Source organism: Amphiprion ocellaris, chromosome 6, assembly GCF_022539595.1.
Source record: "Amphiprion ocellaris isolate individual 3 ecotype Okinawa chromosome 6, ASM2253959v1, whole genome shotgun sequence".
Classification (NCBI taxonomy): Eukaryota; Metazoa; Chordata; class Actinopteri; family Pomacentridae; genus Amphiprion; species Amphiprion ocellaris.
The window spans coordinates 24,872,678-24,944,766 of NC_072771.1; the positions used below are offsets into that span (position 1 = coordinate 24,872,678).

At 40.0% G+C, this 72,089-nt stretch overlaps 3 protein-coding genes across 4 annotated transcripts in view; 1 reads left to right on the plus strand and 2 right to left on the minus strand.

The window, feature by feature from the left end:
- Positions 1-6,336: 6,336 nt before the first annotated feature.
- On the plus strand, positions 6,337-8,748 carry cmklr1 (chemokine-like receptor 1). The gene is made up of 2 exons (XM_023282365.3): positions 6,337-6,490; positions 6,636-8,748. The coding sequence occupies exon 2, from the start codon at positions 6,663-6,665 to the stop codon at positions 7,713-7,715; it is 1,053 nt and encodes a 350-aa protein (XP_023138133.1). The 5' UTR covers positions 6,337-6,490; positions 6,636-6,662; the 3' UTR covers positions 7,716-8,748.
- A 4,135-nt stretch (positions 8,749-12,883) lies between these two features.
- wscd2 (WSC domain containing 2) lies at positions 12,884-50,245 on the minus strand. The gene is made up of 9 exons (XM_023282366.3): positions 49,501-50,245; positions 29,906-30,765; positions 25,662-25,776; positions 23,522-23,706; positions 21,188-21,309; positions 20,928-21,102; positions 18,405-18,569; positions 18,118-18,318; positions 12,884-14,805 (listed from the first exon to the last, which is right to left on the minus strand). The coding sequence occupies exons 2-9, from the start codon at positions 30,294-30,296 to the stop codon at positions 14,453-14,455; spliced, it is 1,707 nt and encodes a 568-aa protein (XP_023138134.2). The 5' UTR covers positions 30,297-30,765; positions 49,501-50,245; the 3' UTR covers positions 12,884-14,452.
- A 21,231-nt stretch (positions 50,246-71,476) lies between these two features.
- The window catches only part of si:ch211-225b11.1 (uncharacterized protein LOC561694 homolog), a 22,183-nt gene continuing 21,570 nt past the window's right edge, over positions 71,477-72,089 (minus strand). For both annotated transcript variants that reach the window (XM_023281193.3, XM_023281191.3), the window contains one exon: positions 71,477-72,089. This exon is cut by the window's right edge and continues 2,802 nt beyond it. The gene's annotated coding sequence lies outside the window, so the exon portion shown is untranslated.

Sequence of the window (72,089 nt, forward strand, 5' to 3'; positions counted from 1 at the left end):
TTATCTGTGATTCATTTAGCAGCGATAAGAAATCTAAATCACCCAAAATATTTTAAAAAAAATCTTTTTCTTCCACACTTACGGACAATGTACATACTTGTGAGGACATCAAGATATAAGCTTTTTATTGTAAGAGGAAGTTTCAGCAAAGTGTAGAGATGACTAACATGTTTAACATGCAATATTTTACTGAGAATTGAAGCTCTAGTGTGACTAATATCTATTTTTGCACATGAGCTGCTGTGTGTGATCAGTTTGAATTGTTTTAGCAGAAAACACAAATCATGTACTTGCGGACACTAAGTATGCACAGTATACAGTACAAGTCAGAGCCAAGGGAAAAGCACAAATATGTATCATACAAAATCAAAATCAAAACCACAAAGCAGACTTTAAATAAGAATTTGCTTTATATTGTACCTTTTTTCATGCCATTTTATTCATCACCATGGCAGCATGACAGTATCCACACTGATGTCGCTACAAACATCACAGATGCTGCTAAATCACTGTGGTTCTAATAATAACTGTCAGAACTGAGACATGCTGTATGACGTTACAACATCCCTTCCTGAGGTTAATGCCATGCTTTGTTCCACAGATCATTACCATCTATTTCTGATACTGTGATTGAAAAACTTGTTCCACTCCAGTCTGCATTGTGGCAGTGCATCTTGGGTAAGCAGATTTATGTGGACTGATACACTGTAATCTATATAATGGGCTTCAAGCAGAAGACTCTAATGTAGCAATAATGCTCAAGTTACTGCAAAATACAATTCAAAAGGCACAACGGCAGACATGAGAGGAGCCTGACAGCTCTGCAGTCGATCCTCCGACAAACTGCAGGAAAAGATGCAGAAAGTGGTCTTGATTGCAGGAATAAATATAAGGGTTCAGGAACTTGGTGCCGCGTTTGAAAGCTTGAAAGTGGCTGATTGGTAAGAAATGTACAAGTGGAGAGTTTCATAAATGACGCTCTACGCTGCTCTTCCTCTAGATGCTGTCACGGCAAAGCTTGAGGGCAAGTAATTTAAAGCATAAAATCAGCCCATAGATGAGAAATGCAGTCTGTGCAGTGTATACAGTTTACTTTGTCCACTGGTGGAGCACAGTAACTGGATTAGTATAAGTATTATTTAAAACCATGACGACTGAGACACCATGGAAACAGCTATGATGTCAAAGGTTGAAATACTTTCTTTCATTTCCTCAAAATGTTTCAAGGCAAAGTTCATTAGTTGGCTCTTGAATCAGTAGGAGAGATATTCTGTCAGAGGAATATACAGCAGCAGGCAGAGTCACATAAAACCAGATTATTATTGTATAAACTATTCAGCAACCTTTTAGAGAAAGCTCGAAGTGAATTACATGGTTCTATAATAAAATATATCACAGTTATAAGTCTAGAGAGAAGAGCTGTTGCTTTTTCAAATTGGTCGTTACATTTTGTGCAAGAAGTTTCCAGTTGTGGCCTACAGCTGGAAATACACATTACCAGTTTGTAGCCATGTTGTCCATGAATGGATTTTCTGTCAAAATATCAGCGAGTTCGGCAGTGATTGCTCAGTGAAAGCTTCTCTTTAAAACATCAGCTGAGAGCCTGAAAGCCTCCACTCAACATGTGCAAACTACAGTTTGGAGAAAATCTATTTTTGAAACATGAAGCATGTATTTCACATTATAAATGTGTATTTTAACTGTTTTATTTTAATGTGACTCAATAAATTCCTACACTGCAAGAACTGCAAAGAAGAACAAAATAGAAAATGTAAAATCCTGTAATCTTTATGAAAAGACAGGAAAGTCTTGAAATGCTTTAAAAGATAGAAACATGGGGTGAAGGAGAGAAACTGAAGAGTGTTTTGTTTTATTTGGGATTTAAAACCAGTTGATTTTGCACAAAAAGTGACATGACAAGCGCAGGTCAAAACATTGCACATAATTAAAACTGTTCTGATAATTTTTTACTGCAAATGCGCTGAAATCAATGCAAATGCACTAAAGAGTTCTTCTTTTTAAAAGATATTTTCTTTGTTCTTGTTTGGCTGTATTGATCGGACAGCAGTGAGAGAGAGACAGGAAAGTGGGAAGAAGAATGAGGGAAGAATAGCCTGCAAATAAGCGACGGTGATGATAGTAAGTTTGTATTTCCTCAAGATACATACTGGTAAGCACATTCACAGACGCTATGAAAACACTTAAGGTGGAATTAATTTAAAAAATCATATAGATTTGTATTCTGCATCCTAATGTTTGCGTGTAGGTTATTTAAAATCAGAAAAATGATCCAGTATGTCGTAACCCAGCAACACTGAACATTAGCAACACTGTACATATTGCAGTAAGTGCCCTGCTTTTACCCACTTTATGCTGAAACTGCAGGAATACTGCAAAAAATAAAAAAATAATATAATAAAGCACAAGTTTACTTTCTCAAGGATGCTCCATCAGGATAATGAAGGTTCTCGCTGTGAAATCATCATCAAGGACAGACTCTTTATTTGTACTGCGTCACCTTTTGAACCTGTTATGCGCTCAGATTAGATGCCAGGGACAAAACGCTCCCTCTCTATGTATGTTGTAATGCAGAATGGATCGAGGATAAATGTGAATTTAATGCCTGTATGGATCGATCTGAACTCTACTCAACCTTTACAATTACATTTATTAAAGCAACAACACATGTACGGCTAAATTCAGATATTTTCTACAAAACTCCTTAAATCACTTAAATGCTTAAAACCACCTGGATCTAAATTACCTCTTTACTGCTTAAATGTTTTTTTCCTGCCTTCTGAGATGAACCTTGAAGTATCTTCATTTCTTCAAAAGGCTTGCAGTGCATTTCCTAGCGAAAGACTACACCTGATCATTGTGTGTGTGTGTGTGTGTGTTTGATTATTTATAACCTCTGCCTTCATTAGGAAATCTAATCTGCAGGGCACCAGCAGGTCTGTGAAAGTGATTTTGCTGAAAAGCATCTAAGTAGGTCAAGTAAGCATGCCGTACGCAATTTAATATTTCCTAATTTACCAAAGAGCTGCAGTATGAGGCTCAGGATTTACATGCATAAGTTAGTTTCTCAAACATGCTGTGAAATTGCTTGTTCATGATAATAATCAAGAGAAAATTAAGAAACTTAAAAGACAGATAATCATGTTTTATTTGTCCACGTTTGCGAGTTTTGAAACCAAAGGTGCTTCATTAGCTTCTCGGAGAGTCACTTTCTGAGTTAATGTGTGTCGCTTCAATTCAATTACTGTGAATCTAATTGGAGTCAGTTATATTCATTTTTACAACAGGTTGACACACCTCATAGTAGGGTGAAACTGCAATTACCCTGTGGTAGTGGAAAATTACAGAACCACAATTGGAGAACTAATAAATTATGACAAATCCAAAGACTTGTGTTGTCCCATAGTTCTGCTATGTCTGTCAATGTGATGCTGACAGCAAAAGGAGAACTCTCAATCAGTTTAGTTTTGTAGCTCCCACACATGTTTTTGATTTTTTTTGGACAAACAGAAAACTGTCTGCAGAAAACACAAAAGGCAAACAGTAAGTATGAGATGGTATAAAAATGCACATACAGTTTTCTCTTTTTTTATAGCTACAATGTTCAGGAGAATGGGGGATGTTGGCTGTAAACACTGTGAACAAATTGCATTTCAAATTGATTCACTCTCGCCATAAAGGCCCTGCACACCCACACAGGAGTTTTCAATGATTGCGGCTGATTGGACCTCTGCTCGGGTTAAGCGTAGGCGGCAGTATGCTGAGAATTATGTGAGGTCACCTGACTCCAGCCGCTAATAAGAATAATCAAGTTGTCCCCATCTGTGGCGCAGTAAAGCTCATACGGGAGTCCATTAGAATCAATCAAGCAGACTGCACAGGCCGACACAAGACATGTAATCTAAAGCTAAATTAAATAAAATCATGTGTAGGGGCCAACATGGGCGTGCAGGGCCTTTACATTGTTATGCAATAGCAGCATAAGAGTAGGAGTCTGGGTAGTGAATAACACTGATGGTCTTGTCAAGAGATGATGCATGTTAGGCAGCAAGTGGACAGTCAGATGTTGAAGCTGATGGGTTGAAAGCCACAAAATGGGAAGTGTAGGAACCAGAGCCAGAACAGCAGGGCTTGTTGGTGTTCCCAGTATGCAGTAGTTAGTATTTACCGAAACTGGTTTAAGGAAGCTCAACCAGCGACAGGGTCATGGGTGCCCAAGGCTCATTGATGTACTTGGGGAGCGAAGGTTGGCCCTTGTGTTTACAGACTGGTGAAACCCTTAATGCTGCCTGTGACAGGAAGGTGTCAAAACACTCAGTGCAGTGCAACTTGGTGTGTATGCGGCAGCCAGGTAAATTGTAGTGTCTATCAAGAAGAAAATGTTCAGCAAGTGATGTGTTTTGCCTGTGACGAGGTGACACCAGTGAAAACATTCACGACCTCAACTGCCTAGACCTACAACCAGAGTCTACAAAACAGCTTGAGCAAAAGGCTATGACTGATCTTTAGTGATTCTCTAAGCTTCTCTATGTTGTTTCACCGTAAATAGTACATCTGAGGAGCCACTTGTGAGCCGAAAGGGCCAGCTCTTTTTAGTGGCCGAGTCATAAGGACTGGCTCCCTTAAAAGAGCCGGAATTCCCATGAACTGGGGACGGTTACTGTGACAGCGCAGTTTGAGTATTGTTGTGCGCCATGAAAAGACGGACCTTTCCTCCCCTAACGTCACGTCCCCCCTATCATGCCTATGCACCCTCTCAGGGGTCGCGCCCTACACTTTGAGAAACACTGCTCTAAACTGTGTAACTTCAGCCATCTGTGACTCTTCTTACTGCAGCTGTTACTTGCTGCTGCTTCCTGATATTCAGTAGAAATACAGAATATTGCATCTGCCTCCATTATTATGATTCCATGAAGCAGGACGACCGTAGAGAGCTGATTCAGGCAGTAACGAAAGCAGGCCGATGTTTGTAACAGCTGTTGCATTTTGTGTGTATTATGAGAATCATCTTTATCAAAAGCTGGGATTGTAATATTTAATTAAAATCAATTTGACCAATGCTCTGCGGTTATATGAACTCTTGCTTTTTTTCCTACATCTGGCCAATAAAATACATGTTACGGGATGGGGTGGGGTGGGGTGTGTGTGTGTGTGTGTGTGTGTGGGGGGGGGGGGGGTAGAAAACCTAAGCACAGACATAGAAACTGGCAGACAAGTAAATAAAGGAAAGAGTTTTATTAAACCATATAACTAAACCAATACATAAAATGGAGAACCAAACTGGGGGGACAGAACTAAAACAAACTACTCAAAACCAACACTAAGAACGCAAAAATGGATGTCTACAAAACTAAAATGAATAAACAATACTAAGCTAAAGAGGGGTACTCACAAGATGGGGGAACTGACAACAGAGGGGGAAGACAGGCTGAGGGAATCCAGGGGCAGATGGAGGCGAGGCAGGAAAAACAGGCTGGAGACTGAAGCAGGGCTGGTGAGAATCTGGTTGGAGAACTGAGTCCATGTGGGGAAAATCCAGGAGGTGGTAAAACGGAGTCCAAAGGTGGGGAAGCAAAGTCCATGTGGAAACTGAATCTCAGAGGGCAACACAATCTAAGAAGGGAATGTGAATCTATGATCCAGCGGGGAGTGAATGAATGCACAGGCCTTAAATAGCAGGAGGTGAAGTAGAGAACAGGTGAAATGAGTGAAGTAATTGCTGCAGCTGATGTGCATTACTGCAATCAGCCAGGTGCAGGCAGGTGAGTGAAACAATGGTGACAGACAGATAGAGGGAGCTAAAGAGACAGGTCAAAGCAGCAACAAATCAGGACTCAAGGGAGAAAGGCGGGAAAAAAAAGGAAGAAGGGGAAGAAAGGCAGGGGCTGGAGCAGGATCATAACAATACAGTTGCCAGAGAGAAGGAAAACTTTGGATGTAACATCGAAGCCAGTTCACAAATCTCACACAGAGTGATGTGTAATGTTTCTAGTACTTCTCTTTTTCACAGGCCAGAGATGCAACATAATGCTGCAGTACTAATATTTAAATCCTTTACTTGGAAGCAAAAACAACTCGACAAATGACTGAAAGCTAATATCATAATCATTTCTTGGTTGCTGGGATTATAGTCAGATAGGGATTTTAGTAATGATTTTCAGGAGCATGAGTTGTAACAGAAATCATTAGTCTACTATAAAATATAAAAACAAAATTAGCTAAAAATGTTCTAAAAATCATCCAGAAATACAAAATGACATTTTTACTTTTGTCAATTCCAAAAAAAGAAGTCTGGGAGGTCTTTAAAGTGCAAGACGTCAAAATGCAGTACTGAAACATTTAGGGGGTGGAAGTGTTGCAAAACCACCGTCAGCTGATTTTGTGTCTAAGACTTCTTTGAATTCATTGACTCTGACATTCAGAATGCTTTGGACACGATCAAGTCAACAACAGCAGACAGTCTGTGCTGCAGGTATGGTATTACTTAATGTCATTTAATTCAACATTTCTTCATTTATAGATTTAAATACAATTTGATTTATTTTAATTTGAAAATTATATTAAGTTTAATAAAATTCTGTCCATTTTTCAAAGTTTTCCTCTTTTTTTTACACAAGGTTTCACAGGTCACTCCTGAAAGCAAGATGGACATGGCAGATGATTACTATGATACCTTTGTGGACTACAACTACAGCTATAACTCTGATGGCAATTTCACTCCAGTAGAGGAAGCAGTTTTTCAGCACAAATCAACGTGTTTAAAGGAAACCTTGTGTGTGCTGTTGCTTGTAATCAGCGTGGTCATTTTTCTGCTGGGCTTCTTTGGGAATGCTTTGGTCATCTGGATCTCTGGCTTCAAAATGAAGAAGACGGTCAACACCACCTGGTACCTGAGCCTGGCGATCTCTGACTTTGTCTTCTGCACTTTCCTCCCAATAAGCATCACCAACACGGTGATGGAGGAGTGGATCTTCGGCAGCTTCATGTGCAAGTTCGCCCCCTCGGTTATGTTCCTCAACATGTTCAGCAGCATCTACCTCCTTGTCATCATCAGCGTGGACCGCTGTGTTTCCGTCGTGTTTCCTGTTTGGGCCCAGAACCAGCGCACGGTTCAAAAGGCCTCAGCTGTAGTTGTCCTGGCCTGGCTTCTTGCCATTGGACTGAGCATTCCCTCTGCGATCTTTCGGGATGTTGGCAGCCACCTGGGTAGGACCATTTGCTTCAACAACTACACATTAAACCAACACAGTCACAAGATAGTTGCAATCAGCCGCTTCCTCGCAGGTTTTGTGGTCCCCTTCGTCATCATTCTAATCTGCTACTCCATCATCTTCCTCAAACTTCGAACCAACAGGATGACAAAATCCTCCAAACCCTTCAAAGTGATGAGTGCCCTCATTGCTGCTTTCTTCATCTGCTGGCTGCCCTACCACGTCTTCGTCCTCCTCGAGCTGAACCATCAGAACTACGACCACAGCATTTTAACCACGGGACTCAAAGTAGGCACTTCTATGGCAGCAGCAAATAGTTTCCTCAATCCTGTGCTGTATGTCTTCATGGGCAACGACTTCAAGCAGAAGTTCAAGAGCTCAGTGCTCTCAAAGATGGAGAATGCGATGGCGGACGAAGGCCGCACCACCAGCCGATACCTGTCCAGGTCCAGCTCCATGGACGGCAGAGCTTCTACACACATCTAGAGGTGCAGACATCACTCTAAGACTGTTTCACCAAGTGTGCTTATGGGCAAAACAAAACTATAAATACACAATAAATAATACAGGACATGTAATATGTATTTACTTGTAAAAACACATTCCTTAGTGAAACTTGTATAGATTTGCTGTAAAAATTATCCCCTTTTCTTCTGATGGCAAAGAAAGCTGAAAAAGTTTCAGGCTCACAAACATAATGTAGCTGAAAAAACCTGGAGGGTGGGTGACTTCAGTCTGAGATGTAAAATAAAAGGTTTGTAAAATATGAAGTGTGTTTTCTAATAATAGATGTATAAAATGTATTGTTGTTATATCAAGTGTTGCAAAAAAAATACATTCGTCAGACACCTTCACAAATCAATTTGTATGTATTTGTGATCACAGGACAGTTTGCAGCTTGCTTTAGGAAAAATGAGAGAGTCTTTCAAGGGTCAAGCATAGGTTGCAAATTTGGTGCTTGCTTTCATTTGTGAAAGACATGAAAGAAGGGAGGAAATTATCTAATGTAGAAATTTAGTAGAGAAAGCTTCAGGTCTTTCGCAAGGAGATTATAAATGTGAATATTTCCTAATCTGGGTAGAAGTGATTGTTGTAAAATTTTAATTTGCTTCCTTGACTTTTTAAGTAAACTGATAAGCACAAGACCTCACAAATGGAAATAAACCAAAGAACACTCAGTGAAGAAACAAAGCCTTACTATTTCTTTTAAATGGACATAAAACCCAAAGCAGGATGTTCTGTGGTTTTGTTTGTGTTGCAACTTCTATGTAAATCTCAATTTCCAAAACACAGCATGCGACTCAGTAGAAGCTTCCTGTTGGTTACAGAGTAGTTATAGCTCCTTCACTCCTCTGTATTCTCCGGTCTGTTTAGGACTGTTGTTTATTGAGCCAGGAAAATGAATCCCACAACTACATAAGTCACTGCTATTAACACACTGTTGATAAATAGAAATGTCATTTTGTAATTTCATGTATGAAGGTTGTAAATGTGATTTACAATAAAGGTTTGAATGGTGTTTGCACTTTTGTTGTTTTTTCAAATTGGAGTGATCACAATTAGCTCTTTGGTGTGTTAATCTCTCAATACTGAGACATTATTTGCATTTTGCAGTTAGTTTTTTATATGAATTAGGTCATTACACATTTATCTTTAATTTATCCACAATCAGTATTTAGGAAAATAGTCATTTAACTTTAAGTTAACTTCAAGCTGCAAGACTGATTGTAACAATTAAAATATTTAATCTGTGGTTATTTGTTGTCAAAAAGGGTCACCATAACATCATGGACAGCTTTAATAATTTTATTAATATTTTATTTTTGCATATTATATGTGGAATGATTTCAACCCAATCACTGCACCCACATTTTTATTATTTTATTTAGTTGTTTAGCCCAGTTGGTATGAAGAAATTCTTTACAATGACAAAAAGGAAAGTCTTCTGAGGGTTACAAAAAATATGTATCAACAGTTGAAGAACAGCAACATGCATCAAAATACATTTCAACACACCCACTACTTACATACAATCACAACAGGCATAAGCCTTGACCAGGTTTCCGACGGTTACTTTAAAAGCGTATTCTGACACCATTATCTGTTGAAAATGTAGTCAGTAGCTGAATTCAAGTATTACAATAACAAAATAACTTGTAACTCGACTATTTTCCATTCCTTGTGGATTTTCACAGCAGCAAATATTCAACCAGCAACAAGAGAAAATAAGTATTGTTTGTTTGTGCTCATATGTGTGTGGTAGTATATCATTCTTTAGCCTGTTAAAAAGTGCATTTTAAAACGGTAAATCTCCCCATTTTCAATACTTTTTTCTGTTCCATGCACTCAAATGTGCCTGCATGTGACAAACAAGCAGTTCATGACTGACGTGCAGTCTGACATACAGATATCGGACAGGTAGAGAACAGCCAACAGCATCAAGCAATGCAACAGCAAAAACAAGAGTAGCATGCATAAGCAGTGAAACAAACAGACAAAGCAAAAAAGCAGCCACAAAACAGGAATATGTTTGGACAACAGCTGCGTGTACCAGAGAGAATGTCCATAACAGAGTCTGCTTTTATCCAGCTGACTTGGGGATAAATTTGTATAGTTGTAGCTGCTTTTTTTTTGCAACGTTCGGCTGCAGCAGCTTAGAATGACGACAAACCAAATACAGTATTTGTGCCTGGAACTTTCAGCAAAATAAGATGAGCAGTTTGCAACACATGACTTAGCTGAGAGATGCACCGCTCAGGAGGATTTAGTAAATGAGCTGAGTGACCTCTTCGCTCAACATATTTTCAGGCTTGTCTTTGCAGACACTCCTGAAACAGGAAAGACTGAAGCAGATACATGAGCTCCAAAAAGTGAAACTGTGCAACATCTCCAAGGTCAAAACTGTTCTTCCTCTGAGGGTGTAAACTGCTCATACATATATAATGAACATTGATCTGCTGTGAAGAGTTAACCTTGCAACAGAATCTGTGTAAAGTAACTTACTTCTTGCTCAGCATCAACATAAGAGGCATCACAATGAGCAGGAGGATGACCTGTGGTTTTTTTGATGTTGAAACTGCAGGCTGGAGGGAAATTTGGGACTGCAGAAGTTATGTAAAATATTGGCAATGAGTCATAATGAAACTTTGGACAGTTTACCTAGAGATCTCCATTAATCTGTGTTTTTGTAGTGGGAAAGAGCTCACTCAACAGGCAGGAATTACAGTAAGTGTAAAAAGTTTGCACCAGCTTGCAAGTTTTTCCCCCTCTCTTTTATTGCTGTTCAACATGAAATCATACCAGTTTAATTTAGCTTTTTTTTTTTTTTTTTTACAAGAATTTATACCAAAAAAAGACCCCAATTTCTACCAAATGATGTCAGTTCATTAAAAATACTAAATATAAAATTAGTGATTGCATAAGTATTTACCGCCTTTAAAGTGACTCACCTAATTCAGCACAGGTGCAGTAAAGTGTAATGAAATGGAAATCATCTAAGTGCAGTGAATGTGTCTTAAGTGACTGTAGTATAAAGACACCTGAATCTAAAAGGTCCAATCAGTGGTCACAGATAAATCCATCATTAAGAAATGGAAGGAATATAGCACATCTGTAGATATGCATAGAGTAGGCCATCCTATAAAACAGACTGTGCAGGAAAAAGACTAGTGAACGAGGCCACCAAGACACCTATGACTCCTCTAAAGGAGTTACAAGCTTCAGCTGCTGAGATGGAAGAGACTGTACACACAACAACTGTTATGTGTTCTTTACCAATCTAAGCTTTATGGGAGAGTGGCAAAGAGAAAGCCGCAGTTGGAAACAAAAACTCATAATATTAAATCTCAACCAGAGTCCTTCAAAGAGTGTGTTGGAGACTCTGAGATCTACTCTAAGAAGATTCTGTGGTCTGATGAGCCCAGATTGAGCCTTTTGGCCATCAGACTAGACGCTGTGTTTGGCTGACATCAAATACTGAACATCATCCCAAACACACCATCCCCATCATGATGTGGGGATGCTGAGCACTTAGAGGGTATAATGAATACAGCAAAGTACAAGGGAATCCTGGAGGATAACCTAATGTAGTCTGCAAGAGAAGTGTGACTTGGGAGAAGACTTGTTTTCCAGCAAGACAATGAACTGATGCATAAAACCAAAGCCATACAGAAATGGTTTAAAGACAATAAGGTCAGTGTTCTGGACTGTCCGAGTCAGAGCCCAGGCCTCAATCTACTTCTGAATTTGTCACTTGACTTGAAAAGGGCTGTTGTGAATACTAATACAGGGTGAATACTAAAACAATCACTTATTTTATATGTTATATTTTTAATTAATTGGCATTACTTTGTACGTATCTGTTTTCACTTTGACATGATAGTCTTTTTCTCGACGTTGAGACGCAGAAAAAGGGGAAAACTTTCAAGAATGGTGACAACTTTTCTAAGCAATGTATTACCCAATGCTGCAGTTCCCCTCATTTCTATGAAGTGTTTTCTGTTTTGTTTCAGACTCACCACCTAGAACCTTGTTTGGAGCCAACAGAGACACAAAGTTACTTCAGCAGCTAAACACAGAGGAGCATTTAGTGAGTGGTGGTAGACACTAAATGTAAGCTAAAAGAAGAGAGACTGGTGCATTCATCAGGAGGTCAGAAACTGAATGAAGGACAATCTATGTCTGCTGGAAGTTTAACCAGGCAACTGTGTGCTAACCATATTATTCTTTCAGTTGGTGATGTTAATATGAAATTAAGATAACTTACTTTGTGTCTTGTTAGACAGAAGGTCAGCCACAAATCCTGCTGAGTGTCTTTCATTTCTGTTCTTTGTGTGGGATTATATATCATATAATCACCAGCAACAGCTTCATACAGTTTGTTTTTTATAACTGACCTTTGCCTGGTTATCATGTTCGCAAATGATCTGCAAAAGATTTAAAATTGTTAGTTTTGTATGTTGGATAATATTTTTTGCACTGTTTTGAGGTAATCTTTCATGCATTACATTCACTTTCTGTATCTATAAATATATTAAATATAGTACAAGTAGTGTGGTGTGTGGAATCAATAAATTTAAATTTCAAATCAAACAAACCCAACTTTGCCCTTGTATTGTATGTCTGCTAACCAGTTGCCAGTTCCAGCTGGTTATCTCCAGGTGACCCAGGTGCAGTCACAGGTAGAGTCTCAGCAGTCCCTGTTGTTCCTCATGTCCGTCCAGCTGGGTGAGTTTATGCATCATTTCACACATGGAGGCCTGAACAAACATGAGCAGAACAACAATGCAAAGAACACAACCTCAGCCTAACAACTATAATATTATTTTGTGGTAATTTAACAGACGCAGACAGCAGAACATGTAAAAGTAATCTGTAAGTGTAAACTACAGTACTGAGTAAAGATACAGTACGTAAGAGGAGCAGAATTACGGCTGAAATATGCTTTTTCTAATCATTTTTAAACTTTCTCGACCTGTTCTGGGACCCAAAATCATTTCAAGGTTTTATAATATGAATTACAGATCTAAATGATAGCAATTACCTTCATTTGATCCACAGCTTAGTTCATTTAATGATGTATGTAATTTATATTTTCAGTATTGCTGCTGGAAGCCTTTGTTAAAAAAACAAAAAAACAAAAAACAGTACACCACTTTATTTAATTCACTCATTTATTGGGCCTTATTACTTTACATTCATTCCATAGAAAATACATTCAGATGTGACACTTGTTCAGTAGGTGCCAGCTGGTCAATGAAAGCAGGAGCCAATAAAGCATGTGTTAAAAATAGAAACAACTTCTCCCGTCTGCTTGTTGCAATACAAATATTTCTGATGTGTCAGCACACACTATAAAAATATATTTATATTATACTGAAAATGGAAGTCAGTTAATGTTTTCTGGCTCTCGATCACCAGTGCTTTTTTTTTTTAGATTTCATATTCCTGTATGTATGTATTTATATATTTGTGTATTTTGAAGCATATGGCAGAGCACACTGAGTACCGTTATAAGACGTGCTGATTTTCTGAAAATCTGAGCAGAATTTTTCCTGGAGATTGCTTTTTCTTTTTTCTTTTTTTTTTTTTTAATAAGGAAGAGTAAAATTATCACAGGCTTCAACAATTTCAAAGCTTTTCTTACAACAAAGCAATAAAAAAAAAAGAAGACAGTTTTCACATTCAGTATGATTAGCTGTCATAAATAAATCTACAACAATCACTACTACTAAAAGTAACCTCCAGTCTAATACATGAGTGTAATTCCTAATTCTTCAGTGGTCTTTGGGGAAGATGCTGCACAGTGAAGTGCTTTTTGGATTTTTGCATTGAGTCCAGCGTTAAGAAAACATATTCACAACCAAATTAGTCAGCATGTGCACTGGACGCCAGAGATAAATAAAAGCCGAAGACATTAATCCTCTTCTCTCCTTGAGTCAGTGCCTTCAAGAGGGATTATTCATCTTCTTCAATACGAGGAGCCAAGAATGAACTTCCTTACCTCTTGATCATCAAAAACATGACTTCTCCTACAAACAGTAAGTTGAATAACTTACAAAAACTTGGAAACACACAGTATCTTGATCAGGTAGTTATACCCTTCATATTGCATTTTTCCCTCTAACAAAGTTTTAAAGTTTCAGTGAGCTTCATATACAAAATAGTTCTGTAACTGTGATAGCAGCAGAAAATGTACTGTTTTAATTTCTCCTAAGAGTTATTTAGCTTTTGCACAAAATAAGCGTATACAACACGTTTTATAGTATTGTATCATATCTTTTGGGATAAATGTTTTTCCACTGGCATCAAATCACACAGCGCAGTCATGTGAGCCTCTGTGTAGCCAGACAGCTACTGTACCTTTTTTGTGTTAAGGCATGTGCACATGCCGACACAGCACATGTGCATAGAGTAGGATAAGAAATGCTTTTCATTCAGCAAAAGACGAAAACAAACCTCCCCAGTTAAAACTGCCTGTCTACGAATGCACAAAGCTGCTGAGGTTCAACAGAAAATTAAAAAAGATGAATAAAAAATAAAAATAGGCGACTAAAGAGACCAATGTCCTCTCACTACAGTTTCAACTCATGTGATTCACTGAAAAATAATTGAAAAAAAAACTACGGAAGTCATATAATCCTACAAAATATGTAGAGTCTGTTGACACAACAGTCAAATTAAAGGAGAAAAAAATAAAAAGGATAACAAATGGATCACATTTATCATCTTGGCATATATTCCTCTGGAACTCCAGACATGTTTCTTTTCTTCAAGGCAGAGTCGACTGTTCTGATCAGTTCATTGATGTCCGCTCGCATTTCAGGAGTGTACGGGTCGTACTCGAGCTTACGCAACCCCGATCGCTTGAAGTTTCCATCCTTCTGGCCCTCAACGCAGAGCAGACGATCCTCAGAAACCTTCAGACCCAGAAACTGGACCATCCCCTTGAGCTGGGAGAACAGGTCCCTCTTCACATTCTCAAAGTGGACCACATGGACGTTCTTTCCGAAATTCAGCCAGTCCAACGTGTGGGACGCCCACCAAGGAGCATAGTTCTTGACAAACTCAGGCCACTCTGTGGGACAAAGGAGAGCAGAGAAAATTAATGAACAAAGACTTGTGGCAGTAAGCCAAATAAAGGCATTTATATTGTGCAACATGAAATATAGGAGGCAGAAAACCATTCATTTAGTGTTATTTTTTTTTAGAAGACATTAGTGTTTTTGAAGAATACGACCCATTTCAGTGTTCAGGAGTGTAGCAGGAATACCTAAGCACACACACAATTTACCTGATTTGATGTAACTGTAACGAAGGAACATTTAACTAATTGTTAATGTTGCTGTATGCATATTTTTGACCGAGTAGATTCTGTCATATTTCCACAGTTCCTATAATAAATAGCTGAAAGATCTAAAAATCATGATTGGTATTGCATGTGTTTCAATGCAAATATTCAGTTATAGGAGTCATTGGAAACTCAAGATTGTCATGATATACGTAGTCTTTAGACATTAATATAAACTTTTTTCAAGTACTGTATAAATAGGCATAAAGGAAACCAAAGTAAACTAAAGCAGAAGAATGAAGAAATGCAGACAGCGAAGGTCTATTGAAAGTGACTGCAAATAAAATCACATTTATTCTTGTTGTTCTATCTGCTAATCAACATCTGATCCAATGAATTTTTGGAGATAACAGTTTATATAGGGAAGCAGCTGCTGAGAACTTGCTGAGTATTTTTAAAGTCAGAAACTAGAAATAAAGCTTAAGTAGGGGTAAAAGTTTCACTTTTAGCTTTTACAAAAGTTGAACATTTCACTTTTAACAGCTTAATGAAATATGAATAAAGCGGTCCTGAAAAAAAAAAAGAACAACACACATAGGAAGTGAAAAAAGGGGAAGTGAGAGTCATGATAAGAAAATACTGATGTCATTTAGCTGCTGAGGCCTGTTGCAATTTATGGCAGCGAATATTAAGTCATTTCTGAAATGTCTGTACATTTAAATAGACATTTTTAGCTGTCAGTGAAACTGCAGAGCTACTTGTGGCTTTTACTCATTGATTATCTACTAGACCATAAAAGCAGCAGCTGGCAGGAGCTGTGCTGCATTAGAATGCATCTTTACTGCTCAGAGAGGTTATCGTTAAAGTTTAAAGCCTGCTGACTTTGCAGGGTTGTCGCAGAGGCCACCGATAGAGGCGACTTTAGCAGCAGAGAAGACAGAATATTATATGCTTTTGAAAACACGAACGGCTGAGGAACCGAATCTCTGACCGCCTCTCTATTCTCCTTTTCTGTCAGGAGTTCAAGAGAAACCAGAGCTTAAAATACAAAGAGACCAAAATAATTTAAACTCTTGCCCTGAAAATCCTCCTCTGCTACTGTCTGACTGAATGTCAAATTTAGTGGAGATACTTACGTTTGTAGTTATTAGCAGAGGTTTGAATTGGAAAGGGGGTGTTTATGTAAGAGCCTTAAACTAAATCCAGCAGAAAACACTGGAAAAATAACTCACTGTGCTCTTTATGATGACATGTCCTACAAAATAAGTTGCACTCGCTCCTGAATCGACTCTATGAGGCCACACTGGAAGACATCAGCGTCGGAAACATCACCCGAACCCCACATTCTCCCTCTGTGGAGGTGAGCGCATCCAATCATACACGTGTGGTTGTGCACACAATGTCACAGTGACGCTCGAAGTGGAGCTGCTCGATCTGTATTTGAAGTGGCAGCTGTCAAAAAGACTTTCTCTGTACTGACGCCACTGCATCATTTCACCACCAACACCAGGAGTAAACATTCATCGGAGATGGCAGGTCAAATGTGCTGATGTTTTCACAAAGAGAGACAACTGCTGGGTCAGCAACTCTGCAGCCTCTGGAAAATCGATTAAACCTCATAGAAAGTCACAGAGACGATATGTGGACGAGACAAAACCAGTTGCTATGGTTACCGAAACACAGTGCGGTGGGTGGATGCAGAGAGACGAGCAAATATGCATGCATTATTAAGATGTTCTATTAAGGGGGGTAAAATATTGCATACATTTTACAGTTACTACTCCCAAAAGTTCCATTCTTTAATCCTGTGAGTAAGACTGACCTCATTAACAACGTCTTATGATTGTCAAGTCGATGTAGAGGGAATTTAACTTGTCTAAACTGACACGTCGGTAAGTGGTTGCACAATGCAGTGTGACGCACTGAATGGAGGACAACATGTCCAAACCTGCTGCACGACAAAACAGACAAAAAGAGACGCACACATGGCCCCGAATGACATGATAATGTCAGTTATGATAGAAACCAAACATGGAATTATTTCTGAAATGTAAGAATGATGTATTTACTTTTGGAGTACATACTGTGACATGAAGTACTTGTGTACACAGCAAACGAAAAAAATCTGTTCCCACATCAGCATATTTTTCTAAAAGGAAGAGTTCGATACTTTTGGAAAATACATCTCAGTAAACAACGTAATGCACAATAATGTACATTTGTCCAGTAAATGTGAAGCTACAGCAGCATAAAGGCTGCTGCTTAGTCCACTCAGTGGCACAAACTAGCATGTTTTATATTGTTTGTGAGGGTGCAATCTTTCCTGAGAATTAGGGAGTTTTTGTTGTTGTCACTTTCACTTCCAGTTCTATTTTCTTACCAAAACATTTCTGAGCAGAGATGCAAAACTTAAACAAAAGAGTAGCGGACAAAAGTGCTTTGTGGGCAACAGTAAGGGATTTCAAGACAGGCTACAAAGAGTTTGGACTATTGCTTGAAGTGTCTGGAGACCAACTGGGAAGAGTTTCTATGAAGAATGTGTACATTTTTTGTGCCCTTTACCCACATATGATATATATTTCCCAATTGCGTGTGGGATGAGAGTCTGAGTAGCAGGACTGGTGACACAAGTCATGATCGGACTCACCGGACTGACTAACCCAGCGGCTGGTAGGTTCACTGTTTCATTTCTCCAAAAAGGCACTTGGATCGAGTCCAATATCATGGGAATGGTTTTGAAATTGCTTCAGATCAAAATGTTGTGCTCAGCCACACTGGTTGAGGTCAAAGCCACAAAAAGATCCCGTGGTTTTCCTATTTCCTCCACTTACTTACCATTTGACGTCACAACGGAACATTTCCCAATTCTCTGATCAGTTTATTTGTTATCAGTCTACCCATCTTGGTTTCAGTGGCCATAAATACGTTTATGCTTGTTTTGAAGCTTTATTCCAACTTTGTACATTCAGTCAATCTCATGTAATCAGTTTGAAAACGAAACATGTCGTCTGTGATCTAGTTTGATAAAGGATTTCATTCTGTTTACATAAACTGTGTAATCTGATCTTTACTGCTGAGCCACACATTTTAGCAGCTTACCTTTCCCCCTCCAGTGGGCCTGCGAGGCAAATCCAATATGTCCACCATATTTGCGGTTAAACTCCGCCATGAGGGCCTTGTAAGGGTTTCGGATCATGAGGATGCTGGAGTCAAAGGCTTCGATCTCCTTCCTGCCGCTCTCATGCGTCTTAATGCAGATCGTCCTCCCACTCCGCCAGTGGTCACGCTCCCCTTTAAATCCTGTCGCACAACGACATCCTACAGTGAGTTTATCTGATCCACACAGGTGTATTCATCAGTGAGTGTTTGTGAATCACATCAGGTACCTTTATTGTACAGGGAGCCGTCAAAGTAGTAGCTGCCAGTGTAGAAACCAGTGGCGAGCTCTATGAGGTGGCGAGCCCAGGTGTTTCCAGCTCCCGGGAAACTGGCGAGAGCTACCAGCTGTTTAGCACGAGCAGGGAGGAAGTGTCGGTCCATGCAGCGGTTATCTGACGACACACAAACACCGACAGGCTGATTTATTCATCACTGAAAACTCTACAGTGATAAACTGAGACATTCTGACAGTGTTTCCATTGATTCTGCAAACGCTTCAGCCAAGTTGCTCAGCACAATAAAGCTTCAATTAGTCACTGACTGTTAGTCACTTCCTGGTTATTAACACAGTTTTGTAATAACAAAGGCTAAAGGCGAAGAATTATAATGTTGAAACTTTGGAGGATGGCAGCAATTACATCACCTCATCATTAGAGAAGCTGGAAAGGTCACAGTGGGGTTATTTTTTGCTGCGTATGAGCTCCATCCCCTGATTCTTCCTCATAACAAATGGCCTAATAATGCCCACGTTAATGTGCTGATTAAAATGAGCAGTTTTAGAAAACAGTGGAGTCAAATAGGCGCTCATTTCCGAGTTCAACTTGTCTGGAACATTTGCATGAAGTTCACTTCCCACTGCAGCTTGTTGTTGCTGTTGTCTTATTTTTCATTTTACACATTAGACCTCATTTTTTTGTTGTTTTTTTGTTCATGAGACTATGAGGTTTTTGCTGATCCAAGCCACAGCTGTCTGGTGCTGGGAGGAAACGCTGCCCACAAGAACACATGCACCTGAGAGACACTGATACTGGAGCTCAGTAGCGACATTTGGAATAATAAAATAGTGTGAATGAAGTATCTGTTTCTATTTTCATTCTTTTACATAAACACAAAGAGAAATGGTTTATAAAAAAGGTTGAAATCTGGTTATTATAGTGTTTAAAGTAAAGGTGTGTCAGATGTCAGTAACAGTAAATATAGGAAATTATTTTTAAAGTTAACTTTATAGTAAAGAAACTATTTTAAATTGTCAAAGATTTAATAAAACTAAACATTTTAAATTAAACGTGGCAAAAATGTACCTTATGATTATATTATAACGTATATAAATGATTTACCATAAATGATGCATTGTTATGTACACCAGCTCTGGTACACAGAGACAGACATAAAGAAAGTTTAGACTTTAACTCAACTGTCCGACTGTGCTGTTAATGTTTCTGTGTTCACATTAACACTAGAATTTTGTTTTAGGCTTTGTGCTTCAGCAAGTTTAATTTGACACATAAAATAGAAACTACAATAAGTGCAAAGTCTCAGCTTTAATGTGTCAACTCTAAGAACCACCGTGATGTCTGACAGATGAGGCGGCATGCTTTGGGCCACATCTTGTTCCTTTTCATCCTCACGTTGTCCTCTTTGTTCCACATTTCTACTGGGTGCTTTATTTGTATGTTTTTGTGAACTGGTCTTTGTGTTTTTGAGGCTCATCTGGGTTTCGATCTTTACAGTCATGAAGTCTTTGCGTGATCATTGACAAGGAAACATGTTCAGCTGCATCCTGGAGAGAAGGCTTGACTTGATGTCACAATCATAAAGACTTGTCAGTCTACGAGGTCCTTTGCTTAGAAGAAATGCAACTGTGATGTTGGCAAACAAGCAACCTTTGATATCTGTGTTGCATGTTTTGCTTTGTTGAGTCGTTTTCCTCCTTGTTGCTTCTATAGACAGAACTTCACCTCAATCTAAATAACATCTCTCAATTCTTCATCAGCTGAGGTGAGTGTGAGCTCAGAATTAATTGAATATTGAGTGTCCAAGAGTCCATTTACTTGAATTCCTGAATTTAAGCGCAGTGTGTATAAAGTGCTAAACATTGCTTTCCATGCTGACATATAAGACCTGACTGATAACCCAACGTTCTGTTTGGTTCCTATAACTTTTATTCATCGAGTGCTCATTTTTCACTGTAATATATAATTCTGCATCTCTATGGAACCAGCACAGCCATGGCTGGAAAAACAGAACTCAAAGATGACTTTTGTGAAGTGACACAGCTATAATAACATAGATCATAAAAAAATCTTGTGACAGCAAACTGTTTTTGACTTTTTAAAAAAATAACTAAACAGATAGAATAAAGATTAGATTTAGTTAGATTTCCTGACGAAAAGGAATGTCACAGACTAGCATTTCATAAACCATCAGAAGCTTGAAAACCTGACAACTCTCCTTCTGTTCTTACAGCCTGTAGATTTGATAAATTGTGTCATTTCAAACCAGCTGACAGGTTTTGGGATTCAGAGGGTAAAGTTAAGACTCTGCACTTTACCACTGGATCTATAACTTTATTTCAAATGGAATGTGCTGAATCTCAGAGTCTGGAGAATAGAATATATGCTTCTGTCAAAATACTTGAGTCTGTATTTCCTGCACAGTCTGTGGCTAACACTTGGGTTCCCTGAGAAGCTGTTCAGATGTGTCCTCCACATGCTGCTGTTACTGTGCTGCCAGCAGACACCAAACTTTACCTTGAACCTGCGTCTGGTACACCACAAAGAACTTGTCGTTCCCACAGCTTTCAAACTCTTCTCCGTGGCAGCGATGGAGACACATGTTCTCGTCCTCCAGCTCGTGAAGGGAGAAGAGAGGAGTCGGAAAGCCACAGTAACATCGATCTCCAGCCAGGACAGCCAGCGATTTCTCCTGGAATACAGCAGCCATTATACGCTGAAGACACACTCACACAACGCAGAAAATGTGTGATTCATGAACACACACGACTGCTTACCCTCTCCGTGCACATGTCCACACACTTGTCCACAGACATATTTTGGATGATCGCGCTGAAAGGCAGAGCCAATGTGACATTGTCCGGCCGGTGGAAACAGCCTTTGAAAATGGCACTGCCATCTGAAACAGACAAACCAGGATGTTACTCACCAGCAGCAAAAACACAACAGTACACACTCCAGTTTTATAGTTAGTGAGCAGCACAGCCTCTATCAGAGTGGCCTCCAGCCACTGACCCCTGATGAAGACATCCCAGTGGGACGACTGAGGCCCTGACCCTCCAGCAGACTGAACCAATAGCAGCGCTCAGTTCACTGCAGTGTGATGATGACCTCTAACCTCCGGTCCTGTCTCTGGGCTGACGGATGGATCATATATCACAAAAGTAGATAAGAGCTGCTCTCCTCTTTCACTTTAAAGTGTTAGTTTACCCTTCAGATCATGCTTCACATATTGGCTGCATATGCGTTAAAAATAATTACAGAACTACCGTGAAATTATTTATTAGCTCACAATAAACAACCAAACAAACCAAAGCAGAAAGATAAAGAGCTTTTCATTTATGATTGAAATGTCTCACAGCCTGTATTTCAAGCCACTGCTAAAGAATATCTAAACATCCATTTCGCATTTCTTTCAGCCTGTCAACATGTCAGCGGTGCTGATATACAGCACTTACGAAACTGTCTCTGCTGTCAACAGACAGTTACGAATTAATAACAGAGGGAGAGAAACCAAACACAGATTTCTACCGTGACAGATAGCGTGATGAAGACAGCTTGCTTGCTCAAACATAGTTGAATAAAATATGCAAATGGAGCCGTGCATATGTGGTCCTCCATCCTAATAATGTTCACGCTGCCAATAACTGCAACTCACCAAGTCTGCTGTGCTCACCTCCACTTCTCTGTACTAAAACTATCACTGTTGTTAAGTGTTAAAGCAAGTTAACAGACCCTGCAAATTAGCTCGAGCTGTGTGTGTGTCTGATGTTTTATTTATTCTTGACCTTTATTTATCTGAATAAAAACTGCATTTTTAATGTCATGTCTATGTTCTCTGCATTTCCCTGCAGTGCTTTTGCTCTCACATGTTACAGCTTCTATGAATCTGAAATGTTTGATTAGAGCTGCAAATGAAGCAGTGTGTCCTCTTTCTGCTACTCTGCTTCTCTACTCTGATTCATGGTCCTTGATTCAAACAAAAATGATAAACAAGGTCTTGAGAGCAACATCACGGATCCACCTACGTCGGGTTATCGTAGCTGTTAAGTGTCAACCATGTGAGCGTTCGGCTTGTAAGTGGCAAAACCCACAAAACAGCCACCTCAACACATTTCCTGCATTTCCTCTGAGATGTCCTGAGTCGGGCTCACATGACAAGACATCAGGGTTAGGGGTGACAACACAAACATGAGCTTACACAGCAGTTTGATAGATGGCAAACAGAGGCAGAGAAAGCAGAAATGAAAATGACAACAAACAAACAGCAGAGGATCAGGAAAGACAAGTTATAGATTATAGACGGATCATGAATAGATTGAGGAGTCGTGTAAATCGTCATCATAGTTCTAAAAAGTAGCAGGCAGATAAGAAAAAGGAAGAAGAGGACAAGGAAGAGGAAAAAGGTGTGAAACGTTGCCTCATCTTGGGGTGGGGATTCTTCTAGATTTCAGAGAAAAGCTACCACAAAAAAGGAACAAATAACAGCTGAAGCAGAAATTCTAAACAAACTACAATGACAGCAGGATATCGGCAACCCCCTTTTCACTTCTGATAATCAGCTCTTTGTTGCAACATTTCATTTTTTACGGGCAGGCTGTGAGTGTTTAAGATGCAGACCACGGTTGGCTGGGCGACGTAGGTAGAACAGTTCTCTGGGGGAAAGAGGTAAACACAGCAGAGCAGCCGGCTCCCAACGGTGACAATAACCAAAAATAAAACAAATATTTTCCCCTCAAAGCAGCCAAGTTGCTCTGTTTCTGGATCAAAATTCCATCTGTCTGTTTTGGTGGATGCTGTTAGTGATACAGTATACTCAGATGTGCTCAGGTCTTTCTTAGGACATGGACATAAATTACATTTTTTTTATGTTTTCAGTATCTTTTCTTAAAGAGACATTTACACATCTGACTATCTGAGATGAGTCTGAAGGCCTTGAGGTCAACTTTTGTGACCATTTTTTCAAACTTATTGAGAAAAGCGGTTTAAATTTCAAATGCGGCAGCAGTCTCTTGCGTTTGCCTGAGTTCTGTGTGGAGCAGCACATGGTTTGCATGAAGCACACGGCAGGTTTTCTGTGTTGTTTCTTTGGTGCTGAGTGTCAGACTCACAGCGGCGTGCCGACTCCTGGCTCAGCTCCAGCCTATAGATGGACAGCCTGTTGGCTCCTCCACACAGGTTGCTCTTCTCTCCTTTGCACTCCATGTTGCATTCACTCTCTGAAGCGTTGGGTGCTTGGATCTTGTGACCGCAGTAGCACTCTGCTCCGAACTCCAGGCCTGCATACATATAACCTCTGCAGGGAAGAAGGAGGGAAAAACACGGGAGGTAGAACTGTTAGTCAAATAAGACAAGCAGGCTGAAGCGACTGTTCTGAGCCTTCATTATGTCTCTTAATCCTTCACGGGTTGGAACAGTTTATCCTTCTGAGCAACTGGGTGAACTGTAATCAATAAAAACAAACAAATGATACACTGAGGATGCTGAAGATGAAAACACATGAAAACATCGCTCTAAAATGATATATCTCCGTTTGACGACTGAAAATGAGAGATGTTATATTTTCTGCAGGCCTCTAAGGCAAAGCCAATTATAAATGAGTGTACTTGGGAGCCGAATTCATCTCACAAAGTCTCTATTTTCTGTTGCTGCATAGAGGATTTGACTCCCAAGAGGCCTTTCAGATGCAATTAGACGTCTAACACACCCCTTACACAGGACAAATCCCCTGGGCTGTCAATCAAACCCCAACCTCTGTGTACTGCTATGTGTTGCCCCTCATTTGTTTGTCTGTTTTTATTAACCCGCTGCTCGGGGAGAGGAGGCAGGCGGGCTGAAAGAGGCAAGAAGCAAGAAGCGAGAGGAGAAGGAAGCTGAAAACAACCATCTCTCTCTGCTCTTATTCTCTGCTCTGTGAACCAGTGATGGGTGTAATTCAATGCATTCGATAGAGCCGTCCTTGGTATTCTTCAGGGAGGGAAAAATACGAGGTGAGAGGAGGAAGGTGAGGAAGCAGAGAGAGGAGATATGAAGGAAAACAGGTAACAAATGGAGGACAGAAGCAGGGAGATAAATGCTTAAAAAACTGGAGCACATAATTCAGTTTTTATGTATTAACAAGATAAAAACACCAGAAATCCACAAAAAAATAATTTTTATGCCTAACAGTAACACAAAGATTAAAGTTAAAGTTAGTTTATTTGTAGTTTAAATTGTAATGTATCAACTAATGTTTCCACATACATTAAGATGAATGTGTGAGGTTGGACTAGATGACCAAAAGTATGTGGACAATTTAACTTTACACCCATTTGTGACATGTTGCATGTTGTGCTTCTAGTAAATTTTAGTGCACAAAATCTGGGCAGGCAGTAATCGAGCACAGAAAAACTATTCACATTACCCAGCAGCTCATATTTGCCCCAGGCTCAGTAACAGTTTAACACAGCCATGTGATGAAGGCCAGTCACGTTTTTCCACAGAAAACAAACAAACAAAAAAAAACAACCTCTTAATGGATCACGATCACATTGAAATAGGGTCTTTCTCAAACTACTGACTGTTATCTGAAACATCGCTGTGTGCTGGAGCATTAAAATTTCCCTTCACTGAAACTGAGGCGTCAAGCCCAAAATATGAGAAACAGCCCCAGAGCAAAAGTACGCAAAATATCTTTACTTTTTGTCACACAGCATTTTAGTTGGACATTGTTCTTCTTCCGTGTGGTGTTTTCAACCGTGATGAAACAAATTGATAAAATAATTTAAAGTTTATATCACATTATCTTTATCAGTTGATGCCTTCAACCCAGCTGCTGAATTGAAATCTGTTTGCTTTTACGAGTACATTCAGTCATCTTTTGTTGAATTCCTATTTCAAGAATGCCCTCTAAAACTCAGTAACTGTGAAAAAGGCGTCTGTATGACAATGTGATATGATTAAAAAAAATCCAAAATGGGTCTGAAGTTGAGCTTCTGGCTCATCAGTGTGTTTTCACTCCAATATTTTAATTGTTATGCCTGTATTAGTCGATAACTGGCCATCAGATCAGATCAGATCAATCCTTCCGGCTCTAAAACATCCCAAATGGGAAAGCACCTTTTAATCATTGTCAGGGTTTTAATCTCCACATCAGGCCTTCTGCAGTATCAGTTCTACTTTGTTTCTGAGCTGAACGGTGACAATACAAAGATGTGAAGGGAGGGAGAGATAAAGGATAGATGAGCTTTGTGTTGTTTGCTGTCGTTCTACCTTTCTGCACAGTTGTCCTGGCAACGGAATACAGTCATTTTTTTGTAGTCAAAAAAGGAAACTCCTCTCAGCGCTCTTTTCTGAGTGTCATCCACGTAGCAGCCAGCGTACTTTGCTGAAAAAGACAAAAAAATACATGTTAGGGACACATACAGTAAGACAGTAACTTTTAAAGTGTGTGTGTGTGTGTGTGTGTGTGTGTGTGTGTGTGTGTGTGTGTGTATATATATATATATATATATATTTATTTTTTTTTTTTTTTTTAACTGTATGTATGAAGAACTGTCAACATCCTGAAAAGTCAAAATGATCCACAACAGTATCTTCTTCACGAGGCGGTGTAGTAACAGAGCACATGAGGAATCCAAACTGGGGCAGAATGTTTATTTATTAATAAAGACACACATCCCCTTCTAGTGGCCTGTAACTGTAGTGGCAGTCATCTCGCTGCATTTTTCAGAAGTGTGTGGGGGCTGGGCTCCAGTGAACCTCTGCAGAGGGATACAGTGACCCTTCAACGCCTTCTTGCCTTCTCATTAAAACAATGTTCTCCTGTTTGACCAGGCCACACAGGCCTCCCAACAAACCTCCTGCCATCTGTGCTGTGCTATTACCCCTCTGAGCCTCTGTTAATAGCTAAATGGCCGAAGTATAGAGCCCCCTGCATTACTTTAATTGTCAGGCTCTAAAGGCCCGCATCTGAGCAGCATGTGGTGAGCTGCAATGGGCTGTAATCTTCCTTCTAACTATTGTTGTGCTGGGAAATAATCTGCTTTTTGATGGGGGGGAAATGCTGATTTAAATGGAGCTGCAGCTCTGGTTTGAATAAGCACATTCCTGCTTAGAATGATCTAGGAGTAGAGGATGAAACTGCAGATGGAACTGTTTTAACACACAAACCCTCTGAAACAACATTATAGCCAGTGAGATATATTGACTAACGTGATTCAGGTGTATTCTTTCTGCAGCCTGCTTGTTGTCCCATCAGTACAGTATGTGTCTGAGTGGCGCCCCACACAGTGCTGCAGCCTGCATCTTACACTGCAATATATCCTCCAAATTATGTTCAGAGCCAAAGAGAATGATTGCTTTTGGAGTAAGAGGGGGAAAACATCTCTTAACCCGATCATAATGTGGTTAAGTCTACCAAGTAATGAGTGGTGCTGGATGTATGAGAGCAAACAAATGCTTTGAAGCTATTAATTACTCCATCATCACGTTCAGCTGCAGTCTCATGAGGTTAGCATTTCAGAAAAGGAAAAGGGTGGAAGGAAGGAGGATGCAGACGGAGAAACCTTCATTTGATCAGATAACCCAAAGCTTGAATGTATATGTAAACATGATGTTTTCCTGTCCTTGAATTGGGAAAAAAAAATAGCTTAACACTGTACAAGTTAGAAAAACACTGTTCTGTAATGTTCTGCACTCTAATACACAGCAGCGCACCGCACTGTGACTCAGAGGTTTTGTAACAGAATACTGTTTTTTTTATTTTTTCTGGATTGACCTTCTTTGTGCTCGCAGATGTTGGAGTCTTTCCCAGAGAAGAGTGAGTTAAAAATCAGGAGTCCGGCCTCCACATGTTACCATAGCACTAACAGAGACGGAGCATCAGTCACTCACACTTATGTTTCATATTTATGGGCGGTTTAGCTTCTCCATCTGCCTGCACAGAACTCTGGTGAGGAACGAGAAACCAACATAACTCAAACGGACTTGTAGTAAAATTTTGGGGTTATTTATGGTCAATGCAGTATCTACTTTAAGATTATATAGATGAATAATTAGAAATAAAAATATAGCCTGTGTTCATTTCCAGTCGTCTCCCAACCAGTACTGCGGTATCTGAACCAGATGTTGGTGTGGAAAACATTTTTTTGAGCACCGTACATATCTACAATTTGACTTTTTTTCATACTGCTTCTATCTCTACACTACATGTCACTGAGACACATGGTGCATTTATTCCATTAACTATATCTGACAATTAAGACACCTACATGCAAAGAATATGATCTGTTTCTAAAGTATACATTGTTATAGATTAACCCTCCGAACTCTCAGCAGTTTCTTCTGGTTTTTTATGCTCCTGTCATATTTATACTCACTGTCGGCTCATTTTCACTGCAATATAAAGTCTTGCACCTCTATGGAAACATCCATGGCTAGAAGCAGAGAGAACTCAAAACTGTATTTAGTTTAGTAAGACAGAGTAATAAAGCCAAAAATCTTTGAAAAAATAGAATTTCCTGGATTCTTTATTTCACAAAAATCTAAAAAATGGAATGGCTTCACGGTCATGCCGAAGACAGCACCGTTTTTGTTTTTTTACAGATTCTGTTTGGCGCAATCAGTTTATTTTTGGCAGTTTTTTAAAATAAGGCAGGGAGGATAAACTCATGATTTTTAGCTTAGATTTGTATCATTTTCCCAGTGGAACATCACCAACACATCACAGATGGGCAGTTAATGGATGCTCTGAAAGTTGAAAATATGAACATTTTTTTTCTGTTCTTACAGTTTCTGGCTCTGATCTGCTGATCAGCTTGTCTTTCAAACCTGCCGGTAGATTTTAGGGTTCAGAAGATCCAACTGCCCAACAGTAAACCGAACTCTACTGCACCTGCTACAACATAAAATACTGCTTATATGTTCAATCATAATTAGAAGAAGGAAGTAAAGGATCAAAGGAGTGTTGTTGTTGTTGAAGACATGAGACGATTTGCAAAGTCGTACTGAGGCACAAGTGTAAAGAAAAATGGCAAACAGAGAAGGACATCTTTACTTCTGAATCTGAAAATAAGTTTCTAGTGACAAAACTGTGAAGGTGTGATATTTCTGTTAGTGGATTGGTCATGATATCTACAGCATCTTTGGATTTCCATGACGGGAGGAATGTTTTAATCAAGTATTTCCATGTTGTGCTACTTTATAATCCTCCTCTATGGAATATCAGAGAGAAATATTGTAGTTTTTACTTTGCTACATTTATTTGACAACTGCAGTTATTAAAAGCAATGCATCAGTAGCAATAATCCAAGAATATATTATGATGAAAGTACACCTTAAGTCCATTTCAATCATATTATTTCAATATTATAAGTTCTGAAAGGTTTAAATGTAACGGAGTGAGTTAACATTGTGGTATCATTACTACTGTTGTCTTACGTAAAGGATCTGAGTAGCTCTTTTACAAATTTTCTACGACGTGTCATCATGGAGAGAGGAGCTGGACCGAACACAGGGTGTTTTCTGGAATACATGTTGTAGATAACAAACTGTTGACTTTGTTTTTAATAATTTATCCTTTATCCAAGAGAGCAGAAACTGATTGACAGGGTAAGAAAAGCAGCGAGGAGGATGAGAGAACACTGCCCAGAGTAAAAGATATCTTCTAAACAGCTAATTTGATAATGTTTCATTTGGAAAGTAAGCAGTATATTTGTGCCATTCCGCTCTGGACGTGATCAGATAAGATGCCACATGCTCGCCAGGAGTTTATATGTAAACCCCGTCTGATGCGATCGTGCAGTTTCCAAAAAAGACAGACAAAAACTGTAAATCCTGCCGTCGTGTAATCATATATTTGACGTTGTCATACTATATCAGCCAACGTGTGGCTGAACACGTGCTGAGCTGCAAAAGCGAAGCTGCAGCTGAAGAGGGTGAGATCCTTGAAGGATTTACAACCGAGAAGAGATAGAGGACTTAATCATAATCATCATCTCACTCCTCTCTCAAGAGATTTCCCCCACAAACAATTACAGCTAGGAATGTTGAGTCATTAGGGTGCTGCAGTTTGCAATCAAGAGATTTCCTTGAATCAGTTTCATATTAGCATGAAGTGCAACAAAAGCAGCCTGTGTGTTTCCCAGTGGATGTGCATTATGAATCAGCTTGTGGTATAAAGTTTGAATAACTGCTGACTCTTCTATCCGTTCTCTCAACAACTATGACAAACACAATGTTCTGATAGTTTCGTGCACACTGACTAGTCATTCATTTCGGAACACTGCAAATTGTTCTTGCTAAAGCCAGTAAATCCTGCTTTGGCTGATCCGCACATGTGCGCTGCATTGTTTTCTTCTCTTTTAATAGATTTTGCATGTGAGAGAAGCCAACCACTGTGAACAAGCATGAAAGTATCTGAGCAGAGGTCAGATGAGGCTCTGTGGAAAAGTGCCAAACTGTAAAAGAAACCCCTCTGCAGGAGCATAGTGAGTCTATATCTCTGTTTAACCCACCTCTTCCATCGTCCATGTCTTTGGCATTGCGCCCTTTAAGTGCACGGTTCCAGTTGTTGGTGTAGTCTCCCGCTCTGCCCTCCGTCTCACGGCCCTCACGTACGCTCTTCTTCATCCACGGAGGACCAAACCTCCGTCCAGATCTGCGTGTCTCCTTAAACACTCTGCTCATGATGCTGAGCCCCCGAGTGTCTGACAATGAAGTCCTGCTGCCCATCTCTGAAGCCACAACAGAGTCCCGGCCCCCTCGGGCTCCGGGGCCGCTGTCCCCGACGAAGCCAGAGTGCAGGAAGACGAGGCTCCCGGCGGTCAGGTAGAGGAGGATGAGGGAAAAGAATCGGACAGGTTTCCTGCGGAAGTAGCGCTGTATCTTCAGCAGAGGCTTGGCCATGCTGGCTCCCCCTGTCTCTTTCCAAGTGATGAAAACTCATAAAGCAGAAGAATCAACACCAGCTCCCACCACACAGCCCCACTGGGCACCAGGGAAAAAGTCAGTGGAAATGTCTTAATCTTCCCGTCATGTATGAGTCTTCAGTCTCATAAGGAGGATTTCTTTCTTGTTTTTGCAGCAGATGGTGTCCACGTGAGAGCGTCTCTGCTGACAGTCGGGACCTGACAGCCAGCTCAGGGGCCACAGGATGAAAGGTGAGCTGCTCCGAGTGAAAGATGATCGCTCAACGCTGCTTTCACTCCAGTCATCAGCCTACAGAGATGCCCCACCGGCACACCAGTGGCACTTTCTCCCACGCTGCGCTGAAGGAAGAGGGTTTTTATTTACCGGCTGGGCTGAGATCCCTTCGGCTTTGTGCAGCCGACTATTCACTGAGACGATCCGGGAGAGAGAGGGCGTGACTCACCATCTGCAGCAAAGACACACACACACACACACACACACACACACACACACACACACACACACACACACACACACACACACACACACACACACACACACACACACACACACACACACACACACACAAAAAGAATAAGCGCACACCTGAGTAAGGCTCATCATATGGACAAAGAGAAAGAACATGATTGAGTTACAAAAGAATATAGAAAACACATCTGAAACTTCCTAATAAGCTTTGAAATAATCCAAGAAGTATCATCACAGACACAATATCATTTTGTCATTTATCATAAAACTGCTGTTTACTGCTAAACTTTACTATGAATAGCAACAAGAACTGCCTTCATGCTTCTGTCAAACTCGCTAACTGAGCAACTAACTCACTGTAGCAGAGATAAGTAAATGATATCAAAAAACAGGATTAAAAGCAATTAAGTATCCCAGAAATGTATCTCTGTTGTTAATTATTGCACCAGAAACAGTCAGAAAAACTTAACCGTATCAAGCTCGGAGTCCTGCATTATCTTTCTCTGAAGCCAAAAGGGAAAGAAAAAGACTCTACCCTGCAGCATTTTCACTGAAGTCTTTGAGATCTAACATGTGGGAATTGGAGAAAATTAAAAAACATTAGTCTAGATGATCTAAGGTGACAGAAAAAGCAAAAAGGCTCAAGTGACTTTGAAAGAATGCAGAAGTTACAACTCTGTCAAGTGAAGTGTTCTGATCCATTAAATCTAAAGCATATGCCGTAATTGATTGTTGTTTTTTTTGTAATCATAATTCTCTTTAAAATTTCCTGCATTTTGAGGTGGGATGACTGAATGCTGACTTCCCAACTCCTCTGCAGCCTCTCTCAAAGGAGTCTCTGTTCTGGGACGAGCCTGCGAGGCTACAATTGGAAGGTGTAACGCAACACTCCTCGAGGTCAGGGAATTTTCCAGAACATTCGAGGGGACACTCGCCCTTGTGGCTCTCCGTCTGCCCCGGGACAAATCCGTAGAATACTTGTCACCTGAAACCTCAATGGCACCCCTCAAGGTTCTCTAGCCCTCTGCTTTTTCCCCCTCAGCAGTCTGGGAAGAGTCAGGGACCCTCAAGGAGAAACGGATCACGTTCTGCTCGTGTGCTTCAACCTGCTGCAGCATCCACAAACTCAAATTCTGAGTCCTGCTCAGTAACCTCGGAATGCCTGCAAGGACGGTTTCCATTACTGACGTCTTTGTACGCATCTTAATTATTCAGTGTTTGCTTCATATGAAAATTAGATCTGTTTTCTAGAGACTAAATGTTTGGGGTCTGAGTGAAGGGTGAATAGGAAACATAGCAAAATATATTAGTGTGGTGAAAGTCATGATATAAAACGCATAAACGAGAAAGCTTCAAAGTCTCAAAATAAGGAGAAAAAAAATGCCCTAGAAATAACTCTATTATGGTGTCTAGTTGCTGGGATACTGTTAAAAGCTTTTTAGAGCATGAACAAATAAATATGTGACAGGAACTGTTTGACATTTTTAGAAAACCATGTACTTGCTGTCTTGCCAAGACTTACATGGAAAGATTAATACAACTCTCATGTCTCAGTTAACATGTTGTATCTCATTTGTTTAATCTGAACACAAACAGAAATTTTTTTTTTTCTGCTCAGTTTTTATGCTAAACTAATCAACTGCTGGCTGTAGCTTCAGTGAGCAGATGCAAGAGTGGCATCCATATTCTACTAAATAAGCCCCTGTTCCAAACTATTCCTTTAAACATTTGTCTGAAATGTCAGAAATGTCAAATCAGTGATATTTTCATTCCCATGAACAGCATCCGTTCCACGTGAACGCAGCTACACAGTATGATAATTCCTTCATTTCGACAGCTCAGCAGCTGTATAAACATTATTGAAAAGTGACCCTTTCACTCCACCTCTGCACATCGAACCATGATGATTTTTCAGCGCTGTGTCAGTATTTTGCTCCACGATGACGGAGAAAACGATTCATATTTCAGGAAAAATGAGATACAGTGACTCCTAAACAAGCTGCTCTTTGTTTCAAACTGAAAATAGGAGAAATTGAATCATATCGAGGATCGGGTTGCAAGGTTGAAATAGAAAAATAAAACTGCATATTTCAACGCACTTCCTGCTCACCATGGGGTGAAACAGTGTCCTGAAAATGTGCAGTGATCCTCATTGGGATTAAGGTTTTTGAAGGTCAGGAGTAAAGATGCACAAGAGAGTATTGTTTGTGTGCAAACAATGTGTTTGAGCCGCCGCCGCAGAAAAGCAGTGAAGTGTTTCTGTTCTGAAAACACAGTTTATGGGAGAGAACAGATGGAGACACTGACACATGGATACATGTGACATTTAAACCGCTCTGCTTCGCATGAATGCAGCAGGGCCACACACAGGTTAATTACTGGTGTTAATAATTCATATCCCCTCGGTTACGAAGATGAAATTAAACTCTACTTGTATCTAATTTGCAGTTTCTAAAGACACTAATAAAAGCAACTGTATGGACCCTTTGTGTAATATGAGGACAAAAGAAACAAGAGTTTACACACTACAGTCACGCTAGCAGCAGATTTACTGCAGGTATACTGCTTACTTTACTCACCAGCTTAGTTTAGTGATTATTTAGTAGTGCTTATTCATAAACCTAATTAGTTTTCACCTGATAATATCAATAATTGGATCAGATCACAAACGTGGGAACATAGAGAAAACGTGTGCCAAATTTCAATGCAATTTGCCTGACATTTCAGTAAAATTCAAAGGATCACTAAAGTCATTTAGAGCCGCCGTCTGCACAAAACCTAATTGCAATCAAAATATTTGTTGAGATAAAGTAGAGGCACAACGGAGCACTTTCACGGTCAACACTAGAGCAACATAAAGTGGCCTAAGCTGCCAGAGTCAGGTCTCCATATGTCTGCAGCACTGTGTACTGCATATTTGTTCTCCTAGAAGCAACCACAGGTGAACTTCTTCCTCATTTGGAGCTAAAAACAAGTCGAGTGGTTAAAAAAAATCAAGCATGAACAGTCAGAGGAAGAGGAAACGCAACAGCCTAGAGGCAGGAGGTGCCGTAGAGGTCTCTTTGCAGAAATTACTCAAGTGGAGTGGACATGAACTCACTGACTGACCATTAATTCACATTCATACTAAATGAGCCAGCAAATATTTAATCAGAGCGGATTTGGGGGAGGAAACGTCAAAGTTAATCTTCAGTGAGCAGGCGGACGGCCAGCTCTGCTTGTGCTGCAGGCAAATAGCTCCACAAGTCGATCCATAAATATTCTTCATATCTGTCCAGGGACTCAATGAGCACGGAGAGGGCTGAGCAAGACAGAACCACAGCCAACGCTGCAGCATCTCTCCAGTTCAGAACAAGACAAGTGTCAGTCAGCACGGATGACTGGTGGGTTCAAACGAGGAGCCGCTTTAATGTAAGGAATTACGAGCATGATGATAGCAGCAGCAGAAAGCTTCTAGCAGAGTGATTATGTAAAATTTTCTAGCTCGAGGAGAAGAAACAGCCAATTAACAGTCAAACTGACAACATGATAGGAGGTTTAAAAAAGGAAAAAAATACAAGAGAAACGGGTTTTGATTAATTTTTACCAGCTCAAAAATGAGATTTGAACTCTGATTAGGTTGGATTTTTTGGGAATGGGATATTTTGCCATGACAGGCAGATAAAATTTTGTTTGTGATTGTTACTTGGCTCTGCAGATGTAATCTATTTCCATTCCCTCATCCCCTGATTGCCAAAAAGCATATCTTTTCACTCAAACGTGGGTGAGGCTTCTTCACTGCTAGACCTCCAAATCTGCACAGCAAATCACACCAGCTGAATTAAATTAGCGGCGATATCCTCCCATAGTGTAAAACTGGGGTTATTCGAGCTAAAACACAGAAAACCAACCGTGATGAAATATCAGTGAAGTTATGTTGGGCCATAGTGGAAAATAACAATGACAGTCATTAACAGTGGGATTCTAGAGCGAACAGTCATTATCAACAGCGGCAGGAAGACAGGGTTATCAGGAGCTCCGGTACCAGCAGCGCAGAGCGGAAACCATTTGAGTTTGCTCACTCCCTGTTTGCACAACTTCAAGTCCCATCCTGTGAAAGTGCAGGATGTCGTCAGCAGCAGAAGAGTTAATGGCATTAGCTGCAGCAGCGTGACCCTCCCCTCAACCCTGGGGCCTGTCTTTCCGCTCTCCTGGAGTGTTTGTCCTGCCAGTGTGCATTAGCCATGTTTATCAAATCAAATCGAACTAGAAATCACATTCCCGCAGTAGTAACACTGAGCACGCTTGAGACTATACAGATTGCTCCAAGTCATCCTACCTGCAAAGATTCCCGATGCCTCATTACAAATCCAGGAGCAACACAAGCCAGAAAGGATTCTGAATGAGGAGCTCCGTCTTTGATACATAAGACAATAAAATGCAATGTAGTGAAACTGTGGAAGCTCAAATAAACCAGTTGGGTGCCAAAGTTTTGCTGCTCTGCTGAATAAATTCAAGCGGCTCGCTCAGTGCAGATGGCAACTCTTAGGAGTGCATGACCCCTGAAAACTGGAGTGTGAACATGGCTGCTTCCAATAACAACAGGATCACGCTGCCAAAGCAGTTTCCTTCGCTTAGGGTTTGGCTAAAGCCACCACAGTATGTGCTACAGTTCTGGCTTCACATTTCTGTGTCAGCCATTTTAATTAAACCTGTGTTTGATATCACTGTGTGCCCACATTAGTGACTGGCTTAATGCCCAATATATTTAATTAGTGGTGGCTGCTTAAAAGGAAGCTCATCAGTAAAGATGCTCGCAAGAATCTCTGTACAGTAATGAAGCATATGAAGCACGGGAAGTAGTTTTGAAACTCTTGCCAAGCCTTTTGCTGCAAATTGTTATATATTCGGCCAACCAGCAAGATGACTACGAACCACTGACTGCAGAAAACATCCAGTTCTGCCTCCTGACACCTAGAAGAGCCTCTTCACATGCACAGTGATAAGGTTTCTAAATAAAGTGTTCCACTGAGGGTGTCGCATTTAACACATGGTACTTATCAACAGGTTATCTGCAACTACAGCTTCTGTCTGTTAGGAAATGTTTGAACATGTGGAACAAACACCTGATAAAAGTAAACAAATACTGATGCCAAAAACAGCCATGCAGTGTCCCCACTCTGCTTTCATTAGCCACACTCTCATTAACGGTCTGCTCAAAAGTCATTAGTGCCTTTTTTATGTTTTAGATTTCTTTTAAATTGCACATAGGGTTAATTTTATGAGCTCACGTCAGCTTGATCATTAAACTTTCGAGAAACACTCCGAGGGGTGTTGAAAATGTACAACTAAAATTATGTCTGAATGCACAAACAAATTGGCTCATCCTAAAAATCCCACTACTACCGAACAAAGACACACACACTGTAATACTGTAGTTTTTATATAACTCTATGTAAAATAAAAGCCAAACTTGTTAAATTTGACCCTTTAAAGCCAACTTACATATCTGGAGAAAAGAGATCTCAACTAATACATCATTATGACTCATGTTATTGCTTGACTATTAGCTTGAGGACGGTGGGGGAATGTAACTAAGTACATTTACTAAAGTACCCTACTTAATTACAAATTGAGTGTTTTTTGTACTTCTGCTCCAACACTTCTCATTAGGAGTTATCCTACTTTTTGCATCATCACATGTAACCGACACCTTTAGTTACTAGAGGCTGATCGATATATCAGTTGGCCGATACTATTGGTCTATTATTGGACTGATATCAGTCTATCGCAGATACACCAGTATTATAGCATAAATGCTGACACATAAATACCAGAATAATAACGTTCTTTTTCAAACCAGTATATATAAAAAAAACATGCTTGGGGTAATTTAGAAACAGTGGCATTACATAGTTTGTCCAGCAGAGTAGCTCCAACTCCATTATTTTCAACATTCTCTGCACCATCTGCAGCACATGTAGCAGAGCACATATCACAGCTGAGCAGACGGAGGTAAGGAGTCAAGCTTTGTCTTCATGGTAAGCTGTTAACTACTGAAATATACGTATATCCATAATTTGCCCTTTTCAGTATGACTTGAAAGTATGTATACACAATTCTGGCCGCTATATCAATACCGGAATTTCTTACTCTCTAAAATCAGTATGAGCCCCAAAAATCCAGAATCAGTCGGTACTGGTTCCTTTACAGATTAAGATTTTTGCACACAAAACATATAAAGAACATATAAAATATGATGCTGTGTTATAAGTGAAACCATTCAACAGTTTATACGAGTACAGCTACAACGAGCAGTTAATTAATAAGTCAAGCGACAGAAAATTGGCAACTACTACTGATTATTCTTTAGAGCGCTTTTGGCACATTACACACATCTATAGTGAAAATAATAATTGTTAGATACAAAACTGTTGAAATTCAGCTCCACCACAACCAACTACAACAGTAAAATCCTGCTTTTACATTACTGCATGAGTTATTATAATAATGATAAAAAGTAGTTTAACAGTCACAGGGAGCATTTTTCTTCCTATTAAGTACTAGGCTTTTACTTTTAATACTGTAAATACTTAGTTTTTTACTGAACTAAGTACTTTTACAGTGTGGTATTAGCACTTTCACTTGAGTAAAAGATGTGAATTTTTCCTCCAGCAGCGCTTGAGCAACAGTGAATGCACTCAACACGCCAAGTCAGTGGTCTCGTTGAACATTTTGAACACGGCTGAAGAGGCTGATATACTGCTGTCGTGAGATGCTTGCTGTATTTAGCCCTGTTGGTTACACCCTTCCAAAGCCCCGGGTACTTACAACTACCATTGCATTTGGCATTGAAGAGGGTGAACAAACCAACGACAGGAAGAGTTTTTAAACACACCCCATGAAGCTTAAAAATTAAGCCCAGGATGGCAGGAAAAAGCTCATTGTAATCCTGATAATACTGAATGGTCCATTAAGCTCAGTGGTGACCTTGCACTCTGAAAGAGAAGAGGTAAATTAAAGGGTCTAAAAATAATGTAATCCTCTTCTTTGACTGGTGCAGAGTAGCGTTAAGCTGCAGAGTTGTAATCGAGTGACTGATCATTGTGACCGTCTCCACCAGCATACAGCGATAAACAACTGACACAGTCTAAAAGAAAATGGAAGTGAGGGAATAATAGCTTCATTGTGATTGTGGACACAAAGCAGCAGAGTTCAATTAGGCATGAGCGAAAAGACCAAAACTGTAGGATGATTAGCTCTAATTCTTCTGTAAATCCAAACAATGGAGAGGAGAATTAACTGGAAAAAGAGAGGTACTTTGACTATTTTTGGGGACAGAAATGCTGAAAGTCTTTCTGATGCCAGCAGAAAGACAGTCCTGGCACTAATGATGCATCACAAAGCTCCCAACAGTGAGAAATTTCCCAGATTCCTGCTGTGTGAGTGTCTGACCCACCCTGAGTTACTGCCGTGCCCAGATCCCAGTTGGCCACATAGATGGACATTTGAGAAACAATCACTTGAATTGGTGCTCTCTAATGGCTTCATAAAAGAAGTAATTATTCTGCAGCAGGGAGGCGCTGTCAATGGGAGATCAAATGATGTCTTCCACTATGCAACCTTAACAAAGCTCTTCATTCAGGGCCTCCAAGAGTATCTGCAGGTTTTTTTCAAAGAGGAAAAGAGCTTTTTCTCCCCTCTTCTCCTCTCACACCTTCACTGAGCACAGAGGATCTCTCTGGTTTAATTAAAAGTGAATTCTCCAAGCTCAGTTCTGCTGCGAATCTCGGTGCTCTCTGCTTGAATAGACTTAAGAGGGGATTGCAAAGGGTTTCGGTAAATGTTTAGTTGGTGACGAGGAGGAGGAGGAGGAGTGTCGGCTGGTGGGGGAAATGTATGGAAATTTCAACAATTTTCAGCAGTTAATCTAAAAGCGCAGCGCAGGCAAACTAATGACATGCAGCTAAGAAATACAGTTATTTATTAACTGAGAACGAGGCACTTTCTTTTTCCATGTTGGCAAGTGAGCAAACCCAGAGAGTGTTCTCAGCAGCACTAAAGAGTGAGCTCAGCTGTGTTTGAAATCACTTACTATGAAGACTTTTAACATTTATACGGCCCTGTTTACTGTTTGTGAGCTTGAACTGCTCTGCAGAACAATACGGCAATCTGTGACATCAGCGAAATATATGATAATATCAATAAATGACTGTTTGCATAGAGCTTCAGAGGACCCTGTATTTAGAACACTGCTGCCATTGTTTAATAGAAATTATGTTTAATTTTCTAATTACGTTTTGAGCGGGGATGTAATTGCTTCCTAAATTATGTTCTCTGCTCCCCTAGAAAGAGATACATTACGTAATATTTGTACTATTATTCACTTGGAGGTGGTCAAAGTGGATGAACGGTGTAAAGAACTCAGGTTTACATCCTCAGTCTCATGTGTTTTTGGTTGCAGCACATCAGGGAAGTAAGTTTCCAATATGAACGGGTGGTGGGGACCAAAACAGAGCTAAAAGGAGAGTGAACAATGGAGAGAAAACAACTGCAAATGGATGCTAATGTTTCTGAATGTTTGCTGGATAAGCAGCTGTTTGCTAACACTATTAATTGGAGTTTAGTCAGGTCTTGTAGTTACATCTTCTTGCACCACAAGTGGCCACTGGTGCGATTAAGACAGCTTTAACACGCAGAGACGAGATCTATCTTTCTATTTTCAATCCTGGACAGAAGCAAACTTCCCAAAATGTTAATGTTTTAGAATTCTAATGCACAAATTAGTTTTTTTTTTTTGGCCCGCAGCAAAATCTCTGAAACAGATGAAAAGTTGAGCAGCAGTTCCCATTAAAAATGCCAAAGGAAGCATCTTTATTTTGCGCTAACTAGAGCGGTATCCTCTCCTAATCATGTGGACTCTGTGTTGCTGGGGGAACCTGTGTGCAGACGAAGATGTTGACACAACTGTCCTTGTGTATCACGCAGCTCCTTCTGGTCTGTTGAGCAGAGTAAGAGTAGAGAAGCAGCCGAGTGCTTGGCGGTGTGGTGGGAGTGGAGACAGACCCTCCACTGTGGGATGCACATTCAAGCTCCAGCGTCAGCGAGCAGCCACTCTGCTGAAGTGTCCTTAAGCAACAAGCTCTGAAGCTCCACAATTCTTCACCTTCACCTCTCACAGTGAGAGAAAAATGAAAAGGTTTTCTTTGTATTTTCCAGGGAATACAATGAATGACGGTCCAGTGAGGAATTACCGAGGCAGCGGCCATTACTGAGAGCTTCAGAAGCACTGAAGAAAGCTGTGTTTGAAGTCATAGGTATTGACAAAATCACACTTCCCTTATTCTTTAGTCGTTTGTGTTTCCTTTGAAAACCACAGTGCAGTCCTGTGCTGCTGAATTCATCTCCATGCAGAAGAATCACTCGTGCTGTACTTGTATTGATTGTCACTGTGGCTTTCAGCCCACTGTCAACCAATTCATCATTTATGCTTTGTGTGCACCTTTGGGAGTTACATACTATAAGTTTGCAACATTCAAAGCTGGAAAAAAAAAGAGGATTAAAGAGGCTACTGAGGACACTGTCTGGAGTAGAAGAGCCATTCTGTCCACAGCACCACATGCTGGGATCACTTCAGGTAATGTGAGGTTCTGAAACGGCAAGCTGCTGTCTCCACACGAAGCTCAGCTAACTATAGGTATTCAGTCAGGCATTTTGTTTTTTCCACTTATCTGATACTGTCACTGTATGTTTTTTTGTGTGAAAATAAAGTTATTTTCATGGTCCTCAAAGAGAATGAAAAGCAGAGAGTCATTAGTGACATAATGGCTTAAGACGATTACCATGAAGCTGCAACATCCCTCATTCATTCAGGTCATAAAAGCTCTGGAGTAGTTGACAGAAAATGTAGGTTAAGTAATATACACACACAGATCACATATACGATTTATCATAAGTTATTAATTGCTACATTTCAGTAAAAACGGCATTTAGACTTGAACTGCTTTACATTCTGTTGCATAGTTTAATCTGTAGAAAAGCATTATATTGTATTTGTTGATATATTTGTGCATTAATTCTGATTCTACAGTAAAAAATAGCTTTCAAGCAAGCTAGTAAAGTAAAAAAAAAAAAAAGCAATATTTCCATTTGAAATGTAACGGAGTAGAAGCAAATAGGTAGAAACTGTGCTTCACACCCCTGTTTAAGGTAAATGTAACTGGAGACTGCAGGATAAAATTTATTAGTTTTTCATTAGAAACTCGAACAAAACTGGTAATTAAAGATTTTAATTCTGATTGAATACATTATTATCCACATGCACAAAAGCAAACTGCATCTTTGGTTCTTTTTTCACTCAGTGATGCTTGGCTTTGAACATTTTAAGCTCTGTTCTTCTGCAGACTGCATAGCTGACAGTTATATGAGGGGAAATCCACTGCAAAAACAATGCTTTAAATTTTCAATGTTTTCACAGACTGTAGCCTCAGAACAGCGAGTGCAATGCAGCCAAAACAGATGTTTTGAGTCATGACACAAAGCTTATTTTTTCTGCTTTCACCACCTACACATATGACCCACAGCAGAATCTCAAGTATTTGACATCCGCGCTGTTGTTGTCTGGGAAATTACAACTAGCTGAAGTGACAGAAAAGTAGGCAGGTTGGAGGAAAGAAGTAGGTAAAACAGGCAAAAAATATATCACAGAACAGCATCTGAATCTCATTGCAGGCCGATACTATTTTTTTTTTTTTTTTTTTTTTAAGCAGCGAATGACAGGATGACATGAGAGCAGTCGGCTCTTCTGTCCCTGAGTGTTGTACACAAGCTATTTAGCTGCTTTTGATGAGCTGTTCAGTGTGCACAATCACGCAGGGCAGCGAGTTCTGTGCAGCGGTCTGGATGCATTCACTTGACGAACATGAAGTGTGTACATATAGCAGGGTGCTCTGTAAGCAGGCCTTGCAAAATGTGTAGTGAACCATGGGCCTCATCAGCATCACGCAAATCTGCCTGTAAAGGTCGAGCAGCACCAGAGGCCTGCTGTCAACATATCCTTTCCAATTAAACATGAACATTGTTAGAGGCCTCGCTGCTCATGTGTCCTATTTTTACTCAGATGTTGTTGCTGTTGTTGATAAGTTGTTGATGCCATTATGTGCTCAGTGCTGGTCCCATCAACTCTAGAAGAAACAACAATACCATGGCTGAGCATGTTTTAACTGACAATTAATGCTTAACTTGCCACTTATCATGAATTCCTGATTGGAAGAATGACCACTGTGATGATATACTTATTAAATTCACAAGTTTTAAGTCTGGACAAAAGCTTGTTGGACTTAACGGATTTTTAAGCCAAGTCTTGCAGTACAGATTATTTAAATAATCCAATGAAGTTATGATGATGGGCTTCAGCTGGGTGAGTTTACAGTATAGATAAATGTATGATTGATATAGGTATGTTTGTGCCTATTTAAAAGATGCTTTTCTGGGATTTTGTTCTATTTATTGATTTTGTCAATTACATTTCATACATTCTTTGTATAGACTACCTTTACTTCCTTTACACCTTAACATTACTTCCTTGTTTAACCATTGTTTTTGTATAAAAGCCACACGGATTAACAGAATGTTAAACAGTATTTATGATATGTACTATATCTGTTAGAGACTATATATGTCTTTTCTGATTTTCTACTGTAAAACAACTGTTTTCAAGAACACAGTGGTAAAAGCCACATAGTTACTAAAATATAAAGGATGAAGGAAACTTGGAAACTGAGAAAGAGACTGTTCTGACTGAAAGGTTAATGTGCATTTGTACACAGGATGGCTGTGCATTATGCAATTAAATATGCCTGTGTGTGCATTGTGCGTGTCTGTGTGTGTGTACACTGCCGTTCGAGTTTGGGGTCACCCAGGCAATTTCATGTTTTCCATGAAAACTCACATTTTTATTCATGTGCTAACATAATTGCACAAGGGTTTTCTAATTATCAATTAGCCTTTCAACACTAATGTAGCATTAGAACACAGGAGTGATGGTTGCTGGAAATGGGGCTCTGTGCCCCTATGTAGATATTCCATTAAAAATCAGCCATTTTCAGCGAGAATAGTCATTTACCACATTATCAATGTCTAGACTGTATTTCTGCTTAATTTAATGTTATCCTCATTTATAAAAACTGCTTTTCTTTCAACAATAAGGCATTTCTAAGTGACCCCAAACTTCTGAGCGGTAGTGTATGTGTGTGTGTGTGTGTGTGTGTGTGTGTGTGTGCAGTAGAAATGGGCAAACTATCTGGGGATTCAGGCTCTCTGACAGCTGCTTGCTTTTGGGTTTGCAGGAAGGAGCGCGCCTCAGTGCTGCAGCCTCTTCCAAGATGAATAAAATATGACGAGCATATACAGTAGTGCTTCACTGTTGCTCTGATGCAACATGGAACAACAGCTCTAAAGCCAAGGAAGAAAGAGGGCTGTGTGTGTTCACGACTGTGTGTGCGAGATACAAAAATCTCTGAAGCAACTGGAAGATGACAGTGAGGAGCTCAATTATTTTCTTAAAAGCATACTTGCAATGCATGGTTGTATGTATTAAAACGGTCAGTTACCCAAGCTATAAAAACGTGTTGTCTCACTTCCTTTTTTTCACCATGCAGAAAGGTTTATGTGCTCAGGTTTTGATTTTGTGGAACTTAAAAGGACTCTTTCTGTCTTCTGTAGAAATAATGAAAAAATGTAACTTTCTTTTTTTTCGCTTTGTAAAGAGATTTTTGACGTCCTTCTCTGTCTAGCCATGGTTGTGCTGTTTCCATAGAGGTGCAGGACTTTACATTACAGTGAAAAATGAGCCCACAGTGAGTAAAAATGTGACAGAAGCAAACATAACACCAAGAAATTGCCTGAAGTTTAGAGGGTTAAAGTTCAAACTAAACAGAAAGCGATTAACCCTCTAGAGGGGAGCTGAACATTAGAGCAGTAATTCTGTTCATTTCTACAGAGACTGCTATGTATGTGGAAATATTATGGCGATTATATCTTTGTAAAATACAGAAATTGTAATTTGAACAAATAAATCTTTCCACGTACTTGTGTGTAGGCAGAAAAGAAACATTAAGTTAATCGCAAAACGGTTTGATGCTAATCTTTAGTATATTTACTCTCACAACAAGCAATGATGGCAGCACAGAACACAGTTCCCACCAAGAGTCAGTATTAAGAACCACATGCTGCAAACTGAGCTTAACAAGGGAGCAGTGCAGTCTAAATAAACAGCTAAAAGTTATGGATTAATGGTTGAAAAACCATGATCCAAACCCCCCGCTTAATCAACAACTCCAGGATGTTTTACATGGATTCACAGAGCAAAAGATTCACAACAACCTCTATGTGTTTTCGTAATGGTGAAACATTACTGAGCGATTGCATGAAGACGTCTGCTGAAGAAGCACTACAGTCATGAGCACAAGACTGCAAAATAATGTGGCCTGTGTTTTGTGCTCAGTCTAACAGTGCAGCCAGGCCGTGTTTGAGTTGCCGGTTGACTGAGGAGAGGGTTGAACCGGGAGTCAGCGAGGCGCCGAGTTAAGAGCTGGAGCTGAGTCATTCTGCCTCTAAGCAACCTGGGAAAGACATCTGCACCGTCACCAAGAGAGCGGAGGTGATGAGGGCTGACACGGCACGGCGATGGGCTCACGGCTGACCAGGCGTGGCTCATTTACTACATGTGATAGTTCCCAACATCACAACAAATCTGCGCAGTTTCCTGGACAGATGGTGAAAATTAGCAGGAGCTCATGTGCGCGCTCCGCTTACTGCCAGATTCAGAAAAGTAGCTGGTAAGGGGATCGACTTAGGCGCTCATCCTGCTTGCTGCTGGAAATTAATAGAGCAACATGTAAGGCAGAGTGTAAGAATAATAAGCCCCTGCTTTAGGTGAGTATAAATAGTCGCGGTTTGGTTACAGATTCAGATGAAATCCCAGTAGATGCAATTACAGAAAACTATCATGAGGATGTGCGACTATTTACCCTTTAATGACATATTCCCAACAGGAAATGAGTAAAAGTAGCTTATAGACTTAAAAGTTTGAGCAACCAGCGGTAGATGGAAACAGAATAATGCACATCTGAATTTGGGCAAGTAGTTCGTTTCACAGCAACCTGACAAATTTCTCCACTAAGTGTGACAGCCCAATTAGGACCCGGCATGCTGAAAGCAGATCTGAAGCCACTGCTGACACTGACTGCACAGGCTGACAGACCCAGAGGGGCTCCGCTCCTTCAGATTCTTTATCACGTCGGGGCTCCTGCTGCTGTATCGCTGTATTGTTAGGACAGGGCTTATCAAAATCTCCCGACACCCTCTTTAACGCAAAAGCCTGTCTAATTCTTCACAGAACAGTCTGGATGTGGATGGATGTGTTTCCACAAGTGATGTTCCCATCGACTGAGGATTCACCACGGGGCTGCTCGCGAATACGTTCGTAATATCTGCTTTATCGACCTAGCAGAGCTTCAAAAAGAATCTTCACGTGTTCATCAAATTATGCTTCCCGGGCCGACATCCTTAACAACGTCTGAAACAAATTAGGTCTGGTATCTTCACTCCCACAGTGAAGATACCAGACCTTTACTCAGTTTTAGTCTGAGTATAAATAACTCCAATGCGGGAACTCCTTTAAGAGTATAAATGGTGTTTCAGTTTCTGGTCAAAAACGCTCCCAAAGACTAACACACAAGCAGACCATTTAGCCATCCAGCTCCTAAAAGTGGAGCTGGTCAACCAAATTTCCTTATTTAAAGGCTCCGCTGGTGCCAGGTTGGACCTCTGTTGGTGCAGCAGGTACAGAAAACAGAGAGGAGCAGTTTCGCACCAACAAAGACCTTTTTGTGAAGCAGGGATCGAGTTGAAGAAAGAACAAGGGGGTCCGCTGCTCGAGGTGAGCAATTACAGTGGTGATGTGCTAATCTGGCCGACTGGCAGCGTCTCAAGGTCAGCCGTGCACCGCAGAAAATGTGTCTTTTATAGTCACTCTTTTTCCCCCTTATCTGCTGCTTCTCATCTTTTTTCATTTTCCCAATTGCTTTCACACCCTGTCGTCCTCCCTTCCTTCTCTCTCACACATATGCGATGTCAAGCCTCCTGCCTCCCCTGAGAGGTTGGTGTCAGACATTCAGACAGTTGTGCGTCAGTCTGAGGCCAAACACAGGGTTTGTGTCACACTGAGGGGAGTCAGAGGTGAGGCCACAGTCGGGACTTCGACTGACCTCCTGATCAACACTAAATGTTCTGAGAGTCCCAGTTTGGGGACAAGGTGTTGTAGGAAAAGAGGGAATTGTTTACACTGAACAAGTACATTGCCCTACACATAACTATAAAGATATAAATGCAGCTTGATAATTACAGCAAAATATGGGAAAAACACAGGCCACGTGATTAAGGAGCCAATTCTCAAAGTCTTATGGGAGGAAAACTATCAAGATTGCTGAGAAATCAAAGCAAACTTACATATAAAGTAAAAGATGGATACATTTTTTGACAGGTGCTTTTTAAAGAAAACTATCATTTGAATTTAAAAGAAGCTGGGAGTCTTTTTGCGCAGTCTTGTGTGCAGTAGTCTTCTTTTATAGACTTGTGCATAAAAAATAAATTGCAACCTTGCAACAACAAAAAATGTAATACATAAAAAAAAATAAGACAGACTGCCTAAAAAAATCTTAGGTAGCGTCTGATGTTTTGTTGCACATGTATCTACTGAAGATATAAAGTTATTCAATAGTTATCTAATCACTGTTTTCTCGCACTAGATGGCCTCACACTTGCAAATCAGGATGTTGGGAAACAGACGACATGCAATCACACTACGTTGCGCTCTGACAGACACGTACACACTCCTCATATTAGCCTTGGTTGGATTAAACATGTCCTCAGCAGGGTGCCTGTGTCTGTCTGAGAGAAAAGCCTCAACAGCAGGTCTGAGCTCAAAAATATAATTGGCTTTTAGATTATATCCGGCGAACGGCATGACTGCAGTCTAAAAAGCTTCCTCTGCTTACTGCACATCAAAATGGAACACAAATGACAGATGGACTTGAATATAATATATTTTTTGATGTGTTGTCCAGTGTTTTTCTAAGGTTATTGGTTTTCCTTTTTCAGCCTGTTTGTTCCCATTTTTGTTTGAGCCCGAGTTGAACTAAATGCATATCTATAGTTCATATCTAGCAATAAAATCCCTCGACTTGACTGGCAGATTAGGTTTTGGGGTTTCCCAGCTTGGCCTCCTTGTAGTGTTTCCTTACCAGCTGTCATTATCTGGATACGTCTTACAGAAAAGGTCTGCTGTTGTAAATAATCCCACCATAAGCTGAAAATCTGGCTGAGATGCGTATAGAGCGAGCCTGACCCACTCTTTGGATCTGTCCAACCCCAACAGTTTTAAAGATTACCGTCTTCGCAAAATCATCTTTTCCTTCCAGGAAAGAGCAAATAAGTTCTTGCAAGACTTCATAAATGGAGGTATAGCCTTTGTGTTTGAAAATCAGATCAATAAAAATAGATTCTGATGCAGCTGAGTGTGAAAATATGGTCCTGCTTTGGAACATCAGACACTATAAACAGTCTGAAACTTTCAGCACGTCTTTGGTGAAGACAGCAATGCTCAGCTATTTTTGTAGGCGCTCTAATGAGGATCTTGACATCCTTACTTGACGGTGATATATCAGGAACGAGAGCACTATCCGGCCTAGACGCAGCTCGCTCTGCACCACTGTCATTTCACTGTAATGGCTAGCACAAGCATGCAAACTGTAATTCCTGTCAGTACCTCTGGCGATCTTCAAAGCTTGTGGCCGTTGGATATGATCCATGGCACGTCCCTGAGAGGTTGCCAAGAGGATGAAGAAATAAGCTCTGGAGGAATTCAAAGCCTTCTCACTGTACTGGCAGCCACCCTGTCACTATACAAAGGACTTCACATCTGAGCCACTTTCAGGTTCTCCAGCATTTTTTTTTTCCCTTTCAGGTTTTAATCTTTACAGTAGGCTGCTGCAGCTGAGGGCTTCACTGTAGAGTGGCTTCTGGTGATACAAAATGCTCTGACTTTGACCCTGATTATTCACTCGTCAGCAGCAGCAGCAGCAGTGGGAACAGCATCCTCTATTTCACAAGTGGGCAAATATGAATTTCAGCTGCTGGCGTATTTCCCTGACGTCTGTTCACTTCTGCCTCGCGGTGGACTGAGCTCACGGGACAGCGCTGCCACTGTTAGCAGCAATAAAATCTATGTGATGTTATTTTGTAAATGAGCATCCACGGATTTCTGCCCTGCAAACATGTTATTATTAAAATGTGCCAGAAACTCTCACTGCAAGCAGCTTAACTATAATTCGAAGCAAGTAGGGGGTTTGTTTTTATTTTACAGTGACGTTCATGGTATTGATCAGCTCAGCTCGGTCTAGTTCAGCAGCGATGAACCGAGTGCCATAAGAAGAGGTTTACATGTTCTATGCTTTTTTTAATTTAGTGTCATGACAAGTGCTGAAATAGCAGCAGCTCGAGCCATTAGGGAAATTCATCAATTGATTTTAACAGTGATCAATCTTAGCAACCGCTATGGTCGTCGTCTTCTTCTATACTTCAACAGACCCCAATGAGCAGATGGTTCAATACACTAATGTACAGTACAACAAGGTCATCAGAAACACGGAGGCCACTCAATTTGCATAATTTCAATAAAATCATTAGAAGTTACTTTGGAGGTAATTTGCTTGCACAGCCGTGAATTAATAATGTAGCAGTTATTCTCATTAGGAGCCAAAATGCATATTGCATTGTACCATTTCTTTCCCCCCAAAAATCATATAAAGGGAATATATTCCTTTTGAAGGAGATTTTCTTTATCTAGTCAGTCCAAAACTAAAAGATATTCAAGAAATCCTTGGATTTAAAAGCCTGTAATGAGAGAATATTTAGGATTTTTGCCTAAAAATGAGTCAAATCTTTCAGCAATACAAGATAGTTGCCAAACACTGAGCTCATGTTCATGCTGGCTCACGTTGGATACAGGTTAGCTTCTGCCTGTTTTCTGAGTCTGATTTGCAGCTCCAGTTAAAAATTAGCAGAAGGCCTCTAATGAAATTCCAGCATCTTTGCACTGTGGGGAAAATGATGAGGATGTTCAGTCTGTGGGCCGCCAACCGTGCACCTGGTTAGAGACTAATGCATTTTACTGGGCAGTGAACATGAAGATGTACTTAAGAGCTGAGACACCTGAACATCTGTCAGAGAGGAGCAAGAAATAGTACAGAAAAACACGAAGATGCCTGGATTAGTCTACTAGCAGACAACAAATTAAAATACAGCTTTGATTTGAGTGTCTATAGAGCCAAACGAGGCAGATTAGGGTAGCAGGTCTGCTTTCACAAGTATTTGTATGACTTGAGGCTCAGTCTAATTTGAACATATAGCCTGTAAATAGTCTTTCCAGCAAGTGGGAGGCTCTTTTTAATTTTCATACGCTTGTGATCACTTGAAATAATACATAAATTCTGAAAAACTCGTTTCTGGGTTTTGGTGTAAATCACTGTGTTCATGTTAGTGCAGCTACACTGTGAGATCATCAAGACTTTTGCAGCCCAAACACAAATTTTGACACAATCTGAGCCTCTACTGTAAAATGTTTTCTTATTTTTATCAGTTATGATAAACGTGTCTGAAGTGTGCATCTTACCTCTAACAGGAGTCAGGATCCAGCAGATGGTTCTCAGGACGCAACTCAGCTGAGGATGGTCATCTGTGAGGCTCAGACATGTTTCATCTCCACCTATAACTCAGCCACATATGAGCAGCACCAGGCTCCCTGAAAGCAGATATTGGCAGGCTTTTATCCGCGGATAACCGCGGTTAGTTGGTCAGTCTCATTAGGTCTCTCAGTGCTGCTCAGTAATGTGCTGTAGCTCCTCAGCACCGCAGATAAACCGCTTCTTCTCGCCTCCAGTCGGAGGAGGGAGAAATGTTAATAGCCTTTTGGGTTTTTTTCGTTTTTTTCCGTTTTTTTTTTACAGTCTCTCCAGTTGTACACGAGCTCCACAGTCTCCCCTCCTGGTTTCAGCCGCTCCTCTGCTCTGTCCGGGTCATAGCGTGGACGCGATACATGCGGTGGGTCGACTTGTCTTTTCCGTCGCCTGTCCGATGAGAATGAAGCCTGTCTGACGCTGCGCAGAGGCAGCGCCGCACCGTGCGCCCTGCGCTCCCGCACGGACCAACAGCACTGCCTGCTGCACTTAAAGAGACACAGCAGAGCTCACGGAGGCGCAGAGATCTGCAGCCCGATCTGCGCTCCGCTTTCTGGGCCACACAGGTGAGGTCTGGCTCCCTGCTGATAGGCCGATTCTGACTTCATCCAGAATCAAAACCAGAATCAGATGCAGCAGATATTTTGCGCCTGCAGGCAAATAGTCCGAGTTGTGTGCAGCCAGGCAGGCAGCGGCCCTTGGATCCAACTGGAGTAAAATCATCACACGTGTGTGAAGCATGAAGCTGCTGTTAATTTACACCAATAAGAAGCAGATCTATTTTCAGTGCAGCGATTATGGATCCCTGTGGAAATGTGCTGATTACAGTGACTGGAGGCAATGGAGAGTGGGCTAATCATGAGAGCAGATATACTGATGACAACAGGAATAACTGGTGATAATTATATCAGTAGGCTCAGGGATGGTTTGGAGAGCAAATGGACAGCAACGGGGATGGTTTGCAGTAAAGGAATACTGTCTGTATCAGCAGCATCAATAAATAAAGCATCCTAATCTATCTATCTATCTATCTATCTATCTATCTATCTATCTATCTATCTATCTATCTATCTATCTATCTATCTATCTATCTATCTATCTATCTATCTATCTATCTATCTATCTATCTATCTATCTATCTATCTATCTATCTCTTCTTTAAATCTCTATAAGCCAAATGTTTCCCATCGGCAAGCCTGTACTACACCACTGTCACGTTTTGATTAATACTTGGACTTTATTTTTGCCTGCTTTGCACTCTGGTTTTAATCCTTGCTGCATCGTTCCCTCTCCAACACACCTCCAGATGTTCAGCCGTGTGTGTCCCTGCCGTATGCAGGATTTCCAGTCAGATCGGGGTGATCATCCATTCTGTTCAACAGCAAATCTCTTTGTGTGTAAACTGTGCTCTTCAATCAGTTTTATCATTCTGTGTCTGGCAGTTACTGCTGTTAAATCAATGGCTTAGAGCAATTGCATTATGCAGATCTTTAGGAGCCACACAAATATACATCCACATGCAAACATACAGTATAACAGAGATATATGCTGCGCTACGGGGAGTTTATTCCACCTGGTTATGGTGTTTCTGAAATATAGGAGGGTGTCTAACTGGAAGATTAAGTCTTAATGAAGGAGTATTGCGGAGTTTGTCAAAATCTATAGTTTCTTGTAGCTCCAACACCTGCTGTCTGCTGCCTGTGTGAGCCACTCAGTTATTACAGCTGTAACACTGGTCCTTAAGGGATGCTCTGCTGACACAACAGAGATGACTCTGCATGTTTCAGCAGCATCAATTCATGGGTTGGTTGTTGTCTGTGCTGTCGCCCATAGCGCTGTCACCTACAATTACCCTCCTCGACATGGTGACTCAGCGATGGACTTCAACTTCGAGGGCCCCTCTTGAAATCACCAGTGTGCAGTGGTGATATGAGTCATGCTGAATCAGGCAGACAGGATGGGACAGTGGCCAAACAACCCTAAAACTCTCAGTCGGAAGGCAAATGGTTTTTTTTCCCAGGTTTGGTTTGATAAAATATTGCAGGAGGTTGCAGATAGACGCAAAGCCTCTCTCCTATTCTCAAGGATATACACAAATGCAATGGAGGTCAAAAGTGGGGGATAAATCATGTGGTGCAAAGAGATAAAACTCCAGGCGAGCCAACAACCTTCATATATTTACGTCACAAGCCAGAAGCATTATGCATTATGTGAATTGCCAGTTGGGCTGCATGTGACAACCACTGGTTTATCTCAGTCTCACATGCAGAAAACATTAGTAAATAGAAGATAATGGGCTCATTGTGTAAAATCTTGACTCTCTCATGGGAACATGTTGGAGGCGGACTGAAAGGGGAGAGAGAATTTTCTGATTGTGACCATCTTCTGATGGTCCTGTTTCATGTCAACATCTGACAAATGGGTGTTGGGAACCCAGATAGCACTCAGTCCAACAAATCACACAGCCACTGTGAAACTGTTCTGTTTGATCCTGTTGTGTTTCTTTGGAATATTTATTCATATATGACAACAACACATATCTCAACCGAGGGAGCAGTTTTCAAAGAAAATTTTATGCGTATGCCCACGCATCGCCTCTTTATATTCAAAGGGGAGTTTCCCCCAAGAGATCAACCCCGCTTTTTTTTATGCTGGAAGTAGAGCCTCATGAGAAATCTACTGGAAATGCAGTATGGAAAGAGCTTAATTGTGAGTTTTTCTGAGAAACCTGGTCACCATTCATTTGTCACATGTCTTTGCAACGTGACGGGGTAAAAAGACAGATGTCTCACAAGCTGGTGAGAAAATAGAATACATATTTCCTTTACATTAGTTGTCAACATTATATGCAAGAAAAAGAGACCTCGTACTAACGTCAGAAGCCAACTTGTGCCTCATCGTCGCTGACTATATTTCAGTGTCAGATTTCTGAATGGACGCCGACTGCTTTCAAAAACGCTATTGTCAAGGAGCCGTTGTGGCTGTTTTAATGCATGTTTTGAAGTGCTAAGACTCTATTTATCGTCACAAAAGATCAGAAGCAGGTCAAGTGCACTTGGGAATGTCAGCATTGCCTCCAGCACATCGGAGACAATGAAATGTCAACGCTGTAACTTTGGCTCATCATCCTGAGAGCAGCTGACATGAGTAACACATGTCAACATACACTTTTGTGGGGGTGGTTAAAGTTCACATTGATGTAACGGAGAAGCAGAAGTATGAGGTAGTGAGGAAGAGATGTTTTCCACACCTGAAGTGTGTTGTGTAGTTACACCTAGAGACAGGTGACAAACCAAAGGAAAAAACAACATAAAGCGTGAGAAATGTGTCCACCTCATGTTGTCAGAACAACTTCAATGGACTTTGAGAGTGATTCTACAAATCTTGGGAAGCCGCCATGCAAGATAGATACCATTCTTTCAAAAGATGTTCCCTCATTTGGTGTTTTGATGACATTGGTTCAAAATCTCCAATAGATGTACCATTGGTTGACTATAAAGGCCAAAGCTTAAAATTCACATCATTCAGTCTCATCAGAACAAAAATGTTTCATCTTAGGATAAAGGTGAGCAGTCAGAACAGTTCTGTATTGATTTACAATGACCCCTCCCTCTAAAGAGATAAGTGGACTTAAACCATGCCATCAAAAAGTCTCCTACAGCACAAAGGAGCCACTGGATTCACTCACTGCAGGGGTCAGTGGTTCATGTTTTTCCCTTTATTTGCCAATATGTGCCAGTAAAAATGACATGAGCGTCATCTTTATCTGTATTATTGATTTTTCTTCAGTTAAAATTTTCAGAAAGTAGTTCTTTCAGTATTCATCCAAACCAGCCTAGTTCAAAGAGTTCAAAATCCAAAGATTTACAAATATGTAAAACACATACTTAATAATGTGATTAATTGTGTTTTAACATGATGAGCTCCACATGTGGTTGCTCCACCGGCAGCACATGTGTGACTGTAAGGCTAGCTGCCTTTATACATCCACTGTGATCTAGAGTTGTCCATCCTATTCAGAGAGTGCAAGAATTTGAGGACTGTGACTGAGAACAGAAGACATACAGGTAAATTGACAGCAGCAGATTGGACATTTGCATAACTGTCAGTAAAATCAAGAAAAACAGGTGAGAAACAGCAGCAAGGATTCTGAGATCAACGAGAATTGCAAGACAGACCTCAATTCACGGACTCTTTGAAACAGGATCAATGAGTATGAGTACAGAGGGAGAGCAATACAACGGAAACCATCCACAGGCTTAAAGAATAAAACTGCTGGATTAAATTTGCAAAAGAACATGCAACAGGAAGATGGCAGCTTTTGGAGACATGTTATGTTCAGATGAGTCTAAATCCGACCTACACAGATCAGGGAAGAATCCCAACCATTCTGCACTAGGGGAAAAGAGGCTACAATGTCAGTTTGACCTGTTTTTCTTACAGGTGTGATCTTGTATTTATTACTGGAATCATTACCTCTGAAGTGTACAGAGTAATTGTGGATGCCAAAAGAAGTCTCAAAAAAGAAAAACAAAAACAGGTGGCAGAAATTAATCTTCCAGCAGGATAACAATATGCAGCAAAACACCACCCACTTGTTGAAAGATTGTGTTGCTCAAGAGAAAATCAGAGACTTAAAACGGCCCTCCAGAGCCCTGACTTAAATCACAGGCTCTAGTGTGGTTCAACTGAAAGCTTGAAACATGGAGGAAATGTTCACCACAGCTGTTATAGAAACTGATTGATTAGAGATAATTCTGCAAGCTAAAAGATGGCAAAGTAGTTTTTTAAATGTTGCTTGAGTATCATCATGACACTCCATGGAGTCAATGTCAATGCTAGCCTTAGCATGTTCACAGCGACAATGCTAGTTGGATTGTAGATCAGCTGACTGACTTATATAATTAACAGATTATCAAAGCAGATGCTAACATGTAGGCTTTCAGTCAACTTAACTGATTAATAAATTAATTTTATCAACTTTTAACCAAAGTGTAAACTTATCTTATCTTAGCTCATGTAAAAATTCTGCCAGCAAAAGATTGCAACTACACACACATATTTACCTGTGCAGATACAATATATAATTAAAGCTGCAAGCAGCGTTGGACGGGTCCTCGCATCCGTGCGGCCCGACTGGCCCACACATATCCACCAGGAGGCGCTGCACCTGACAGAGTAAAGTTTCAGGCAGATTGGAGCATGTACAGGCTACTTACAGAGCACTTCCTGTTTCATGGCGAGAAATCCAAAATGGCCGCCAAGTGGCACAAAGATGCGCTCTTTGCGCTCTTTGCGCTCTTTGCACTCTTTGTTGAGTGGTGTTGAGGAATTTGAATGTAGAGGAATAGCAAAGAGATTTTGAAGATATTTAAGCCATAAGTTGTATTTTATTTGTTTGCTGTTCTCTCCCATTTGTAGTGAAGAGAAGTGATTTGACATGAAGAATGTGATTTGTGTGGCTTTGAAATTGTGTTAAAATGTAAAAATGAGTGATGAGGAGAAGAGTGTGACTTTTTAGTATTGTGTTTTTTAGCGTGTTCTTTAAAAGTTGTAGGTAGATTATGTTCTTTTTTTGATTTTGTGGATTGTTTTTTTTTTTCTTTCAGTGTTGATGTCACCGCCTTGACGAATAGAAGAAAAGCCTGTATTTGGGTATGTAGGACCGGTAGTCCAGAGGTAGTGATGGTGGTTTGGAACCTGAAGAGTGCAGGTTCAATCCCCCACTCTGCTCAAGCTTTTTTTTCACATTTGGGCAAAATTCGCCAAAAATCTTCTTGAAAGGCTCTTTACGCTCTTTACGCTCTTTACGCTCTTTGCGCTCTTTGCGCTCTTTGCGCTCTTTGCACTCTTTGTTGAGTGGTGTTGAGGAATTTGAATGTAGAGGAATAGCAAAGAGATTTTGAAGATATTTAAGCCATAAGTTGTATTTTATTTGTTTGCTGTTCTCTCCCATTTGTAGTGAAGAGAAGTGATTTGACATGAAGAATGTGATTTGTGTGGCTTTGAAATTGTGTTAAAATGTAAAAATGAGTGATGAGGAGAAGAGTGTGACTTTTTAGTATTGTGTTTTTTAGCATGTTCTTTAAAAGTTGTAGGTAGATTATGTTCTTTTTTTGATTTTGTGGATTGTTTTTTTTTCTTTCAGTGTTGATGTCACCGCCTTGACGAATAGAAGAAAAGCCTGTATTTGGGTATGTAGGACCGGTAGTCCAGAGGTAGTGATGGTGGTTTGGAACCTGAAGAGTGCAGGTTCAATCCCCCACTCTGCTCAAGTTTTTTTTCACATTTGGGCAAAATTCGCCAAAAATCTTCTTGAAAGGCTCTTTACGCTCTTTACACTCTTTACGCTCTTTACGCCCTCTTGTGTTGCAGGTACATGGGCCAGACGTGGCCATCGAACAGGCCGGGGGGGTCTGGCACCGTGTAGTTCCTAGAGCACCTCCTCTTTTTGCATTCTTCATTTTTCCTTTTGGTAGTGGTTTATACAAAATTAGCTTTTTAATCTCCACTCGCATTGCCTCAAGAGACAAATCAACCTCAGCACAAACACATTTAATGTCGTGAGTCTTTGGCTGAGAGCTTCTCAAACTTTACAGTGCAGTAAAATAAAATCTTTACGCTCTTTACGCTCTTTCGGGCAACTTCTTGATTTTGCAGGAACCACCCTTCAACTCCAATCCACTGACACTCCACACAACACACCACAACCTTTCCACTCCGCTATCATCCTCCGCAAGGTTCCCAGTGGGGATTCGAACCGTGACCCTCCACATGACAGACACACAACCTATGTGTGAGCTATCTTTCACACAAGGTCCTTCGTGGACTTTGTTGTAATGATGGTTGAAAGAGGTTGTCATACAGCCAAAGTATGTATATATTGTAAATAAAGCTGCTGTAACAATGTACATTTCCCCTGGAGTGGGGAGAAATAAAGAACTTTATCTTATCTTAAAAAGTGTCAAAAGAGCCCTGGGCTGGATTCGAACCAAAAACCTCCTGGATGAGAGGCAGATAACTTACCACTGCACTATCCTTCCTACTGGGTGTAACTGTTAGTTTTCATAAATGATGGTACACAAAACTATTAAGGAGGTGAAGATAATAAAGGTACTAAGGTGGATTTCAACCGGGGACCTTCAACATGCCAGGCAAAAAACTTACCTCTACACCACCTGTCCTACAAGATGCTGCTCTAAGTTTGCTTAAATGATGCTAGCAATTAGTACTGGAGCATCCAAAGGACACATAAAAAGTGTGAGTGGGGATTTGAACCATGGACCTTCAACATGTGAGGCACAGAACTTACCTCTGCACCACATTTCCTACAAGGTGTTGTTGTAAATTGGCTTAGATGATGGCATCAATCAGTACTGGAGCAATCAAAGGACAAATAAAAGGTGTGAGTGGAGATTTGAATCATGTGAGGTACAGAACTTACATTGCAGGTTTGTTTCTGAGACTGAATACACCCAATCTCATCTGATCTGCAAAGCTAAGCAGGGTTGGGCCTGGTTAGTATTTGGATGGGAGACTACCTGGGAATACCAGCTGCTGTAAGCTTTTTACTTCTCCTCACAACCTGAACAAGACACTGCTGGTCATTCACTAGAGACAGCTATCAACTAAAACCTCTTGGTTTCTTTATTATACGCTTTATGAGGTGGATAAACTGCAGCTCATGCTGATTTATTGCTGGTTCTGGTTGGAGCCAAAGAACAAAGGCATCACCTGTTGGAGCAGCTGATGTCCTGCAGCCTCTTCACCACAGAAAGCCTCTGACAGCTTCAATTCTTTACACTCTGACTGCAAGACACCAATCACATAGGAACATATACATGTGTGGAACAAAGACCTCAACTGACACTCAACATGTGTTTGACCATTTATTGATAAAGACATTCAAACATGTCTAGAGATGCAACACCAACGCACGGTGTAAGAAAGGTCAGAACAGACTTCACCTGCTCAGGAAACTGAGGTCCTTCGGGGTGCAGGGAGCAATTCTGAGGACCTTTTATGGTTGTGTGGTGGTATCAGCCATCCTGTATGGAGTGGTCTGCTGGAGCAGCAGCATCACAGCTGCAGACAGGAAGAGACTAAAGAAACTGGTTAAGAAAGCAAGCTCTGTCCTGGGCTGGTGTTAGACAGGAGGATGATGACAAAGCTGTTGTCTATCATGGAGGACATCTCCCACCCCCTGCAGGAAACAGGACCATCACCGGCAGCTCCTTCAGGGACAGACTGCTTCACCCACGATGTTTGAAGGAGGTCCTTCCTTCCTGCAGCAGTCAGACTGTGTTCAATCAAACCTGCTCCCAGTAGTTCAGATCACCCATGAAGTAACTGCAATAAAATGTAAATAAGTCAATATGTGCAATTTCACAAGATTTTTTTTTTTACAAGCATTTCTATTTCTTCTCTAAGGAGAAAGCATCTATTTATATCTGTGCACTGAGTGCTGCTTTTCTTTTTACTTTTTTTCCTATCTGCTACTGCCACACTGAAAATTTCCACACTGCAGAATCTACCTATCCATCCATCTATCTATGGTCCATCTACCTCCCTACCTATCTATCCATCCATCCTCCATCCATCCATCCATCTCTCTCACGGGTGTGGGGGTTGATTCACCTGTTCTCAATCACCTTAATCCACGAAGGCCCGGTTCTTCATTCTTCCGCTCTCTGCCAGACCAGAGACTTTGAAACCAGAACCTTTCTCCTACAATTAGTCTGGTTTCCCCTTTTTGTTTTCACCTTGGTTTAGTTATCCTTTCTGTGTTGGTTTTAGTTTCATTCGTTAAATAAACTCCTTGTAATCTTTGACCTGTGTCTGCAGATGTCCTGTGACACCAATGATCCCACCTGATATTTAGCATGTTTTCAATTATTGGTCCCATTTCTTAAAAAAAAAAAAAAAACAAAAAAAAAAAAAAAAAGCCCCCTGAAATCTGATCAGATAAATGAATGTGAAACTACTTTGGGTCTGCTGCACCTGCCTCCCTCTGATCTTGTTCCTGCCCACAGCACAATCTGATCAGTGAAACACTGAAGGACAACTTCAGCATGTAAAACATAAATAAGCAAAGGCTGCAACTCGTGATTATTTTAATTTTAACTTAACTTTATGTGCTGTTCAAAAACTTTATTTTTTCTGCAAATGTGTAGTGATTCCAAATCTTGGTTATTGATCTCCTTGATTACAAAAAAAATCTGTATCGACCCGGAAAAAAAACAAACATGTCAGGCACCCTATGATGTTAACTGTTTGCCTGAATGTTTTTGTTTAAAATCCTCAGTAATAACCTTTGACTGGTTGCTCTTAACCCTGTAAAACTCACTGCTGCAAAAATACAACATCAGCTTATTTTTTAATTACTATTTTCTATTATATATATCTGAAATAAACCCTAATCTGGGGTCTGACAGCAGCGTGAGGTCAAAGAAGCTGCCATCAGCTGCTGCACTTCTGTCCGTCCAGCAGATGGAGCCATGGAGCTGCAGTGAAGTGAAGAGCAGCACAAGGCAACCACCACTTCCATCCACTGACGCATTCAATTTGACTGACGCTAATGTTTTATTGACTTCCAACCACTAAACCAATAAAAGCTGCAAGCAGCGTTGGACGGGTCCTCGCATCCGAGCGGCCCGACTGGCCCACGCATATCCACCAGGAGGCGCTGCAACTGAGAGAGTAAAGTTTCAGGCAGATTGGAGCATGTACAGGCTACTTACACAGCACTTCCTGTTTCATGGCGAGAAATCCAAAATGGCCGCCAAGTGGTGCAAAGATGTGATTAGGGCCGGACTCTGATCATACATGTAAAATTTCAGGCAGATTGGAGCATGTACAGGCTGGTTACACAGCACTTCCTGTTTCATGGCGAGAAATCCAAAATGGCCGCCAAGTGGCACAAAGATGTGATTAGGGCTGGACTCTGATCATACATGTAAAATTTCAGACAAATTGGAGCATGTACAGGCTAGTAAGACAGCACTTCCTGTTTAATGGCGAGGAATCCAAAATGGCCACCAAGTGCCACAAAGATGTGATTAGGGCCGGACTCTGATCATACATGTAAAATTTCAGACAAATTGGAGCATGTACAGGCTAGTTAGACATGACTTCCTGTTTCATGGCGAGAAATTCAAAATGGCCGCCAGGTGGTGCTATGACAGTGAGTCTATATCGACCTATGGATGTGATTAGGGCTGGACTCTGATCACACATGTAAAGTTTGAGGCAGATTGATGCATGTCCAGGCTAGTTAGACAGCACTTCCTGTTTCATGGCGAGACATCCAAAATGGCCACATTCTGCTGGTCACCATGGCCACACAATCAGACTGTTGCAGAGTATTTTGATAATCTTTGATCAACCATGACTGGTGTCCATCCTGACCAAATTTGAGCTCTCTCGTGGTTACGGTGTTTGAGTTAATAGCTTTTTAAAATGTCCAAAAATGACAAAATGTCCAAAATATGAATCATATTTCAAAATGGCCGCATTCCGTGGCTCGCCATTTCCACGCCTTCAGACTTTTGCGGAGCGTTTTGATAACTTTTGATCACCCGTGATTGGAGTACATCCTGGCCAAATTTCAGCTCTCTTGGAGTTACGCTGTTTGAGTTTATAGATTTTAAAAAATGTCCAAAAATGACACAAAATTGTCCAAAACATGACTCATAATTCAAAATGGCCGACTTCCTGTTGCATTATGGGTAATGATGCAAGAGGCTTTTTTGTGCGTCTTGATGAGTTACATATGTGTGCCAAATTTCAGAAGTCTAGGTCGAACGCTGTCCGGGGGCTGAATTTTCGTAATTTTCTAGGGGGCGCTATTGAGCCATTTTGGCACGCACGCGTGCCATTCCCCTAAAATATCAAATTTTTCGCCAGTCCTGATGTGTGTGGCGATTTTCATGCGTTTTCGTATATGTTTAGGGCGTCAAAAATGCGTTTTCCCCGTCCGTAGAAAAAAGTATAATAATAATAATAATAATAATAATAATAATTCCTAGGGTTTCAATAGGTTCCTCGCACCACTACGTGGTGCTCGGACCCTAATAATTCTTAGGATTTCAATAGGTTCCTCGCACCACTTCGTGGTGCTCGGACCCTAATAATAATAATTCCTAGGGTTACAATAGGTTCCTCGCACCACTTCGTGGTGCTCGGACCCTAAATATTATATAGTTAACCAGTATATTCAGCCTGAAATATCCTAAATCCTTCTATGGTTGAGATTTAATCTCTAAAACTTCATTTCTGTGAATCAAAGTTAGATATTTAGCTGCTTCCTCCCATGGAAACGATCACTTTTCTGCCTGAAATGGGCTTAGATGTTATTCTACACTGCTTCTTCCTTTAGAATGTGCAGTTTTGTGAAGGCACCATAGCTTTTCACTCTGCTCAAACACTGTAAAAACACTCTCCACTACTAAATGGCAAGTTGTAATATTGGAATAATGCAGTTAAATATGTCCGACCAGGACTCTGAACTTGGCTGTGTTAACTGTGACTTCCAGCCTATCAAAAATAAAAAACACATTTTAGCAAGGTAAAAATAAAACAAACAATAAAACCTTAATATTCACTAGAGGGGACCTCTAATGTTTCATAATCATCCAGCTTAGTTTGTATTAATACTGTTGGAACAAACTGTTGCCACAAGCACAACTGATTTAGCTCTTCTTTTTCTTATTTTCCACTGGAATATTGTTGATTGTTCCTGTATGTCAATCAGCTGGTAATCACGTGTCATGTTTATTGATCTGAGTAGTGATTTATTATCTGCCTGGTGGCGTCTAGCCCATCAGCGCTCCTCCATGGGATTAGCAGTGAAATCACTGCAGCATGAAACATTCTAAAACAGACATTGATCCGCCATGTTTGGGTTTCTGTGCACAGTGGTAATCATTCTAGCTGATGAGAAACCTTTAAGTTCTTTTCTGGAATATTTCCCATTGATTTGACACAGAAATAATACGATCAATAAGGGTAGTTGCTCTGTACTCTGCTTGACCTTTAAACCAATAAACACTTGCTTCCCACTTTGCAGGCAGCTTTTTGAAAAGAATTTCAGTTATATAAGCAACTTTTTCTGCTTCATGTCGTGAGTAATTCTTTTTTGTGAGTGTTTTCTAAATCTTACATAAATCTTAGATTATTTTGCTGTGATTCAAGGATGTTGGTAAATGTTTTTCTCGCAAGTGTTAGTCAGATCTGAAGCACTTACTTTTAGAAATCACTGAGTTCCTCTTTAACAGTTTGCACCAATTCACACACAGCACATTTACATACAGTCTGAGCAATTAGAAATCTTTGTGAAACTAAATAAATCTATAAATCTTTGTCTGCGATTCCTCATTGTTCTTACCTTGGTGTTCCCCCCTCAGGGATTTCAGACAAAGAGCACAGAACCATAAAATGCTGCTTCATTTCCAAGATTGTTTTCCTGACGACCATAAACTGAGACTGAAAACTAATTCTAACCGTCAGCCACATGACGGAAGACAGCGACACTGCTGCCGTCGCTGCTAACAGCTGTTCTGTTATGACTGTTGCCTGCTAAGAGGAACTGTTTCATTGTCAGTTCGAGCAGCTCTCAGAGTTTTCACACCTACAAAACTTCCTGTCTACATGTAGCTCTACAGCCAGACCACACAGAAATCTCAGTACCACTGAAAACACAAGTGTTTTCCATGTAGCGAAGTAAAGTAACTGTTTGCATTCCAATTTTATCCATCTGCAAAATGCATCACTGTTATTCTATAACCTGTGTATTGACATGGATAGTCTGAATAAAGTGTATTGCTGTGACTGGAGCTGTGCATCAAGTTATGGTGATGAAAACCAACAATGAGCAATATGAGTCATACTGCAGAATCCTGGGCAGGAAAACAATTTTGTACAATACCAGAAAAAAAAATCTCATACATATGCAATAATTTTTCATGATTAAAACACATTTTCCACGTGACTTCAAGTGCAATTTTATATTGTTTAATGAAGAATATTCACATGTGCAAAAACAAGGACTCGGAATACATAATAATAATAATAATAATAATAATAATAATAATAAATATATATAACAGGTCATATATAATGATGAATGATACATATTATGATAAAAGCTGTACTACTAATGAAAATCAAATCTATGTGAAATTACAGAAACAGTTCTTTATCTGCTAATTGTCATGGATTCTATCTACTTTTAGAAACATAAATACAGTATTAAATTTTGGTTTGACAGTTTCGGTATTAAATAAAAAGAAACATTTGTGAAATTAGGGTTAAATCTGCAAATGCATTTTAACAATCTTTTGATGACAAAATGTTTTATTTTCTTGAAAAAAAGAAGACATTTTATGGTAGTTTGCCATTACAAATTCTTAATATTACTCTAAATTAGACACATTTTTTTCCTTTTCAGGCATATATCTAAAAATATGGAAAATAAAAAGGAAAGTAACAGAAAATTCCACTTTTTTACAGTGCATAGTGTACAGTAAAACACTAACTGCCTTCATGAACATAATCAAAATCCTTGTCATTTTATTGCTATTTTTATTTATTAAAAAAATGGAGCTGAAAATTTGTAAAATCAACAGAAAAGAATATAATATAAGTTTTTTTTTCTATGTGTTTCTACAGCATATATTTTCTGTCAAACTGCAGAGTGAAGTGTTAACTGTCCCCATAAACACAACTGAAGTCCTCGAGTTGGTTGCATTAACAGTTTCTATTAATCATGACTGTCAGATTCCCTGTATGTTCTGTTCAGAGGGTTGTGAACCGTCCTCTATGTGAAAGTTCTTTGCCTGCGGTTAAGATATGCAGCACTGTGAAACCTTATTAGGTCTCTTTCAGACAGAACACGGCGGCAGCAGGACATGCTGGGTTGTAGCATAACGAATGGTGATGAAACATTCTCAGACACAGTTAATATAGTGGACGAGGGCGTAAAAGAAAGTGGGTTCTGGCTGGTCTGCTTCTTCTCACAAGAGGGAGGAGCAGGTGGAGCAGAATTTACTGAGGTAGCAGTCCTCATCTATTAAACCCAGCCATAGCTGCTGGCATTAATAATTCAAGAGTCTCCCTGAAAACTACCAAAAAAATAGATCCTGCATTATTTAAAAGGCACCCTGAATTTATTATAAATATGAATTAATGATGAGATTATCTTAAGCATTCAACTTAAATCCTTGACAGTGGCACTCCAGCAATCAGTGGAAAAATCAGATATTTTTTTACTGTAGGTTTTGCACCCACAAAAAAAAAAAAGTTCTGCTTTGAAGATTGAGGCTGTGAGATCAACCACACACTGTAATTGCTATTCAGAAGGTGTCTCAATGTCACTGCCGCAGCACAGGGTAGTATTACTGAAGACCTACATCTTTCAGTTACCATAAAAAAATAATGATTCTTTCACCGAGTTTCATTTGATCCTTTTGACTCTGCTGCCTGTCGTATCTCATTAGACACATCCGACACAGTTTGGGATGCTTCGGTCACTCATCTTATTTCCTGCTATCAGGGTCACACACTCTGCCTCAGCTTAAAACTAATTACACTCTGGAGAAAAATGCAGCCTCTTGTTGTGTTTTTGATTAAAAGTATATGTTCTTCATTAATTTAAGTATCTCTGTTCATACAGATGTGCTTGTTTTACCGAAGCGTCTACTTTCACATCCCTCTGTTACACGCAGGCTATGCAGATGTTAAGAACAAAGTCTGTTCCGTTTAAGCTGCTTTCACCAAACAGTATTATGCACTGATACTTTCGTTTAAAAAGCACAGCATAGAAAGAAAACTGTAGAACTGCACACATCTAGAAAACGACTAAGATGTGACACATGCTTTGAAGTGGCTTTGTTACGCTGCCTCACATCTGCCAAACTTTCTGAAAGCTCCTCTTCTCTTTTGTCTGCACTGACTCTTGTCTTGTATTATTAATGACTACAATGTGCATGATGAGTGACAACAAAGACAAAGGACTGTGTGTGTGTGTGTGTGTGTGTGCGTGCGTGTGTGTGTGTATTTGTAACTGGAAGAGGAATAGTAAGGCATATTCTATTCAATTTGTCTCTTTCAGAAAAACTGAAAGAATCTGAAAAAACAGACAATGGTGAAAATCACTACAATTGCTAAATAAATGTGTTCAGTATATTAAGTTTCCTTCACATTTATGAATCTAAGACAGTTTGATGTCACTGGAAAAAGACCGTTGTTAACTACTTTGTATTTGGGGATAACAATTGAAAATAAACTGCCTCAAAAACTATTTAAGACATTGTGCTTTCTGACACTTTCTGACATTTAAAACATCCATTTATGCTAACCTTCGTCCTAAGTAGTTTCAGTCCCACTTAGGTGAACACTATTACTATTATCCCTGTCTGGGAAAAATAATGGAACCAGAAAATTCTAATTACTTCATATCTTGTGAAAACTAATTGCGATGATGCTTTCCGATGCAGTGCCAATTTATTGACTTTAACACATCAATCCCAGCCCTACAATGCATTAACCTACTTTGCATAGGAGGATTTTCTGTCTGTGCTCATTGAACCGTTGTGTTTACTTTTGACTGCCACGTAACAAAAAGTCATTCTGGTAATTGGGGTTTGTGTCTCTTCAGGAAATTACAGGGTGCCGAAATGTTTTGCCAGGCCTGGAACAGCAGCCCTTTACTGATAATTATAACTCACTAAAAGTCACACTCACCCACAAGAGACATGTCAAATACATGGTACACACACACCACACACGCACACGCACACGCACACACACACACCACACGCACGCACACGCACACACACACACACACACACACACACATACTCAGTGATCTCAGCTATCTAATTGCTGTTATTAAAAATTGCTTTTGCCAATTGGTGAAAGTCAGTGTTTTTGGTCTGAGCACTCGTATTACGGCTTCTACTGATGTCTATTGTTTATTAACACAGAAATGAAATAATACAGAATTTGAGGCGGCTGTCAAACGGCAGCTCAGTTCTGACAGCACCATCCTTTCTGAGCATGCCCAGGAGAGCTGACCCACTTCATGGTGCAATTTGTCTCGGTGACATCGTCGTTCACTTCTGCCACTGTCACCATAAATGAGTTCAGATGACCTCAAAAGAGAGGGAAAGTTAACTTCTGTGCTTTTTTCTGGCCTTGAAGACACTGGTCATAGTAAAATCAATAAAGATCATCAGGAAGCAGAACCACCTTTAGTGTGACAGTGCATCCCTGCTTAAATTCTGTATAGACTCTGAATGGATCGATAGCATCACTCAACTTTAACACTGCAAAGACTGGGTAGGTATGAATGTTGATGCTCTTAAAGGACAAGTGCGTGGGATTTAGTGGAATTTAGCTGTGAGGTAGAAAGAACAAAGTGGTTATATAATAAAGCACAAAAGGAGCCTGAGAAAGATGTACAAACCCTGTCTATTTCCCACCTTAATTGTGTCAAGAGGAAGTGCCTAATGCAATATCGCTTTCAAAATGTTACAAAATTTGCTGGACACACCCTTCCAACTCTGTCTATAAAACTAATGACATAATGCAGGTATTATTCCCTTTCTTGGATGACTGAGAAGTAAATAAACACCTAGAAATATGTCAAAATTAACTCAGCACATTGTGTAGTCATCCAAGGGTTTCATTAGTTTGATGTTTTTTAGGCATTCCTCAAGGATCAGTGCTTGGTCCCTTACTGCTTTTATTTTTTATGTCAGAGTTTTTTAAATGCTGAAACAATTTAAATCAGGCTTTACTTGTAATGGACCGAGGCAGATCAACCATCTGCCTGCACAGGACTAACAAACTGTTACAAGAGAGCATTAGATAAACATTAATGTAAACATTAAACATCAGCAGATCACGGTGGAACAAACTGATGGTGGTCATTTGTGAGAGTTTTTGTGAGAAGTTCACAAACTATGAAACTGTATTAGAAATCTAGTTATAAATACACCATTCACCACTTCAAGAAGAAAAATGTATGGGAGAATTGCTGAATGCCAAATATGGCAGTTGCATGACATATATCCTGCACCTCCTCTCAGAAAGCCCGGTCTATAATACCTGAACCAGGAAACATTCAGCTGATCTTGTTGCACTGAGAAGTCAAAGTCACCAAAACAGTTTTTTTTTGTTTGTTTTTTTTTTTAAATCAGATTTTATTGGTAATCGAATGCATATAGTTTTTGTATCTCATCCCAGTGGCCACTTAAATGGCACTTATGACCATCTGCCAAATTCTTTTAAATAAGAACCTGATCTTGTCAGCCCCAAATAACTGTCTGAGGGCATTACCAAGATGATGGCCAAGTGGCAAAACTCACATATAAGGACTTTGAATAAATTTCATTTAAGTGAAGGTTCTACAACTGGACTGCTTATTTCTAGCCTCGGATGAGTTCAGAAGCAGATTTTGATGACCTTCAAAGGTGAAATGGTTTCAACTTTAGCTGCCTATTTCATACAGCTGAAATCAACTATTTATGCTCAAACTTAACTTAATATAAGAACTTGATCCCTCAGGAGGAAGACTGCATTTGGACTGTTCTTAACTTTTGGCTAATCCAAAAAATGGGCAGAGGTGGAACGTGAGCGGAGCTGAAGCAGATCATGCAAACGGCCGATAATCTGGCTTTTCATGCAGTGTTACTTGCTTTTGGAGAGAGCCTCAATTGGCCATTTGAGGAATTGTTGGTTTTGGCACTTAAGTGCTTCATTTTCCAACCCTGGAGGTTTCTGCTGGGTACAAGCTTATTTTGAGTTAGAGAAAAAAATCTGCAATGTCTTTATGTGAGTGTAACAAAGGTGCAAACAATAAGCATTTGTTAATGCAGTACCTTCCATTTAAAGAAAAAGTTGCAATACATTACCAGTAATTCAATTATGTATTTTTGGAAAGTGTGTGTAAAAAAAAAAAAGAACAGGACAAATTGAATTAGGATGATATTTTTAAAACATCTATTTAAAGTTTAAAAGGGGCACACTCAGCACCAGGCTCAAGTCAAACAGGGTGCAAATATAGACAGTCACGCAGGAGCTTCATCAACCTCAGGGCCAAATCCAATTCCCTGCCTGATTGTATGAAAGCAGACTTGACATATTGAAACGTCCGTGTGACCTCATTCGGTTACAATAGTGGAAGCAATTTAGTCCTGTATCCAAAGAGACAAAGAAGAAAGGAACATGATTGCTTATATTGTGATGATACACAGAAACATTTTGCGAGACAAAATAAGACTTTGTCTATATATCTACTGATACCTACAACATCTGTTCCAGTCCTGTCCAAAATCCAATGAAATTCTTCATGAATGAGTAGAAGCACCCTCCTGGATGCACAAAGCACGACATCCTTTCAATACAGTTATACAGTTATTATTTGGAGAGCTATCACTTCTGTGCAGTGGAGTCCATGCATATTCAGTGAGATCTGCACAAACACGACGTGACTCCAAACTGTGCCCTGAGCTAAGTCATGGGATTTTCTAAAGACATGCCCAATTATGTCTGAATGTGCAGTATGTCTGTATGTCTATAATGAGACAATTTACAAACAAAAAATGGATAAAGCAAAATCCAGCTGTGAAAATCCCACAAGTGAAACAATATGCATTCAAGAACTTAAGATATTTCCTACTTAAAATTCATGTCACAAAAACATACCTAATTACACTGTGATGTTGATGTACAGACAGACATAGTTATCCTACCATTTAGTTCTGGCTGATCTACAGTCTGCAAATAAAATTTGGTCACACTGAGGAGACCTGTAGAGACTGAAAATAAATGGCCATGAAGCTAAATGAACATGCTGTCCACGGGGTTCCTGGAAAAAAAAAAACTCTTTACAAGAGAGCAGCAGTTCACATTTTGGAGAAAGGCCAACTAATGCTGTGGGCTGTCGCCTCATTACCAGCAGGAGGTGAGCTCTGTTTAGGGGCAGACTTGTTAATGTATGCACATCCCAAACAGCCTGAAAGAAAGCTCCAAAAAATCCTCATTAAACAAAGGCAACTGTGCAGCAGGGGCGCACTGTAGCGCCGCAGCCTCAAAAGCTCTTATCTGCATATGAATAGTTGTCAAGATATACTCATTAGCATTTTAATGGGTGGAAATGGGAAACTTAAATAAACAAATATGCTTATTCAGACATAGTGGATAAGTCCTGTATGCATACTTATAAAGATATACAAAGATTTCCTGTTTAACTTATGAGCAGGCTGAGGTTGAATTAACCCAGTCTCTCAGCTATTCAAGCCGCCAGCAGTTCACATCCTTGTCCTCTGTGATGGAAAAGCCGCTGAAGCTTTGTTTTAAATGTTGTCGTCTATCAACTATCTCTTTATAGGTTACTACTACGACATACTCGCCAAATGCAGCAGTTCTGCGTGGAGATTGTGCAGATTAATGTACATCAAAAAAAACACGTCTTCAAGAAGCTCTACTGATGCAGTGAAGACACGATTTGTTTCTGCAAAGTCAAAATGTGAAGAAAACTAGCTAAGAGTGCATGCATGCATGCACCGGAGAAGTAAAATCATACAATGCTGCACAAAACATCTTTCATGCACCAGAATGGTTCATGTATTTGTAATATTGTCATTATTTTACAAGAGTTTTGTTTATATTTTTACATATATAGGTGACATCCTCCTTACAAGTGTATTTGTGACCTCTGAGGAAGTATACATAAAGTAAAAGTCCACTGAGTAGATGTAGTACTTCATATTATTCCCAGCACCACAACTGTGACTTTTAGCAGTATGTAATCAACCTTGATCCCTTCTTCCGTTACTTAATCATCTCTCTCACTGGCTCTCACACACACAAACATATTAAAACAGATGGGATCCTCTTCCCTTCGCACGACTCTGCAAGTAAGTATGAAAGGCAATACTGTGGAGGAACAGAGGAATAAATGGGGAGAGAAGTAAAAGAAACCTTATCATTTCTTTCCAGGCTGTGGTATACTAGCATGACGAGTAATGATGATCAGATGCTCCGGTCGATTTCCTGGACCACCGCCCGAGTTACTCCTACTCAGGAAAGGTCAAGCAGGATCTGAAATGGCTCAAACACGAGGCTCAGTTGCTAGTTTAACTCACTGGCTGGTCAGCACAGATAAATATCCTCACACCTCCCAACATGAGTTAGACAGTGACCCATCTCCCTCTTCACTACCCACTGAGGCTCACAAACACTCCCCTCTGCTGTGTATAGCCATTAATTTACTTCCCTTAGGGCTGCTCTGTCTATGGCTATTGATCAAACGCTGCTCCTGGCGCTAATTTAGTGCCCATGATATGTTCTGTCATGAGGGAAGCAGGAAGGGAGTATTGATTAACGTACAGATCTGCTACGGGCACCACTGCAGCACTTTATGACAAGGGCCTAATTAACTTCCGAAGCCTCTTACATCTCTGCATTCAGCTCTGCTCTCCTTTGCTTCAAGTGTTTCTGCAGTTCAGTGTGTTGAACACAGAAACGGTGATCAGAACCTCAGCTCCCAGTGGAGTCGTTCACTCGGAATATGTACTGAAGATGCTGGCAGTACAAATGAAAGCATTAACCCAGTTCCATATTAACATACGCTTACACCCCCCTCAGTGCACAAAAATGTCTTACTGCATGATTAGAATAGATTAGAACTGATAATAACAAATTAATGATTATTTTTATGTTCTATTCATAGCAACAAATTATACTGCAGTGCCTAATAACGTGTTTTTTTAACTTTAACGTCTGTGGATGGGACCTACTCACAATGAAGATGATTATGCTCAAAGTGTTTCTTAATACAATCATTCTGAATTAAAAATGGGGAACAAATTAAACTAACAAAGTGTCAGTGAGGATGGTGCAGTCTAAGGCGTCAAGTTGATACACTGTTATTTATATATCACATTTAAAACAACAGCTGTTGAGTCACAGTGCTTTCCAGTAGAGAAAAGATTGATACATAGAAAGATTAATGTTGCGAATTTACGTAACAAGTTTAAACATTACGTTTAAGATACTGCAAACTTATAAAATTTGTATATAAAAAACAAATGCATCTGAATAAATTAACTATTAGAGTTAAGACCCTGCAGTAATCACTATAATACAAATCAGCCAGACTAACTCGAGAATGAAGGCTAAAAACTAAAAACATTATATATACTAATAAATTACCTGACTAATTCAAAAATTTGAAACTGTGCAAAATTATACATGGGAAACCAATTGATTCTAAAGATTCACTATGAGCAAACATACTGGTGACAGTGATGAGCAAGAACTCTCTGAACAAAAAGAGATCTCTGCAGACACATTTTAGAATGAATCTTCCTCGGCCAGTTGGGATGAGGGTTCAAAACCTTTAATATGTGTTCAGTTAAGTTGAGATCGATTGACTGAGAAGGCTGTAACATATGATTCATTTAATTTTCATCAAACCATTGAGTGACCCTTGTGCCCTATGGATGGAAACATAATCATCCTGTAACAAACCACCCTCATCAGCATATAAATGCTTCATTATATGATAAAGGTGACCATTCAGAACAACTTTATGTTGATTTGCAGTGACTCTTCCCTTTAAGAGTCTATTTGATGCCACTGGATCCAAACAATGGCATCAAAATGCCCCTAAACACAGCTCCCCTCACTGCAGGAGTCAGGATCAGATTTTTCCTTTAATCTGTCACTCTTGTGTATATTTAATGTTGTATGGAAAAAGAAATAAATAAAAGGGAGAGGCACTTTAATTATGCAGCGATTTCACTGGTTTTGTCTGTTGCTTTTTTATTCCTGCTGCTATGCTGCCACCCAGTGACTCTCTGAGTGACTCTCTCTATTGTTATTCAAACTACTCAGACAGCAGAGTAAAAATGAACGCTTTTTATTTAACAAAATGTTAGACACCACAAATCACCACATAGTAGAAATATGATAAAAAGAAAAGAAACAAAACACTAAGATTAATTTAAACATACAGTCATTAATATGAAAGATCAACAGTAAATTTGGTAAAGAAATAGCAGGTTTGGATATTTTCTGTGCGTCATCACTAACTTAATGTACAATAACATAAAAGTGTAACAAATTACATAACAGCGCTGAGGGACAAAGGCGAAATGTGCTTCTGTTACAGGAGAATATTTAAAAAGACAAATGAGCCGTGATGGTTTACGGATCAAAGAGAGTCTGCAGGTTTTCATTCAGCCACAAACTGCAACAGCTGACTTCAGACATCAACAAGATTTCAGACAGGAAGGTTAAACTGAAACTAATCAGTGAAATAAAATGGCCTTTTGTTAAAATGAAACCTGACATACACAACCAGTCAAAAGTTTGGACACACCTTCTCATTCAATGTTTTTTATTTATTTGTATTATTTTCTACATTGTGGATTAACACTGAAGATCAACACTTTTTTGTTTACAATTCCACGTGTATTCTTTTATAGTTTTGATGTGTTCAGTATTAATCTAAAAT

What these genes read in the sequence shown, in the direction of transcription:
- cmklr1 (XM_023282365.3), top strand. Translation starts at nt 6,663, where the DNA reads ATGGACATGGCAGATGATTACTATGATACCTTTGTGGACTACAACTAC.
- wscd2 (XM_023282366.3), bottom strand. Translation starts at nt 30,296, where the DNA reads ATGGCCAAGCCTCTGCTGAAGATACAGCGCTACTTCCGCAGGAAACCT. An exon ending in GTACCAGACGCAGGTTCAAG is followed by an intron (nt 18,570 to 20,927) that starts GTAAAGTTTGGT and finishes GTGTGTCGTCAG; the next exon opens with ATAACCGCTGCATGGACCGA. An exon ending in CGGCTCCCTGTACAATAAAG is followed by an intron (nt 18,319 to 18,404) that starts GTACCTGATGTG and finishes GTTGTGCGACAG; the next exon opens with GATTTAAAGGGGAGCGTGAC.